The sequence below is a fragment of the Arachis stenosperma genome, chromosome 10 (genome assembly GCF_014773155.1).
Source record: "Arachis stenosperma cultivar V10309 chromosome 10, arast.V10309.gnm1.PFL2, whole genome shotgun sequence".
Classification (NCBI taxonomy): domain Eukaryota; kingdom Viridiplantae; phylum Streptophyta; class Magnoliopsida; order Fabales; family Fabaceae; genus Arachis; species Arachis stenosperma.
The window spans coordinates 123,417,496-123,489,584 of NC_080386.1; the positions used below are offsets into that span (position 1 = coordinate 123,417,496).

Sequence of the window (72,089 nt, forward strand, 5' to 3'; positions counted from 1 at the left end):
TTATAATGACTAATAACACAAAATATTAAGGTTTACAATACTTAAATTCAACATAAAAATAGTCATGATCCATCACTAATAACACAAAATATTAATTATGTATGATGACCGGGCCACCGGGCCGACTTCGGGTGACCCGAGCTATGGCCCGAACCCGACTCGAAATAATGACCGGGTCTATTTTTGAGACCCTAACCCGGCCCTAAACCCGATGAAATCACACCAAATTAGCCCCTAAAGTGCTCGGGCCCGGGCCGGGCCTGTGCACCCCTAGTAGTCGCAGACTCGGCTCGCCGATTTCTACGCTTATCATTGTGTCTACTCCGTACGTTAGGCAGAAGGGGGTTTCTCCCGTGGTGGACTGTTCGGTCGTACGGTAAGACCAAAGAACTGAAGCGAGTTCGTCAGCCCATGCACCTTTTTTGTCACCCAGCCGCTTTTTGAGGCCTTGTAAGATCACCCTATTCGCGGACTCGACCTTCCATTTGTTTGGGGGTGCTCTATCGAAGAGAACTTCTGTTTTATACCCAGGCCGATGAGGAATTCTATGAACTTCTTGTCCGTGAATTGCATTTCGTTGTCTGAGATGACGACTTCCGGGATGCCGAATCGAGTTATCACCTGCCTCCACATGAACTTTCTGCAATTGGCTGAGGATATGCTGGCTAGCGCTTCGGCCTCTATCCACTTGGTGTAGTAGTCGATGGCGACTATGAGGTATTTGACTTGTCCTGGGCCAACCGGGAATGGTCCAAGGAGGTCGACTCCCCATTGGGCGAAGGGTCGGGAGGACGTGAGTAGGATTAGCTCGGAAGCTGGTGCCCTGTGAAAATTAGCATTCTCTTGACACTTGGTGCATTTTTTCACAAATTTTTTGGAGTCTTCCATCATTGATGGCCAGTAGTATCTGGCTTGAATGAGCTTTCTTGCTAGGGCTTTGCCCTCGATCAACATCCTTCATGGACCTCCCTGAGCACGTAGTCCATTTGCTTGGGATGTAGGCACTTCAATAGGGGTTGGATGAGTCCCTTTTTGAAAAGTTATCCCTGTATGGTTATGTACTTGGCTGCCTCCCTTCTCAACGCTTTGGTTGCTTTCTTGTCGTCAGGGAGTCTGCTGCTCTTGAGGAAGTCGACGATTGGGTCCAACCAGGAGGGGTTTGCCTTTGTCAGATGGAGCGTAACTGCCGATTCCTTTAGCATGCCTTGGATGAGAGATCGGTTGCCTACTCCTGGTTTTGTGCTTGCTAACTTGGATAGGAGATTCGCTCGTGTGTTTCTTTCCCTCGGGACATGTTGGATTGTGATCTCCTCGAACTGGCTGCTCAGTTCTTTAACCTTTTTCAGGTACTTTTGTAGCAACGAGTCTCTGGCCTGGTAGCTCCCGTTTACATGCGAGGTGACAACCTGCGAGTCGCTGCACACTTCAAGCCTTGTTACACCGACTTCACGAGCTAGGGCCAAGCCCCCTAGGAGGGCCTCATATTCCGCTTGGTTGTTTGATACTAGGAACTCAAACTTGATCGATTGCTCGTATACGACCCCGGCAGGACTTTCCAAGATCACCCCGGCTCCTCCGGACTTTTGATTGGAGGCTCCGTCCACGTGGAGCCTCCACCGTATGCCCGGTTCCCCGGTGGGGTCCCCCGTTACTTCTACCAGAAAGTCGGCCATTGTCTGTGCCTTGATTGTGTGCCGGGGATCATATCGTAGGTCGTATTGAGAGAGTTCGATGGCCCAAGTCATCATTCTTCTCGCGAGGTCGGGTTTTTGAAGTACCTGGCAGATTCCTTGATCTGTTCTCACAATGATCTGGTGGCCCTGGAAGTATTGCTTTAGTCTGCGGGAAGAGGTCAGGAGCGCCAGTGCTAGTTTCTCTAGTTTGCTATACCTTGTTTTTGCTCCCTGTAGCGCTCTACTCACGAAGTAGATTGGCTGTTGGGTCCTTCCTTCTTCTCGTACCAAGACTGCTGCGAGCGCTCCTTCCGTTATGGCCAGGTATAGGTAAAGTGGTTCCCCGTTTTTGGACCTCCCGTGTACGGGGGGTGCTGTCAGGATCTCTTTGAAGTGCTGGAATGGTTCTTCACACGCAGGGATCCATTCAAACGCCATCCCTTTCCTCATTAGATTGAAAAAGGGATGGATTTTTCTGCCAACGCTCCGAGGAAACGGGATAGCGCGGTGAGTCTTCCTGCCAACCTCTGGACGTCTTTGATACATCCTGGGCTTTTCATTTGTAGTATTGCTTGGCTTTTTTCAGGATTGGCTTCTACCCCCCTTTGAGTGATCATGAATCCCAGGAATTTTCTGGCCTCCATGGCGAAGGCGCATTTGAGCGGGTTGAGCCTCAAGCCATTTTGTCGAAGGGACGCGAACACGTTCCTCAAGTCGCTTAGGAGATCATCTGGTCGGGTGGTCTTGGCAAGGATGTCATCTACATAGACTTCTACCGTCTTGCCTGTGAGATCGCTGAATATCTTGTTCATCAGCCTCTGGTATGTGGCCCCCGTGTTTTTCAGGCCGAAGGGCATCACCTTGTAGCAGTAGATTCCTTTCGGTGTTATGCATGCTGTTTTGTCCTCGTCAGGCCGGTGCATTGGTATCTGGTTGTAGCCGGAATAAGCGTCCATGAAGCTCAGATACCGGTAACCCGCCGCCGCATCGACGAGTGCATCAATGTTGGGAAGGGGGTAGCAGTCCTTGGAACACGCTTTGTTGAAATCGAGTAATCCACACACATCCTCCATCTTCCATTGTGCTTTTTTACTAGGACCACATTTGATAACCAAGTCGAGTAGTCTAGTTCTCGAATAAAACTGGCTTCTAGGAGGCATGCCGTTTGCTTGGCCACCTCTTCTGCTCTTTCTTGTGACATCTTCCTTCTCCTCTGAGCCACCGGTCGGGCCTCAAGTTTGACGGCCAGGTGGTGTAACATAAGATGAGGGTCTATGCCTGGCATGTCGGCTGGCGTCCAAGCGAACAGGTCACCGTTGGCCCTGATCAAATCTACCAAAGGCTCTTTCAACTCATGCGGGAGGTTTCTATTTATGAACGTGAATTTTTCCTCTGTGTCCCCAACCCTGAACTTTTCTAGGTCCCCCTCTAGTTATGTCCTAGGATTCTCGTCGACCCAGGCGTCCAGGTCGGCAAGGAACACCCCCGATGCTTCTTTGGACTTTTTCCTCAAGGAAAGGCTGGCGTTGTCGCAAGCGACCGCCGTTTCCAACTCTCCTTTTATGGACCCCACATATCCGTTGTCCCTGACGAACTTCATGATTAACAGCTTTGTGCTGATTATGGCTCCGACATCGTTGATGGTTTTTCTCCCTAGTATGATGTTATAGGCCGTGGAGTCTCGCAGGACTACGAACTCGGCCATAACCGATCTCCCGTCTGGCTTGATGAAGTTATCGCCTAGCCCTACGACATTGTGCTGGTGAGTCGTCAGGTCGGCGTCCCGCAGTCCTAATGCATCGAAGACGTTGTGGAACATCATGTTTGAGTCTGCCCCTGTATCTATAAGGATCCGTTTGACGAGGCCGGTTCCCACCCGGGCCGTAATGACCATGGGGGGCTTTCCAGGATCTCGTTGAACCATTAGTCTTCAGGTCCAAAGGAAATGGACGAGGCCCTTTTGGAGCTTCATGTGATTGAGGAGGAGATCGTCAGGACTTTGGTGTCTTTTCTGTGTGCTGATCTTGATCTTGGAGCTGTGTTCCTCGCGGTCACTACATTTACTACGGTGAGATCGTGGTCCTCATCCCTTGGCTCTTACCGTCGCTTCGCCGTTCGGAACTTGTCTTCCCCATCTTGGTCGCGACCCCGTCTCCTCGGTTCTCTGATGAGGTGAAAGAAATCAGCTAGTTTCCCCTCCCTAATCGCTTGTTCGAGCGCATCTTTTAGGTCGAAACAGTCCTGCGTTTTGGGTCCATATCCCTTATGGTAATCGCAGTAAAGGCTTTTGTTACCGCTAGTCCGGTCTTTCAGTGGACGGTGCTTCGACAAGATTCCCTTCTCAGCTATCTGCTGGTAAACTTCAAAGATGGGGAGAGTGAGGTGAGTGTAGTTAGGGATGGCAATTTTCCCCGGCGAGGCGGGTATCCGCGGGGATTTACCCGCCGGGGGACGGGGATGGGGACATTTTTTCACCCGTGGGGGCGGGGACGGGGATCCGCGAAATAAACGGGGCGGGGGCGGGGAGCAAGGTCCCCGCCCCGTGGAGACCCGTATAACACCCGCATATACAAAATTACTAAAATATCCCTATATATATATATATATTAGTTATGATTTCTGAAACCCTAACTCTTAACCCTCTCCTTTCTACCGGCCGTCACTTAGTCACTCTCCTCTCAAAACTCATTCTCCTTCTTCCTCTCTGTCCCTCCTCCATGCTCACTGCTACTCACCGCCGCTCACCGCCCTTATCCACTCTCACTGCCTTCACGCTCACTGCTGCTCACCACCCTTGCTCTGGTCCTTTTCTTTTTCTTAGATTCGCTCCGTCACCCTCTTCCACTCAGACACTCTCTCTGCCACCCTCCTCCACTCAGACACACTCTCCGCCGTCCAGCACCTTCGTCTGCACTCACTCGCGCGCCTGACACCCAGCACTAGGAGAAGCGTTCTTCGCCTGACATCCAGCCCTAGGCAGTGACAGAAGCGTTCTTCACCGTCGCCGTCTTCATTTTCTTCCCAAAGACAAAAGCTATTTTTTTCAGTGATTCTGTAATTTTCATCTACTTGAAGCATTTTTTGTTTCTTTCATTATTATCTTGTGGTTTCTGTGATTTTCTTTGATTTTATTTGAATTTCAATAAATTATCTTGTGATTTTACTCCATATATATATGTCCTTCTGTTTTTTTGGTAATGCAGTGACTAAAAAAATTGAAATTGAATATTTGAAGTTAATTGTTATGTTGTGAGGATATATGGTTATGGATAGTTGAATATTTGAAGGATTTAGTTATGTGTTTTATGAAGGTTGAGGTGGGTTTGCAGAAGATCTTTGATGGTTGATGGCTGGTTTGTGAATTTTGTGTAAATTTTATTTTTGGATTAGTGATGGCCGAATGTAAATTACTGTTTGATGTGGCTGGTTGATTAATTTGGTATATGGTTGTGTTCAAATGGGAAGCATGAATATGAATGTTTTTATGGTTTGGGTAATTTTTTGTGTTTGATTGATTTGGTTTGGGTATAGATTATAAACTTATGAGTTATGACTAAATATTGTTGGTGATGAAGATTATGATTGTAATGATAATTGAAGATTTTTGTTTATATCTCTGAATTTTTTAATTTTTAAAGAATCCGCGGATATCCGCGGAGACTCCGATCCCCGGCGGATACGATGTCCCCGTTACCCGTCGCGGGGATGGGGCGGGGACGGGGACGGATTATGGGTGGCGGGGACGGGGGGCGGGGGGCATGTCCCCGCCCCCATGGGGACCCGTTGCCATCCCTAAGTGTAGTTGGTGAACTTCCCCACACGAGGAAATGGTCTAGGAGTCCTGTTTGGGCCGCGGTCTCTGACGTGCTCCTTCTGTCTTTCTCTGTTGCCATGTTGCCTGGGCTGAGTATAGGAGGGTTGCCGCTTGTTGGTAGCCACTACTCGGCTGACTTCCTCATCATTAATGTATTCGCGGGCTACCGTTTGGATCTCTTGCATCGTCCAGACCAGCTTCATGGTGAGATGCTTTCTGAAGTCCTCGTTGAGAAGTCCGTTCGTCAGGCAGAGACTCGCCACCGAATCTGTTAACCCCTCAATTTCCAAGCATTCGTCATTGAAGCAATCTAGGTACTTTCTGGTCATCTCGTCAGCTTTCTGAGTGACGCCGAGCAAATTGATCGGGTGTTTGGCCTTGGCAATTCTGGTGGTGAATTGGGCTAAGAAGGCACGGCTGATGTCCGAGAAACCTGCCACGGAGCCCTGTGGGAGGCTATTGAACCACCGTATCGCAGGGCCTGCCAGGGTAACCGGAAAAGTGCGACACCTTACTTCGTCTCCTACTCCCTCGAGGTTCATTCGGGCCTCAAAGGCCGTGAGGTGCTCCTGTGGGTCTTGTGTCTCATCATACCTCATGTCCATTGGTTTGTCAAAGTGCTTTGGCAACCGGACCTCGAGGATAGAACGATGGAATGGGGTGGTGCCCATGATGACGGGTCGCCGTGTTCCCCCGGATCTCTCTTCTCCATTTTTGCGGTCTCGTCCTATGACGCCCGCCTGTTGCCCCGGGCATAGATGATTGTGTTGTTTCGCCTCTTGGGGTGTTCAACATTCTCCTGGCTACTCCCCGATTCCGATCTCGGGACGAAAGTACGTCGGGAGCGACTACTTCGGTGGGAGGTTCTTCCCCAACTCTCGGGAGACTGAGAGTAATCGGGATCGGAGGTCTGTTGACGGTGTTCCTGATCTGCCAGTTGGCGCTCCAGGTTCTGCACCCTGTGGCGCAGCTCCTGTATTATCCTGGCGCTGTCGCTACCGGTTCCCCCGAAGGGGCGCCTTTCTTGTGCTCTCGACTACGGCTCGATTCGTCGTGGAGGGGATCTCAGCCGCTCGCGGGGGAAGGCATCGGAAGTCGCCCCCTCGGGGCCCGCTGGCGGCCGTGGTCCCCCGGACCTGGCACGATCTCCATTCAGGATCCCCACAGACGGCGCCAATGTTCAGTAAGTCGATACCGGACGGTTCGGAGTGGTCCTCGTGTGGATAGATAGGGCGTGATCTGGAATGGGTCGTGAGGGCGAGATGGGGAACCGACGTTCTGAGCTCTCGACGAAGAGGGGGTGTCACCTGCAATGACTCTCCGACGCTCAAGTCAGTCGAATGTGCAGGCGAAAAAGAGGGTAAGGCAGTGTGTGACGTACCTTGTGGGAAGGATAGGTCCCTCCCCATTTATACCATGTCAGAGGTGGGCCCCGCAAAGATAAGCCCACCTTCCTCGAAGCTTCCTCACACAGCTGTAGCAGAGAACTGTCAAGGACGCGTGTCTGGGTCGCGAAGTGAGCCGAATGTGCCCGACCGTTTGGGTCGGGTCATCCGTGGGTCGGGTTGACCCGCGAGTGGTTTGGGCCAGGCCGTAACAGGTTTCTTTCCATAACTCATAAGGAATTTTCTTTAACCCTTTTCGAATGATAGTCCTATTCAAAATAGAACAAACTGTGTTTACAGCTTCAACCCACAAAAATTTTGGAACATCATTTTCACAAAGCATAGCCCTAGTCATTTCTTGAAGGCTTATATTCCTTCTTTCAACTACCCTATTTTGTTGAGGAGTTTTAGAACATGAAAAATTATGAGCAATTCTAAAATCATCACAGAATTTTTCAAAATCGTGATTTTTAAATTCTTTTCCATGATCACTTCTTAAGTGGGCAACTTTTAAATCTTTTTCAATTTGAATCCTTTTACAAAGGGTTGAAAAAGCATGGAAAGCCTCATTCTTATGGGTTAGGAAGAGTACCCAACCGAATCTAGAGTATTCATCCACCACCACTAAACCATAATGTTTACCTCCTAAACTTTGAGTTCTAGTGGGACCAAAAAGATCAATGTGCAACATTTCCAATGGCCTCTTGGTAGAGATTCCATCTTTTGGTTTAAAAGATGATTTTACTTGTTTGCCTAGTTGACAAGCATCACAAGTAATATCCTTATCAAATTTAATGTTTGGAATTCCTCTTACCAAGTTTTTCTTAACAAGCTTAGAAATTTGGTACATACTTGCATACCCAATTTCTTATGCCAAAGTCATTTTTCAGATTCAAATGATATAAAACATGTCACATTTTGATCTTTTAAATCCTCAAGAGTCAATCCATACACATTATTACACCTTTTAGCTTCAAACAAGATTTTCCCAGATTTTTCACAAATAACTAAGCAATCCAATTTTCTAAAAATAACTTCATAACCAAGATCACATAATTGGCTAATGCTTAGTAAATTGTGTTTTAGCCCATCAACAAGTAAAACATCATTTATGAAGGAAGATAAGCTTTTACCAACTTTTCCTATGGCCACCATCTTTCCTTTTCCATTATCACCGAAAGTGACAAACCGTCCATCATATTCATCAAGCTTAATGAAGAAGGTTGCCTTTCCGGTCATGTGCTTAGAGCATCCACTATCCATATACCACATGTTGTCCTTCCGCTTGGATGCTAGGCAAACCTACAAAATAATCTCAAGTGACCTTAGGTATCCAAATCTTTTGGATCTTTTGACGTCAAACCATCTTCTTTGTCCCAAGCCATTATAGTCACAAACAATTTTACAAACTTTGTTTCCAATTATTCTTTCACTAAAGAAACATTGAATAGGAAAGTGTCCATTCCGGTTGCATAATCTACAAAATCTATGAGTTGTTGTTTTCACAAAGCTTGTTGAGTTTTGAAACCTTACATCATTTGAAGATGATGTCATGTTTGTAAAAGAAGATTTTTCAACAGATTTTCCAAATTTATGAAAACCCAACCCAGTCTTATCATAAAGAGGTTTTTGACTAGCCAAGAGTTTATTTAAATTTTCTGAGCTTTGAGCAAAGTTGGTTAAGTCCTCTTTAAGCCTTTTTATCTCTTTATGCAGCCACTTATTTTCTTCAAAATAATTCAGATTTGCAGTTACCGAATGGTGGTATTCACAGATTTTAATTTGAGCTTGTAACTGCTTGTTTTCTTCAACAAGTTCAACAGCAGTTTCAACCACCCTTAGTTTATCTTTCAGAAAACCATTTTCAGCTTTTAGAATAGCAATTTGAGACTCAAGATCTTGGTTTTCTCTTAGGAAGCATCTGATCTTTTCAGAAAGGTGATCTATCATGATATGAAGGTCTTCAGTGTCAGGGTTAGGGAAAACTACCTATTCCACGTGATCTGCCATGAGGCAAGTTTGAGACTTGGTTTCAGATTCTTCATCTTCATCAGAATAGTTTTCCAAGAAGCCATGAGTCCCTTCTTCCTTCCTTCTTTCGGCTTCTCTTCTTTCTTCAGTTTGGGGCAATTAGATTTGAAGTGTCTAGCCTTTTTGCAGTTGTAGCAGATCACTTTGCTGAGATCCTTCTTCCTTGAGCTGCTTCCTTTGTTTCTTTCCTTCATTTTTACCATTTTTCTGAATTTCTTAGCAAACAAAATAAAATCATTTTCAGAAGAATTATCACTGGATTCATTATTCAGAGGGTTAGTAACAGATTTGAGAGCTATTCCTTTCTTTTTTGTATCTTTTTTCAAGTATGTGTGTTCAAAAGCAAGTAAATTTTCTCTCAAATCATCATAAGTCATGGAATCAAGACCACTACTCTCAGATATCACTATTGTCTTAGTTTCTCATTCTTTTGTAAGACTTCTCAAAATTCTCTTCACAAGCACAGATTCTGGATATGTGATCCCCATAGCATCCAAGCCATTGATGATGATGTTGAATCTTTCAAACAATTCATCTATCGTTTCTCATTCCTTCATTGAGAATATTTCATACTCTCTGTTTAGCATGTCTATTATAGTCTTTTTCACTATAGTTGTTCCTTCATGAGTGATTTGAAGTTTGTCCCAATTTTTTTTTGCTGTTGTGCATCTTGATACCCATCGGTATTCCTCGAAGCTGATTGTACAGTTGAGCAAGTTGATAGCCTTGGCGTTGAGCTCCACCTTTTTTTTGTCTTCTTCAGTCCAACTGCCTTCACCTTTGAGAGAAACCACACCATCAGCTCCTGTAGTGGTTGGAAATTGACGACCTTCCAAGATTATTTTCCAGAGTCTGTAATCTACTGATTGAATAAAGATCTTCATTCTTTCCTTCCAATAAGTGTAGTTCTTTCTATTAAAGAGAGGAGGTCTGTTGCTTGATTTTCCTTCTGTCAGAGTATAGGCCACCAGGTTCAAGCCACTGTTATCCGTCATCAAGATCTTTTCTCCAAGCTGCAAAGCTTGATCTCTTTGAGAACACGCTCTGATACCAATTGATGGTAATCAGTGGCTAAGAGAAGGGGGGTTGAATCTTAGCCCCTTTTTTTCTTGAGAACGCTTTCTGCTTTTTATGAATGCTTTAGGAAATATTTCTTATTTTTGTCTCGTAACTAGTCAAGAGACATTTTTTTTTTTGTCTCCTAACCAGTCAGGAGATATTTTGTAATTTTGTCTCCTAGGCAACAGAATCAGAAATGGAGTAGAAGAGAGAGAGAATCACACCAAGAAGTATCCTGGTTCAACTGCTAACTGCAATGTAGCCTACATCCAGTCTCCATCACAACAATAATGGAATTTCACTATAATCATACAGATTACAAACACCAATTCTCCCTAGGAACTACCCTTCCTATCCGGGACAAGTCCAGAATTTATTCCCAATCCTAAACTTGACTTGGTCACCTACCAAGCTTTTAACTGCTAAGTGCTAACCCAACTTGTAAGGAAATTCTCACAGAATTATGATACACAACACAAATGTACAAAGGACCTCTAAGACACCTATGGCTTTTTCTTTAATTTTTTACACTTTGCCGTTTTTCACTCACTGACTTTTTCTTACAAACATCACTATTTGCCTTTTTCACCATGAGACTCAGACAGACAAAACTAAAGAAAATATAAAATGAAACACATTGAAGGAGAATAACTTCTGTTAGCTTGGGTAGCTATGACAACTCTGTGTTGTCTCTCCTTGTCTCAAACCTTGGCCGTTCACCCTTATTATAGAAGGAAAAGCTTCCAAAGTTGAAACCGTTCAACCGAGCCAACTTCTTCTTCTTCAACACCAATACCAGTTCGAACAGAGAGTCGGGAGAGGGAATCAAAAGCAAAAACTAACATGCAATTACCTCTCTCTCATCCCTTCTCATCAAGCTTCATCAATCTGAGCCTTCTATCTTGATTTGGTCCCCAAGAAGAATTTCTGACCCTTGATGAATACTTGATCCTTGACAGCTTCATCTGCTCCACTTCTGCTTCCTCCTCCATGTAGCTACAGTAGCTACCTTCTATGTTGGATGAACAAAAAATAGAAACGAGCCATACCATAGGGATCTTCTTCTCTGACCGAATTGGATTGCTACCATTTTTAGACATAGAGATCTTGAGGTTACTTCACCACATCGTGCCATTAGTGGTAAATATCTCAGCCACGCCATACTTTGGATATTCTTTTTGCTAAAGCCATCATCATCTTAGCCTCTTGTTTGTTCATAGCTTTTCTGTGATTTTCTGATAGTTTGCTTCAATCCTTTTTTCCTGTTACACATGACCGAAAGAGAGAGAAGAGAGAAGAGAGAAAAGCCTTCAATGTAATTGATGAATGAAATTAAAATGAGTTAATTTTCCACTCCCTATGTATAGTAACGTGTAACTCATTAAAAGCAACCAAATCAATTTCAACTTTCTCTTTCCTGTTACTAATGCAATTAAATCCATTTAATTAAATTTGAATTCCATTCAAAGAGGGGAGTGGGTAACCGAGGAAAGCATGCATCAATGCTTTCTTTCTTCTTCCAATTTTCAGACCAAGCCTTTGTTGGTTTTATAACAAGGATTAATTGGGCTTGCTCAATAAATTCTGGCCCAACTAACATAATAATTCAGCCACACATCATCTAGCATTTTCGCACAAGGCTGAATATTATCATCACATTGGGCTTTGTTTAATTTTTGGCACAGTCACACAATCTGCACACAACAAAATTGTTAATCAACCAAATTATCATTATAATACAATTAAGTTAATAATTTTGTATTTTAATCCTTTTTAATTAATATTTGATCATCATAATAATTTGGAGTTTTCCAAACTCAACAAATTTATATATGTTTCAAGAAAAAAATATGATAACTTAGTTTTTGAATTAAGTTGGAATGAAACTATATACTTTTTGTAGGGATGAGTCTTTTAATATAATAAGCTTTTATGATATTAATTTTATAATAAAATGAGATGAGACATTGATATTTTTTTATCAAAGATAGGGAGATTCGAACTCGCAACCTTTTAGATGAGTATGGAAAGACTATGTTATTTGAGTTATAACTCATTGGCATGAGACATTGATATTTGATAGAGATAAAATAATATATTTAATATTTTATTTTTTAAAGATTATTTTGTTATAAAGTTTATTTAATTTTATTAAGAATTTTTTTAATAACAAAATTCTAAATCTATCACAAAGATAACGTGTTAAAAAAAAGCTATGTGCATATGAAATATAAAAGAGTAATTTATCTTAACAAATGACTGGAATTCAAATAAAATTATACATGTACTTTTTACTTAAATTTGATTATACGTCTCTTCTATTTGAATTTTTGTAAATTGAATAAGTTAAATTCAATTTGTACATATACACGTAAATCGATTCATATAAATTCTGTTTATGCTCAAAAGCTAGAATTTATATAAATCGAATTAAGTCAATTCAATTTAAAAATATAGAAGAGATAATACTTCGCTTTTAAAAATTTAGGATTTTGGTCATGAAAAATTGAAAGAGCCCAATTCAAATCATAATAGTAAATTAAATTAATCCAATTTAATTTATTAAGATTGGTCTATATTATTACCACCCTAATTCGATTTAGTCTTGTGATGGCTAATTATAGAAATTTAAATGGGTCCTTTAAATATTTAAAGGTATTGATCATATTAAATAATTTAATATATTAAAGTATTTAATAAATTTTAATTTTTTATATGAAAATATTTTAGATACTATTTACATGTATAAATTAATTTCAATATATAGTTAATTTTTAACATATCAATAATATGATTGAAATAGTTATTATTTAAACTGAATTGAATTATCTCGATTAATTTTCTTTAAAAGTTTTGATTTTTGATAAGAATCTTGTTTCTTAATTAATAGTTATGTGGTGTAATATATATCAAAAGAGAAGTGCTACACATACAAGTCATTTTGGTTTACAAGTCATACAAGTTTGGTCAAACTCAACAAAAAGGATGCTCACCCATACGAGCGTGTTAACACGCGCGCTACTCAATGGTTTCCATAGCGCGCTTCGTGTTCCTCTTCTTCCTCCTCCTTTTCCTTCTTCTTCTCCTTTTTCTTTGCATTTTTTCTCTTTTTCTTCGCGTATTTCATCTTCATCGTCGTTTTTTTATTATTGTTGTTGTTGCTGCATTTTTTTCTTCCTTCTCTTTCTATTAATTTTGCAACATTATGTATTTTTTCTTCTTTGTTTGATTTTTTCCTCCCAAGAAGAATTATGAAAATATAAAATAAGAAGATGGAGAAAAATAAGAAGCAACAGAAGATAAGGAGAGAAAAGAGAAAGAGTTTTAAATTATACAGAACTTATCAACACACATACACCAAAAATTCTTAAAGAATATACTCAAATATCTTTGTGTTACACCCAAATTTGCTGCAAATATAGAAAAATATTTCCTCTAATACTGCATTTTTTCTTCTTTTTTTCTTATTTCTTTCTTTCTTTTAGTTGAACCAATGTAAGTTCATCATCTTCCAAGTAATTTTGTACCATTATGTGTTTCTTCTTTTTTTTATTCTTATTAAAAGAGTAAAACAAGAAGAAATTTGAGAAGATAAAATTAAAAAAAAAGATGAATAAGAAAAAAATGATGAAAAAGAAGAAGAAGAATCAACAAAAGATGAGGAGGAGGGAGAAGAAGAGTTTTGAATTATGAAAAACTTATCAACATACATACACCAAAAATCCTTAAAAATGCACTAAATATCTTCGTGTTACACCTAAATTTGCTGCAAATACAAAAAAATATTTTCTCTAATGCTGCATTTTTTTTCTTCTTCTTCTTTTTCTTATTTCTTTATTTCTTTTAGTTGATCGAATGTAAGTTCATTAACTTCCAAGTAATTTTGTACTATTATGTGTTTCTTCTTCTTCTTTGTTTGATTTTTTTGTTTTTATTCTTATTAAAAGAGTAAAACAAGAAGAAATTTGAGAAGATAAAACAAAAAAAGATGAATAAAAAAAGATGATGATGATGATGATGATGATTAAAAAGAAGAAAAAGAAGCAGTAGAAGATAAGGAGGAAGGGAAAGAAGAGGTTTGAATTTTGCAAAATTTATCAGCACACATACACAAAAAATTCTTAAAGAATACACTCAAATATTTTCGTGTTACACCCAAATTTACTATAAATACAGAAAAATATTTTATTCAATGTAAAACTTTTACATTACATTCAAAACAATAATCTGAACAATAATCAATTTCGTTTTGGTTCAATTATAATCTGAAGTTGAATTATTCATTAACTTCAACAACGAGATAAGGAGGAGAATGAGGAAAAGGAAGGAGGAGAAGAAATTCCAATGAAAAAAGAAGGAGGAAGAGGAAGAGGAGGAAGAGGTGGTGTTGGTGACGATGATAACAAAATAACGTTCAGTAATAATGGTACGAAGAAGAACGTACGCGGTTAATTGAAAAATCTGTTAAATTAGGAGGCGCGTGAAATCGACATGCTAGAGCCTAGAAGAGACACACCTGACGTGAAATATAATATATGGACTTGTATGACTTGTATAGGTAAAACGCTTGTATGTGGAGAATAATTCATATCGAAAATGTTATTTGTACACTAAAATTAGCCATTAAAATCAGTTACAAATGTATTTGTGTATAAATACATGTATGGTTCAATTTATTTTCAATATGTATTTGTATTCTAATATGTATTTTATACTAGTGGCTGACTTTAGTAATTAATTTTAATGTACACGTAACATAACACTCTCTCTCTCTATATATATATACGTGCGTATGTGTGTGAGAGCATTCAACCAATAAAAAAAAAGATCACTATTATAACAAAAATAAAAAATAATTTTTTAAAAGAAGGAAGACAAAAACATAAACTTTTTTTTATGTCATAAATATTATAACAAAAATATACTTTTAATTGAGTGAGAAATATAAAACTACTTTTTTTATTTTTTTATATTGTTTAAAGAATTTAGTTATACACATATTAATATATAATATAATTTTTTATATTTTTATTTAAAAATGCTATATTTTGTATAAATTAATTATTTTAAATAAAATATAATTAATAAGAAATATCATTTATATGAAATAATAGTTCAAGTAATCAATAAAAAAAATTACCTTAATATATAAAAAATATGAGAATTTTTTTCAAAAGATTGAAAACAGCATAAAACAAAAAAAAAATTTAATTTAAGAATACCTATTCTTCATAACCTTTTCTATTTCGGTTTCAGTTAGATGCCTGATTCCATATTCCTTCAACCATCTCTTTGCCAGCAAGACATTTTTGCGCTCTGTTTTAATATATAATATAATTTTTTATATTTTTATTTAAAAGTGTTATATTTTGTATAAATTAATTATTTTAAATAAAATATAATTGACAAAAATATATCATTTATATAAAATAATAGCTCAAATAATCAATAAAAATATTATTTTAACATATAATAAATATGAAAATTTTTTTCAAAAATTTTAAAATATCATAAAACAAAATAAAAAAAATTTCAATTTAAAAACACCTCCTATGGATTTTTTTCGTTATAAATTATTAAAAATATTTATTTTCCCAAAACTCAATTTTAATCTTTATTTACAGGCATGAACGTTTCTTTTTTTGTAATTAGAGCAAGTTTGCCATACCCTCGGCAAACTTTGTATATATTATAGGGTTCGCCGTACCCCCGGCAAACTATATGCAAAGTTCAGCGTATTATAAATTCGAAGTGGGACCATCGTCCCTTGTCCTTTTCTTTTCACACCTTCTCCCAGTTTTTATTCTGTTAGAACTTTCCGTATTCCAGCATTCAAGAGATTTGATATTCACAGCATCAGCAGTTTGAGGTTAGTAATTAATATGTTAGTTTGAGTAATTTTTCTCAGACTAGTTAGAGTTACATATTATTTCTTATTTAGTGGTTGCATGCTAATTATACTTAGAGTTACTCTTTACTCTTTATTTTATGTTATTCGGTGGTTGTTGAATGTTTTTAACATGTGAATTAATATGCTGTTAGTCTATTTCTTTGTTAGTTTAGTAAAAAAATTGGTTGAAGTTGTTAGTTAAATCTTAATAAAATTAAGTTAGAATGTAGGAGGTTTAAGTGAGTAATAGGTTAGGGTTGCCTAGAGTTTTAATGAAAGTGAGGTAGTTTTGGGTTTATCAAATATGTTTGTTAACAAATCTCGTTAATGTGAAACAAATGCTGATAAGTACATGTTATGTTGTTTAAATTGGTTGTGGTTAGATGGAGTAGTAGTTATTGGGATACGAGGAGATCCTCTACAGATTAGATCAGGCCGAGCACATTGCTGCAGACTTGATCAAGTGGTATGATTCAATATTGTTGTCATTTATCTCTCTTTAATTATGAAATAGTGAACTTGTGCTGTTTAGAGTTGACGCTATTTTTTTGTTTTGTTTTTAATTTTATCTTTCCGTTTGGTAGACACCTCAAATCTTGCGCACCAGGCGAAATTTCAGGGTCCGAAAGCCAAGTTATACCTCGCCGAAAACCAACTTTCTGAAAAAACTTGCAAAACTTCTTTTCTCATTCAAACAATTCTCATGCTCCCAATACATTCACCTGCACATACTAACATCAACAAGTCCTATTTCCTCAGCACCATATCCACCATAAATATCATACTTCACACCCACAATTATCACATATACACAAGCCAAAACCACCAACAATAATTGCATATATACAAGCCAAGTCTGACAACCAAACCATAGTTTATGAATTAGACATTTGTGTCCTCAATTCATTGATTAACATTTCATTAATCCTTCGACTATCAATACCACATCAATCCATATTTAATAACAAAATACTAAACCACAATATACATATACGTTCTAACTTATCCTATGGTCATCTAGGCTAAGTTTTCACAGAACCTTACATATTAAATGTAAGAAACCTAAACCATACCTTGGCCGATTTTCACGTAACGACCAAATCAATTTATTCAAAACCAAGGCAGCTCCTCAAAATTCAACAAACTCTAAGCTCAGCTTCCTCCAAGTTTCAATATTCACAATTTCAAGCTCCAATTATTTATTTTCAACCTAATACACATTTATAACACATATATATCCAATTTAATACTCAAAGCTCATATTCAATAAAATTAAAATAGAATTATCGTATCCTCACCTTACCCAAACTTCACATAAGCAAAAGTGAACGTTTTCCTCAAGTTAATTGGATCCTAAAACATCATAAATAAAAGAAATTCAACTTCCTATTCAATAGTTCAAGAATTGGGAGAAGAGGAGGCTGAGGGTGAAATAACAAATTATCTATGAAATTGTTCTGATAGAAACGTAGAGCTCGACACGATGAACGCGTCACCGCAAACGGTGCGGCGATTGGAGCTCAGACGGAGAAGTTACGGGAGTTGAAAATTTGCCGTAAGGTTTCGGGGTGTTTCGTTTTTCTTCTCCCTGGGAAGCTTTCAGCTTCGTGTTGCTGAAATAAGGGAGAAGGCAATGCTGGGTTCATTTAATAGGTCGGTCCGGTTGGACCGACGACCCAGTTTGGATTCGGTTCAACCGATTCGGCTTGTTCGGTCTAATCTTGGACCGTTTTCTTGGATATTAGTGTCAAAATTTTTGTTTCGATGAGATCTATCCTAATTTGATATAATATTCGCATTTCTAATCTTTCTTATTAAAAACTAATTTATTGATTAATTATTTACTAATTTATCGGGGTTTACATAAAAGTTACCTAATGAAAGAGTAATTGGTAAACAAATGATATTTTCTTCTAGCATATATGGTCTTTTATAGTGATAAAATAAAAATAAAAAGAATAAAATTTTGTATTTTTATATTAGTAATAGAATTTGATAGTTATCCTAATAAAATTAAATAACTAATTATTAGTTAGAATTCATGTATTTAAATAAATTAAATAAATTAAATAAAAATACTTTTAAAAAATAATCAAATCAATTAGTTGATACAAATAATTAGTATAATTGATTTTATTTAATTTATTGAATTCAAAAAAATAAATTAATAAATAATTGATTGAATTAATTAATTGATATAATTAATTTATTATAATTGATTGGATTTAATGAATTAAAAAAATAAATAGGAAAACATAGGAGATAATAATTTTTTAATTAAATTAATTTGTATTTATTGTATTTAATTAGTATAAGTAACAAATCATCTAAGGTTATTATGTACTTTATAAATTAATGAATTAAAATAATTGATATAATAAATTACAATTAATTTATTGATATAAATTATAATAAATCGTTTGATATTTAAATATCTAATCAAATTAATTAGTTGATATAATTAATTTACTGTAATTATATTCAATGAGTTATAAAAAATAAATTAAAAAAACACGCTCAAAAGTATGCCACATCAACTCTATCATTAAGTGCAGAAATCCAATTTTTATATAATAGAAATATACATTCTTATATATGTTATAGAAATATGATTTGATTCTATTAACTTGCCAAATTTTTTAAATTTGTCACGTATATTTAGTGTGGAATTATAATTTTTCTAAAATAAATTTAAAAGAGAGAATAATGCTTTCATTTTGGAGGAAAAATGAATTTATGAGAAATTGATACTCACTTTAAAAAAAACTCAATTTTAGTATATTAAGTAGAAGTAGATTATTATTATTATTATTATTATTATTATTATTATTATTAAAAATATTTTTGATTAATAATTAATAAGTAATTTAATAATGTATTAAATATTAATTTTATATAATTATAATAAAAGTATTTTTTTAAATTAGTATAATTAAGTCTTATTTATTAAATATATTTATTTTAAAAAAATACATTCATAAAAAGTTGACACCTTATTTTTATTAATCAGAAAAAAAAATATAATTTTAGTATATTATTAAGTAGATAAATAAGTAGATAGATATATTTTATAGTTTAACCAAATGATTTGGAAAGAGTAATAACGATGAAATTTGCCGAGAATTCTCTCAAACATCTTAAAGTATTAGTAAATGATAGTATAACAAATTATTCGAATCAGGTAGTTACTATTTATTTGCTAAAATAGATTACTATTTAAAATATAAAAGTGAGGTAGTTACTTTTATTAACATCCTTGTGTATTATTATACAGAACTCTAATGAAAAACTTTTTCAAGAATGCTCTAAAATATCTTTGGAATTTGTTAAATAATTTAAATATAAATTATTATTTGAGTTTAATCTTTATTTATTAACATAAAAGAATTTACGCAACCGTCAAATTAAATTTATATATTTAAATACATACTCTTCTCTCTTTTTTCACATCACCATTTTTATCTTTGTTTTTTTTATCTTTAAAAAATTTGTCACATTTTTAAAGCAGGTATAAATTTTATGGCTCATATTAATCGGATAAATTTAAAATATTTAGTTTTTATATTTTATATCAATAGTTAACGGTTCAAAGAATAATATATTAATGGTTGAAGGAGGATAATAAAAATACTAAATTCTTTCATCAATTTTCCAATTTTAAATTTGGAAAAATAAAATCTAAAAATAAAAAAAATAATAGAAATTATGCCATTATTTATGGAGAGATTGCTACAGTTGCCAAGAAATATTTTAAAGAAATATTTACTTCAACTAACAATGCTGATTCAACTCCTCTATTTAAAGATTTTGGTGCTAAAGTTATCTCTATCATGAATCGTAATTTGTTGCGTCCAATCTCAATGGAAGAAGTTAAGAGAGCAGTTTTTAGTGTCTCTTCCCAGAGTGCCGCAAGTGATAACGGATTCACTTCTAAATTCTTTCAATTTTATTGGGATATTGTAGCGAAAGATGTTTTTAAAGCAATCCGGGATTTCTTTGTTAGTGGTAGAATATTAAAAAACTTCAACCACACCCACATTTGCTTAATTCCTAAGACCCCAGATGCAAAGGTAATGGCCCAGGTTAGACCTATAAATCTTTCTTCAGTTATCTACAAATTTATTTCTAAAGTATTGGTTCATCATCATGAATTGTTTGATTAGTCCAACTCAAAGTGCCTTTGTGAAAGACCGGCAAATCTCTGACAATATTCTTATAGTCCATGAATGCATGCACTACTTGAAGACTAAGAAGAGAGGTTTGGTGAATGAGATGGCTTTGAAACTTGATATGAATAAAGCATATGATAGAATTGAGTGGCAATTCCTATGGTTTGTACTAAAGAAGCTTGGTTTTGATTCAAGATGGATTGGCTAGATATAAGAGGTGGTGACAACTATTTCTTACTCTGTTGTTATTGAAGGACAATCCTATGACTTTTTCAAGCCAAATAGAGGTATTCGTCAAAGTGACCCTCTATCTCCCTATCTTTTTCTATTTTGTGCGAAAAGTTTTTCCTACATTCTGAACAAGGCAGAGCAAAACGGTATCCTCTTAGGTATTTAAATTAATCGAAGATTCCCAGTAATGAATCACCTTCTCTTTGCAGATGGCTCAATTCTATTTTGTAAAGCGAATGAGGATAGTTGTGACCAGAGGCGGAGCCAGGTATAAGGAAAGGGGGCAACGGTCTCCCCTAATTTTAATTTTTTACATGTAAATTATATTTAAATTTCAGTTTAGCCCCCCCTTAAAATTTTATTTTAGTCTTATTTTATTGTGTAAATATTTTTTGCCCCCCTCTAATATTTTATCTAGCTCCACCCCTGGTTGTGACAGAATTATGGAGCTGCTTTTGAATTATGAGAATGTGAGTGGCTAAAATGTGAACTTAGATAAATCATCTTTGTTTTTCAGCAATAACACTCTTAGGGAGGTTCAATTGAACTTGGCGGCTAGACTGAATATTAATCACATAGGAGGCTAAGATAAATACTGGGATTGCCCTCGGTTATCCAACATTCTAAGAAAGCAACCTTCAGTTCCATTAAAGAGAAAGTAAGAAAGAGGGTTCAAGGATGGAAAAGGAGACTCCTTTCATCAGCTGGCAGACATGTTTTGATAATAGCAGTGGGAGAGGCGATTCCTATTTACTCTTTGTCTTACTTTAAAGTCCCTGACTCCCTAATTAGAGAAATTCATGGTATTTTATCTCAATTTTGGTGGAGTAAAAAATGTTCAGAAAAAAAAATGGCCTGGGTGAATTAGGATATTATGTCAAGACCTAAAAAAGAAGGCGATCTCGGATTTAAAGACTTATAAGCCCAAAATCTAGCATTGCTTGCTAAATAATGCTGGAAACTAGCTACCAAACCAGATTCCCTTATAGCCAGGATCTATAAAAAAAATACTATATATATAGTTCTATCATGAAAGTAGAGACGGGTAACTTACCTTCTTGGGAATGGCAGAGTGTTCTACAAGGTCGTTCAATTCTGGAAAAGCAGCTTACTTGGTGGGTTGGCAATGGCAACAACATTCAAATTCTCACTAATCCTTGGCTCACTCTTAATCATCCATTCCTAATCCCTCCTTCAGCTATCATAGAAATTCAGAGACATAACATTACGTGGGTAAAAGATTTAATGCTACCCAATAGAAGCTGGAATGAGAATCTAATTAATCAACTCTTCTTACCTAAAACTAGTAAGCAAATTCTATCAATCACAATCTCAGAAGGTGAAGACAGATTTTAATGAATTGCAACTCGAAGCAGGAAATATAAGGCAAGCTCTAGCTACCAAGTGGCGTATCATTTCAAGCACTCTCTAATAGAGTTTTGTCCATAAATTCTCCAATGTAAAGAAATCTGGTGTCAAATGTGGAGGCTCTCTTGATGCGTGAGCATCTTTCTTATCTTTTCCTAGTGAATTTATATTTAAGTTGTTGAGTTTAATCAATAATAATTATCTTTTAGCCACTATGGATGCTACTTTAAGTCTCGTGCAATTTTGTTTATTTTAGGTAGCATTTGGCTGGATTTGATGGAGAGAAAGCTTGCACAAATGGAAGGAGCACAAGAATTAAAGGAGATGATCAGCGAGGAGCGACGCGTACACGTACCTGACGCGTGCGCGTGATTTGGAGATTTGTGCAGCGACGCGTGCGCGTACCTGACGCGTACGCGTGACACCCGAAGAAGACGATCAATGCGTACACGTGACTGATGCGTACGCGTGACATGCGCAACATGCAGAAAACGCAGAAAATGCTGGGAGCGATTTCTGGGCTCCATTTTGGCACTGAAGTAAGGCGCAGCTCCCTGCCAAGTTAGGCACGGATCTAGTGAAGTCAAGTGGTCCCCACATTACAAGGCGCAGATTATTTAATTAATTCTGATTTAAATTTAAATTTTAAAATAGAAAAAAGATATTATTTTAATTTTAGATATTAGATTTTAAATTAATTAGGATTAGATATAAAAGATATTATGATTCCCTTTCACAAGGGGATTCCACCTCATTCCGCAATTTACAATTTACTAGAATCCTTATTTTCTCTCTGCACCATGAGCAACTAAACCTCCACTGTTAAGGTTAGGAGTTCTGTCTATTGTATGGATTGATATTATTATTTTTCTATTTTAATTCATGTACTGATTTATAATTCAAGAATTGTTTTCGTTCTTTATTTTATGAATTTGGGTGGAACGGAAGTATGACCCTTGTTCTAATTGAGTTATTGTATAACTTGGAAAAGCTCTTTACTTGAACAATAACTTGAAAACATATTCTCCTAAATTTCTAATTATCTGGACTTAACAGGATACGTGACATATAATCCTCTTATATTTGGGTAATTAGAATTTCTGTGGCATATAAACTAGAATTGAACTTCACCCTCTAATTGGAATTAAGTGACCAACGAATTGGTGGTTGATGAATTTTAGAGGAGACTAAAAAGGTCTAAGGAATTAGGGTTTAGTCACATATAGTTTGCATTAATTAAATCTTGCATAATTAAAATAGTTAATAAGAAAAGTCAATTCGAAAAATAGATAACTCTGAAACCTTAACTGTTTCTCCATATATTATTCACAACTTATTTACTGCTTGCCTTCTGATATTCTGAATTTACTGTTTAATGCTTTTGAACTCTCAAACACCATTTTCTACTTGTCTAACTAAGTAAATTAATCAATCATTGTTGCTTAATCCATCAATTCTCGTGGGATCGACCCTCATTCACCTGAGGTACTACTTGGTACGACTCGGTGCACTTGCTGGTTAGTTTGTGGTTAGAAATTCTGCACCATCTCTCTTCCTCCAAAATTGAAGATTTTCCTCTGGAGAAGCATGCACGAGAAGCTCCCTGTCCTTAATCTCCTCAACTAGCGCCTCCCTTCCATTTTTCCATTATGTCGCCGCTGCCAACAAGATGCAAAATTGATCAATCATTGTCTATTATTATGCGAGAAAGCAAAAGAGGTATGGAATAAAAGCTCTATCACCATAAATTTCGTCAACAACAACTCACCTTCTTTTTGGTCGGTCTGGTTAGAGAGATCTGAGCACTTCAGAGTTCGATATGGTGGGTCGCCGCAATTGGCGTTGTTAGCAACGTTGTGCTGGAGAATTTGGAAATCCAAGAATAGCATGATCTTTTAACAAGAATTGATCCTTCCAGAAGTAACGGTGGAGTCATGCTTGAAGCTTGTGAATGAGTTGTCTTCTAATTTCTAGTTCTGCATTCACTTTTCTTTTTCTAATCTATTTTTTCCCTCATTCATGTTTTGTTGCTATATTCACGCTTTAGTGAACTTTGAAAATTTTCTCTTTCTTTTACTATATGTTCTAACGTGAACTCTATTGTATTTTGCTTCAATTAATAAATAAAATACATCTATCTTTGGAAATAAAAAAAGAATAACATGCTAATCACGTTTTTTGACTCTTTAAAGATATTTTATAAAACGAAAATTCCATAAATAATGTGAATGTTTAGCAGTATTTATCTGAGATTGATCTTTTAAAAATGAATAGAGGTGTGTAATCAATTGTGTTTTTCAAACCGAATGAAAAGTGGTACTTGAAAAAGACTCATACGCTCAATAAATTAATCTAAATCCAAAAAAAAATATAAAATTAATAATTATTAATTGGAGTTATTTAAAAATTTGGCTGGTTTATGTTGTCTATCTATACTTTTTCTGTAGAAAATGTGAAAAAAAAATAATAAGTTTATATAGTTTTAAAAATCGAATCAGACTGGATGGTTCGATCAAGTTAATCGAAAATCGGTCTTTTTTCTCCAATTTCTCACCCTTCCTTTTTCCCTGGTTTAGTTTCAACAAATCCAACCATAAACAAGAAGAGAACAGTAACACTCGATTACCATCTACTTCAAGGTCATCGCTGAATTGTTTCTTCAGGTAGAGGGTGCCGTTGCACCGGTGGGTGGGTGTCGTCGTTCCTCTTTTCTTCTGCTCGGCTATATTTTCATCGTTCATCTTTTCCTCATTGTCACACAAAAGTTTGTGTTGAGCTTGTGGCGCCGCCGTCACGAAGCTCTCTCTCTCTAAATATATATATGAGAAGAACTTCCCTTCCTCCGTCATTGAGACTCCATTCCTCCTTGCTTTTACTTTCCTTTCTTCCTCGTCGCTAGTAAGTACTACTGCATCAATTTATTTTTGCTTATTTTGTTAATAATACTGACTATGAGTTACTGAGTTAATAATACTGATTTTATTAATTTTTGTTTATTTTGTTAAATTTTTGAAAAAGAATTTGTTATTCTGAGTTGTTGATTTTGTTATTCTTTTGTTTTAATAATTTTTTATGAAACTGGAGTTGATTATAATGATTCTAAGTTGCTATTTTTGTTGATTTTGGAATCTGGTTGCTATATAGAACTTTTGTTGCTGCTTCTTGCATTCTTTTTACTATAATGATTATGAGTTGCTATTTTCTATTTTGTTTTTGTTGATTGTAATGATTCTGAGTAGGAGTGTACATGGTTCTATTCGGTCTAAAGACATGATCCGGGCTCGAAATATTTTGCACGCATTGGCCTAAATCCAAAGTGGACCAAATTTGACCCAAAAAAAATCACTCAAAAAAAATACCTCAATCAGGTTCAGACACTGACTTGGGTCACCCGGTCCGACCCGATAAAAATATATATTAAAAATTAATGTTTTGTATCTAGAAAGTATATGATTTTAGACTAATGCATAATATTTTATGTTATTTGTATGTGACTTAAATATTTAGTGTTATTAGTATTGATTTGTTGATTATACTTTAATTTTAGAATTTAATTAGTACTTATTATATTTCTAAGTGAATTTCATCCTATGAAATAATTGTTGGAGATTTGAAAATTCTTCTATGTTAGTGGTGCACGAATTTGCAATCCGTACAACTAACCAGCAAGTGCACTGGGTCGTCCAAGTAATACCTTACGTGAGTAAGGGTCGATCCCACGGAGATTATTGGTTTGAAGCAAGCTATGTTTATTTTATTAATCTTAATCAGGATACCAATAGAATTCTTTAGCCTCGTATAAAGTAAAAAGGGCATAAAATAAATAGTTGTTACTTGTTGTGCAGTAATGGGGAATATGTTGGAGTTTTGGAGATGCTTTGTCCTTTGAACTTCAACTCTTCCTTGAAATCCTTCAACACACGCAAGGCTCCTTCCATGGCAAGCTCTATGTAGGGTGTCACCGTTGTCAATGGCTACTTCCCATCCTCTCAGTGAAAACGTTCCTATGCTCTGTCACAGCACGGCTAATCATCTGTTGGTTCTCAATCAGGTTGGAATAGAATCCATTGATTCTTTTGCGTCTGTCACTAACGCCCAGCCTTCAGGAGTTTGAAGCTCGTCACAGTCATTCAATCCCAGAATCCTACTCAGAATACCACAGACAAGGTTTAGACTTTCCGGATTCTCATGAATGCCGCCATCAATCCGGCTTATACCACGAAGATTCTGAGTAATGAATCTAAGAGATACTCATTCAATCTGATGTAGAACGGAGGTGGTTGTCAGGCACACGTTCATGGATTGAGGAAGGTGATGAGTGTCACGGATCATCACCTTCTCCATAATTAAGCGCGAATGAACATCTTAGATAAGAACAAGCGTGTTTGAATGGAAAATAAAGGAATTGTATTAATTCATCGAGACGCTGCAGAGCTCCTCACCCCCAACAATGGAGTTTAGAGACTCATGCCGTCAAAAAGTATGTAATTCATATCTGAAAATGTCATGAGGTCCAAAATAATTCTAAAAGTTGTTTAAATAGTAAACTAGTAACCTAGGTTTACAGAGTAAACTAAGATAATTGGTGCAGAAATCTACTTCTGGGGCCCACTTGGTATGTGCTGGGGCTGAGACTAAAGCTATCCACGAGTAGAGGCTTTTCTTGGAGTCAAACTCCAAGTTATGACGTGTTTTGGGCGTTCAACTCCGGATCATGACGTTTTTCTGGCGTTTAACTCCAGACAGCAGCATGTACTTGGCGTTCAACGCCAAGTTACGTCGTCTATCTTCGCGCAAAGTATGGACTATTATATATTGCTGGAAAGCCCTGGATGTCTACTTTCCAACGCCGTTGAGAGCGCGCCAATTGGACTCCTGTAGCTCCAGAAAATCCATTTCGAGTGCAGAGAGGTCAGGATCCAACAGCATCAGCAGTCCTTTTTCAGCCTAAGTCAGATTTTTGCTCAGCTTCCTCAATTTCAGCCAGAAAATACCTGAAATCACAGAAAAATACACACACTCATAGTAAAGTCCAGAAATATGATTTTTTGCTTAAAAACTAATAAAATTCTATTAAAAACTAATTAAAACATGCTAAAATCTACATGAAATTACCCCCAAAAAGCGTATAAAATATCCGCTCATCAGTTAGCATTTAAGAAGGTAATACGTTTTGTCTTGAATTTGTGTTTTTTAACTAATATTATGTAATATTAATTATAAATTGATCTATTTATTTTTAATAAAAATTATGAAACTAGAAAAAAGATACAAAAATGCATGGAATTATAATTCATGAAGAGATTTAAGTTTAACATTTGCTATTAACTTCTTTGTAACAACTAACAAGTAACTTTTATCTCTTTTCATAAATTATTATTAAAGATCCAGTTTTTATCCAATTTTTATTTGGTATAATTGTGGTCCGAATGTATATAGATTTAATCGAGTCTAAGGTTAAGTTAGTGTTTAAAAAATAGTCGAAATATGTATTTAGGATCGAATCTGGGTTAGGACAAATCCAGTTTCATCCGACCCATATACACCTTTAATTATGAGTTGTTGTTTTTTATTATAATAATTTTGGAATATTTTGTTAATTTTTCTAGATTTATTCTGAGTTGTTGGCTATAAGTTGAAGATGGAACAATCACAAAGTGATTAACAGCCACAAAATAATGCTCCCAAAAATTTTAAACAAATTTTTTAGTTATATATTTTTATATTTGAAATTATTTGTAAATTTTTAATAATAAATTATGGATAATTTATTATGTAAAATTATAAAAATTTAAATTTTATTAACTTATAAATTATTAAATTTAAATATTTAAAATTATACATTTAATTTTTAATAATTGTATTTTATATTTAATTAAATCAGTTAAATCTTAATTGAACCACTAAATTATTGAACCAATTTTTCTACCGATTCATTTACCGCCACCGGTTAAATTCTTGCAACCACTTTATAAGGTTCCACTAATTTTTGTTTGAATAAAATATTTTTTCACCACCAAACGTGTCTAATTTCTGTTTCTATATACGTTAGTAATTTGTATGTAAGTACTGGCCTATCTTTATAAGAAAAATTACAATCCACACACTACCTTGGTGCTGATTAAGAAAAAGATTTAGCGCTCAAAAAACACTTCTCTTTAGAAAAGAAGAGTGAAGAAAAAGACTATTAAACCTACAGTTTGACCAAACTTTCGGACAAGGCTTTGACTCTTGCATAGTTTTGAAGCATATGAAGATGTCTTTATATTCCTGTCCCTCATTTTGGGTTGGGAGTAGAACATGGCTTGTGTGGAAGGTTGAACCTGAAATCACAATCATTAACCATCACATAATTGTGAAAAGAATGAGAAAAACAAAAAATCCAATGCATTGAATTGAATTACATACTATATATTAAAATGGAGTATGCTATTATATATGTAAATAAATTCAAGCAAAAGATCAAAACTATACATTATTATTGGTGGGAACAAGCTGGAACCATTGACTTTGTGGATTGTTTAAACAAGTAGAATCATCATCATCTTCTATGCATATACATTTTGAGGTCAAAATTGTGGGTGAGTTTGAATCCTTTTGCAAACACAAGTATTCCCCATCACTTTGAATATTTGTTGTGGCCAAATGAAGCTTGGAAGGGGATACAAATATCCAAGAACTATTCTTGCTTTTACAATCATTTGAGAGTGTGACTGGAAATCCTTCACCATTTGAAGTTAGGCACTTGTTAGTTTTTACTAAATTGATATTACCCCCATCTCCATTATGAATCCATCTATCTTTTGTTTCACAGCTACTCACTTCAAGTTCATTCCTTCCATTCACTTTTACACATTGACCACTTAAAGGGTAATACAAGATAGATTCATTATTGGAGACCTTAGAAGTAGGATCTACATTATTAACAAAGATGAGGTTAGAGGTTATTAGTGCATATTTGCTTTTTTTTTATCTTGTGTTTGTTTAAAGTTTGAAACTTTTTTTTTTTAGAAATAACTTAGTTTTAAGAATTTTTTTTAAAATTCTATTCTCATTGAAAAAGGTGGGTATTTAATATTATTATATCAAGAGAATAAAAATTAAGATACGAATTACTATTATCAAAGAACTCTTCCTTGTATTGATATATTATTGGGGTTGTTTTGGAAATAAAAATCTATTTTCATAAATATATGATGAAACAAAAGTATCTTAATTTAATATTTGGAATATTAAAAACAATTCATAACTATTTGTAACACTAAAAAAATAAAGTTGTGCTTGATTAGCATTTTTATTTTCTTTCTTCATTTTCAATATCTTTTATTTTTTAGAATTTTGTTAAAAAAAACAGTAAAAACAATTATAATTTTCATACAAATAAAAGAATTAATCTATCACTTTTTTTTTTAAATAGTATGAGGCAAATTTATGATATTAACAAATCTCTTAAAAAAATTATTCTACATATTTTTGTTAGAGACAAAATCAAAGATAAATGAACTAATGAAATGACATTCTATATATGTTTCTATACGATGAAAACTCAAGTGAAATTAATTTTATGTGAAGTTGATAATTGAGAATCGTTAAATGATTTGATAACTTTGACTAAATTATCGTCTAACAACTCTCAATTATCAATTTCACATAAAATTAACAGGAAGTGTTTCTATATAACTTAAAAAGATTTACCTTGAATCTTCCTTATCAAAAGTTGGAACTTCTCATTGAAATTTGGGTATCTAAGATGAGTCCAAGAGGAATCCATTAACCCAAAATTCTCATCAACTTGAGCTTTATCATCTCTTAGGTAATAGCTACCTTGAAATGCCCACAAGCCCCAATCCAAGTCATTCCCAACTAGGTAGGTTTGAAGGCAAGTCAAGAAATTATTGTCTTCTTCATTGGAACCACTTTCATCAAATCCAAACTCACTAAAGATTAAAGGAGCTGCATCACTACCACTTCTTAGAAACCCTACTTGATTATCCAATGCTTCAAGACTATTAGCACAAATCTTGTTTAATGGTTGCATAGTCCAAGTTTCTTTCAAGTTGAGAATTCCAACCCCAGACCAAGAATACAAATGTGTCTCATACACCAATTTTTTCCCTATGTTTAACTTAAGATGTTTTCTCTTTAGAAAATGAAACTCTGTATCATAATTCAAACCTGACACAACCACCAGTACCTGTGGATTTGCCTTGTGAATTGTTTTTGCTCCTTCACTCATGTAATGGTACCAATCTCCCTTATTTTGCCTTGGACCATGCAATTCATTCCTCAAGCTCATTGCCACCACCTATTTTTAAACCCAAAAAAAAAAAAACCTAGGATCAAATAGTTGTGTCAATATCTCCATTATAAAAAAAGTCGTGCAATTAGGTATCTTTTAAATATTGTCTTTTATTCAGCTTTCAGAAAAAAGAGAAAATTAAAAACAAGTAACTTTTTTGATTTTTTGAACAATTAGTATGTGAAAGTGGGTATTTAAATTAATTAAATAATAATAAATTTTTAAAAAGAATGATTAAAAGCTACAAATTAAAGGATAACTAGCATTTCTAAAAAAAAAGTATGTCAATATCATTCGAATCAATTAAAAGAAACTAAAAATATTACGTGTACATATTAGAGTGTGGGACACCGTCAACCTATGTATTTTATTAAAATTAGCTGACAATGTCTCCAAAATAATTTGATAAAATTTTAAAAATATTTTTAGATATTTACTTATTTCCATTTAATCCTAAAAATAGAAAAAAATTTATATAAAATTTTAAGTTATTTTTTGTCTTATCTTATTTTTATTTTTAGTTACCTGATGAATTTTTTCGAATCTCAACTTGTCAACTAAAGTAGGTCGAAGTCAGCAAAGTGTCTCATACCCTATATGTACAAATAATACAACTTGTTAAAAAAGAAGAAAATGATAATGTCGCTCCCTCTAAATTAAATATATATATTATCTTTTTCTAAAACTATCCACAATCTTTATGAATATGACAAAAAATATCAGAAAAAGTTGATATAACAAATAAAAATCGTTGATAGTTTTAAAGAAAGATAAAAAAATATAATTAAAAAGTGGCGTTATTAATTTAGGAGTAACATTATCGTTTCCCAAAATAGAAAGAGAGAAAAAAAAGTATATGAATTTCGTACATACAACAGAATTTCCAGCATAGTGTTTGCCTACTAAACTAAGGCCTTGCATCCATTCGAAAGGATCAAAATATTTATCATAAAAGAACCCATTTCCATCATCATCATTGCAACACCATTTTGCCTTGCTAACATGATTATCAAGCAACACCATCACATTTTGATCTCCAAGTTCCTTAACCAATGTATCAAAGACTTGTATGTGAGTCATCTTCAACAAAGAAGGATTTGATTTTGAAATCCCTTTGACAACCTCTTTATGTATTCTTAACTCTCTCAATGTGTCTTCAACAACATTATTCTCATAACGTGTCCACATGTAAATTGCATAGGTGAGGCGGACACAATTGAATCTTTGATTAACCAATTGGGAAACAAGATCCTTTAATGGCTTCTTGTTAAGTCCTTCTGGTAACATTGGTTCAAGGTGCCCTGCCCAATTTCCACAAACTAGTTTGGACCGTTGCTTTGTGGATTCATCAATGATCCATCTATTTTGTGTTGAAAGAGGATAACCATTAGAATATGATGATGTTAGAATAGAGTAATATACAAGAACAAGAACTACATTTGAAATTTTACCCAACATTTTTTTTGACTTCTTTTGGAAGAGAAACGTGACATATTGCTTATGGAGTGATTATATAGAAAGTTTCTATGAAGACATGAATGAATGTACTATCTTTTCTCACAATCTTTGTTCTTACTACATTTTAGGAACTATACACAAATAGATTGAGGTATGTTATTCAACAAAGATTATATAGCATGTGGCACTTTGTAGTTTGTATCTTACTATTTATAAGTAAATGACTCTGTTTTTTTTTTTTTTGTGTAAACTTAAAAAGAAAAAAAAAAGTAAGAAAAATTTGCACCAAGTTTCTATTGATTGATAAAGGTACATGCATGCATTGATAATTATAATTATAGTTATATATATACATTTAACCATGAATGGCGTAAGATATAAATATTCTTACAAGTGGCTAATACTATAACACAAGTTGATCAGTTCAAGTGCCATCTTTGTGTACTTTGCACCTATCACCCACAATAGCCCTATATTGACCATTGACCGTTGACCATTGACCATTGACTTTGACTTTTTGATTAACTAGCTAATTTCACCAACATTATTATTACTATTATTAGTGTTGGTTGGTCTTGTTTGTTGCAGACTCACAAGAGAGTAATAAGCACCACTTGGGCCTTTACCCAACAAAGATGAATGAGTCCCTTTTTCCACAAGCTTCCCTTTATCCAAAACAGCAATCACATCACAATTCTGAATTGTGCTTAACCTATGAGCAACAACCACACTTGTTCTTCCAACCATAACCCTCTCCAATGCACCTTGCACTAGCTTCTCTGATTGGCTATCAAGTGCACTTGTTGCCTCATCCAATAGCAAAACTTCTGGATTTTTCAGAATTGCCCTTGCAATTGCAATTCTTTGCTTTTGACCCCCTGACAATTGAACCCCTCTATCACCACAATATGTGTCATACCCATCTTTCAAACTTGCAATAAATTCATGTGCATTTGCTACCCTTGCTGCTTCTATAATCTCACTTTCACTAACAACTTTGTCATCATTTTCACAAGCTCCATAAGCAATGTTCTCCTTTATGGTGCCACCAAATAGAGTTGGCTCTTGGCTCACTAGTGCAATGTGGTTCCTTAGTGACCTTAGGTTATATGATTTAATGTCTCTACCATCTATGATCACTTGTCCTTTCATTGGCTCATAGAACCTCTCAATTAGACCCAATATTGTTGATTTGCCTGAACCACTTTGGCCCACTAGTGCTGTTGATTTCCCTGCATCAATTTGCATTGAGAACCCTTCAAAAATCATCACGTTGGGCCTAGCTGGGTATGCGAAATGGACATCTTTTAGTTCCATTTGGCCCGTTAACTTTTCCGGCTTGTACCCTTCTGGGTCATCGGGCTCAATCTTAGTGTACCTGTGCTCATATCACAAAATAATTAACCCAAAAAGCGTGACAAAAAGAGTGTAATACAAAAATCAAGTGGAAATAATTAAACAAGATTTTGTTTTTTTTTTTTACAAAATTTTAAAAATAGAAATTAAAAATAGAAACAACCAGACCTTAATCTTGCAATTTTATGGTGCATTTAGTTTGTATTTTCTATTTTTTGTTTTCATTTTATTATTTTTTAGAATTTTATAAAAAATAATAAAATTCTATTTTCTATTTTTTTATAAAATTTTGAAAATAAAAAACACTACACAAAATCAAACACACCTATTATGTATATAATATTAAAATATTTATGTTATATTTTTTTTAAGTAAATAATGGCGTGACATGTAAATTGCTAAAATGGCAAGATGAGATAGAAGTTAATACAACATGTGAAGCATTAATGAAAAGGATCGACGGGAATAAATTCTCTCAATTTTTTTTAATAATTGAAGGAGTAAAATAGGATCTTTCACAATTAATTTTATAAATGGGATCAAGAATAAATATGAGAGAGAATAATGAAAGATTAAAAATCACACCTTACACTACTCTTAATTTTTTTAAACAATTGAAAGGATCTATTATCAGGATTGACAAGTATTGATATCAAATATTTGTGTGTTATTTAGTTATATACCTGTCTAAGATGGCAAAAACAGAGGCCACAGCATCTGAACCTTTAGCAAGGTCACTAGTCATGCTACCAGCATCGGCAATAACCCTACCCGTGCTCACCAAGATCATGAAGGTCTCAAACAGCGCCTTGGACGTTATGTATCCGTGGGCTATAAGTTTCCCACCGTACCAAAAGTCCAATGCCCATGTACAAGACGTGAGGCTTTGGGCACAAGCAAGCCCAATTCCGGCGTACCAAGATTGCCGGATGCTCTCACGTCTTGGACCCTGTTGGGCCTTCTCGAGCATCTTGAGCATCCGGTCTTGGGAAGAGAATGCAGTTATGGTTCTGAGGTTGGAGACGGCCTCGGCGGCTATCTTGCTGGTTTCGCTTTGGGCCTTGATGGCCTTGCTTGACATGCTTTGTAAAAGGACACGCCTTGTGTAGAAACATGCTATGATGATTGGTTGAACGGCTATCATAACAAGGGCGAGCCTCCATGCTATGATCAAGCCCATGGTGCATGCTATTAGAACCGCTGAGATTGTTTGAACCACTAGGGCCATTCTGTCTCCCACTAAGGACCTTACCTGAAATCATGTCAAAGTGAAACATCATGAATAAAAGAAGATAATGCTTGGCCTGTCAGAACATAAAATATAGTGGACCAAAAAAAAAAAAAAGATAATGAGGCAATAAAATAAAGGTGAATTTTTTAGTGTTTACAAATTTTCTGTTTAAATTGTCTAAAAATAGAGATGGAATAAGATGAGATCCAATTTTTTTTTTTTTAAATTTTATGAGTAAATATTAAATATCATAGAAGACACCTAAACTAAAAGTTTAGTTTTGATAATATATGTTACAGTAAATAATTATTTTTAGTAATATAATAATAATAATAATATATAATTGGACACATGTATACTGCACATCAAAATTAAATTTAATGGAATGACAAGAAGAAATGATTGATAATGTAACATTATGGATCATGAATCCGTGCATGTTTAAAAAGACATTATGACCCAACAAAAATAATAGAGAAATGTTACTTGGATCTTTGCTTCATACCTAAAAAAAGTTCATATGACAAAAGAAGAGAAAAGTATGAATAAGTAGCCCCACAAGTCAAAAAATAAAAATGAACTATATATGTTGCCCTTTGAAATTAAATTAAATTGGACTACTAAAAATAAATAGGTGATGTATAATATAAGTTTAATTTTGATATATTGAAAATATTGTATACAGTTATATAATTATAATTATAATTATTTTTTTTATGACTATTTAAGTGGTCAATATAAAAGATTGTATAAAATAGTTTTACACTGGCGGTATATCAAAATTAAATTCTGTATAATATATCTTCTATATTACATTTTAAAAAAAAACTATTTGTTGCATCTTTAGTTACATTTCTCTAGAGAGATATATTTTGTATATTAATTTTCCTTTTGATACTAAACTAACACATTTTTAATTACTAAATGAAAAATGTGAGATTCATCATTATCACTACGTTATCATAAACATAAGTAAGAATAATAAAACATACCACATTTGCTTCTTTGGCAAGTCTAGAACAAACTGCACCCGTTGAATTCTCATCCTGGTCAAACCAGCCTACTTCAAAAGTGAGAATCTTTGAAAGCATCCTCTCCCTAACCCTCTTTGTCAAGTACTCACCCATGTAAGCAAAGTTATAATGCTGCAACACATTCACAATTAGAGAGAACACAGCCAACCCTAGAAAACAAAGTGCGTAGATCATAGTCTTCCTCTTAATCTCATCATGGTCCGTCAGAAAATAAACGGATATCATTGACCCCATCGAGAATGCATAAATCGGTTGAACTGCACCAAATAACACTGCACTCATACATCCCAAACATGCTTGCTTCCACTCCGGAAGGTTTAGAGCTAACAACCTACACCATAACGGACTCAAAAATTTAATTAAGTATTAAAAAGAGTAAATAATATAACAAGACTTTTCATATAATAAGTTTTTCTTATTGTAACATCCACCTAAATTCTTATGGCTTTATAAATTATTACTTTTAAACATTTCTTATTAAGTAAAGAGTAATATATTATTTAGTAATTAAATAGATATTAATTTTTTATTTATTATATTTTATATCAATAATTTAAATTTAAAATTTAGAGTTTATAGTTTATAGTTTATGATTTAAGAATAAAAGTGTTTTAATTTTAAATTTTTTTATATTTAATAAAATATTAATTTTTAAATAAAAAATATTATATGTATATTAAAATATATATATATATATATATATATATATATATATATATATATATATATAGCATAACTGTATTTAGATAGTACTACACTGCTCCCTTTTATTAACATTCGACACAAATTGTTATAGAAAGTTTTTATTAGATTATTTAATTAAATGCTAATATATTAAATACAAATATGACTATTGTAACAAATTAGCAATAGAGACCAAACCTAATACCTAAAAAATCTTTTAACGTAAAAATAAAATAATAATAATAAATTTTATAAAACAAGAGAAAAAGAAAAATTAAACGTACATTTTATACAAAAATAATAATTAAAATATTAATATTTTATTATATTAATAATTTAATATAAATAATCATAATAAATATACATTAAAATTAACATCAAATCAAATATTAATATAAAATATATATTAAAATATAAAATATATATTAAAAAATTAAATTATATATATATAATAGCTTATTTTATTTTAGTGTTTGATTTTAATGTATAAATAATATTTTTATAATTTAGATTGCCTGACAAATTATTATCTTTACATGAAATAAAAAGAGAGTGAGTATTTGTGACTGACCTGCGAAATGAAGGAACAGCAAAGTTGTTATCTTTAACTATTTCCTCTACGTCATGATCATCACCGGCACAAGAAGCCACGCGGGCAACGGAGTTTGCTGAACTGGATCGGCTGACTTGCGAGAGCCTTCGACTGCTTGTGTTATGAATATCCTTGTTGGAAATGGACGACGGATGAGTAGGAGGAGGCAAAACGACAGTGTCGTCTTGTTCATTATTATTCTTTGACGCTTGGAGGCGAACGAGGGAAGCGTAAAGACCGGCGTCGTTTTGAATTAGGGTTTGGTGAGGGCCTATTTCCACGACCTTGCCGTTCTGAACGACGGCAATGAGGTCAGCATTCTGAACGGTGGAAAGGCGGTGGGCAATGATGACGGTGGTGCGGCCAACGGCGGCTTTGTCGAGGGCTTCTTGAACAACGCGCTCAGATTCGGAGTCGAGTGCGCTTGTTGCTTCGTCCAGAAGGAGGATTCTCGGTTTCTTGATTATTGCTCTTGCGATGGCGATTCTTTGTTTTTGTCCTCCTGACATTTGCACTCCTCTCTCCCCAACCTGCATCCATCACCACATGCATTTTTTTTTCTTCTGTTATGATATAATTATAATTATTTATATATAATTTAATTTATTTTTAATATGTAATTTATATTTTAATGTATATTCTACATTAATAATTAATTTTAGTATATTTTAGCATGTTTATTTTTTTAATAAATTTTTAAAATTATAAATATTTTTAAAATATATATTAAGTATAGAAAAATACTATATGTATAATTCTTTTGTGAACTAAATCTAATTAAAATAAATAATAAAAAATGGATTATGAGTGGATGAGTAAGAGTGATAATATAATAATGATTTTTGTTGATGTTAGATCAATTTATTAAAATTTGATTAATAAAAAACTTATTCATATAGTACTATTCTTAAATATATTTCATAATATTTTAATACTTTTTTCAAAAAATATTTTTAAGTGAATATATATATATATATATATATATATATATATATATTTGTGCTGCCAATATATGTTAAATATATAGCTTAGAATGAACACAAATATATTATAAATTTTTAGTATATTTTTTTTACTCATATTATAGCTTGCAAAAAGACTATTTGTTTGTTAAAATTATCTATTAAAATTAATTATTATATATTTATAATTTAGTGTATATGTATTTTATATTTAAATGTATATTCTATACTAATGATGATATTAGTATGTATCTAATATAGTTATATAATTTATAAGTGCTAATATATTAATAGATGTTAACGTGGCTGTTAATCAGTTTTTATAAATTAAATATAAATAATAATAAGAAATGTGAAGTATGTTATTTTTTCTTTTCAATAATTGAAATAGATATTGGTTGTTTGGGAAGGTGAACGCTGCCGTAAAGGAGATATCTGAGGAAGGTTATTACGTCCAGCAATTATAAAACTGGAATTTGTTGTTATCATCATGATCATGATTTGTTTAAATTAATAATAATAATATTGTTATTAGGAGGACGAAACTTAATTAATTAATCAAGCAGCTTCTGACAAATCATACAGTTAGAGAATATTTGCGACAAGGGTTAATACTTTTTTTTTAAAGTCAAACTTATTTTTTTAAACAGAAAATAAACATGTGTAAAGCAAAAATGACTAAAATTTAGTTTGATAAAATTTTTATTTGTTAAAAATAGTTGATAAAAGTCAGCTTTTAAAAGTTTGTTTTTTAAAAATGGTAGTATCTGTGTTTGTGCTTAGTAAATTAAATTAAAAATAATTTTTAATAAGTATAAATAATAATAAATACGTTTGATAAAATAGTTTTTAAAATTTAAAAATATTATAATAGACATTAATTTAAGAATTAAATTTAAATATTAATTAATGTATAAAATTATATTAAATTTTTTAGTTTTGATAACCACAAATCAATTTTAAAAATTTTTTCTTTAAATGATTTCAAAAGCATCCATAATTTTTAAAAATTACAAATATAAGTACATGAATTTTTTATTTACCAAATAAAAAATAAAGTGTTTATATTTTTGAATGCACAAATATTTCTTCAAAAAATTTTATTAGATTATTATTTTAATTGAAAAATATTAAAAAATATTTTTATTCAATTTTAAATTTATTTTTAGATCTTTTTTTAAAGAAAAATAAATTATTTTCTAAAAAAAGTGACAATACCATGTTTTTAAAAAAATAGAAATAAAAGATATTTTTAATATTTATTTTTTTAAAAATTATCTAAATGTAAAATAATTTTATCTATTAAAAAAATAAAAAATAAATATTTTTTAAAAAATCAATTCAATCTGACTTTAAATTAATTGAACTAATAGATTTTTTTAAAGTAAAATATTAACAAAGGATGTTTTTGATATTTTTACTATTTTATATTTAAAAAATTAGTTAATTTAGTTAGTTTAATTATATTTTATTTAAAAAATATCAAATTTGACAACAACAAAAAACTTTACTAGCAGATATCATATTATTATTGGTTGACTTTTTTAGCTTCATTTAAAAATTTATTATTATATGTATATACAAGACAATTTGAATCTTAACACTTATTTAAATGTATAAGTCAATTATTAAACAACCCAAATTAATTTTCTCATTGTTTTATTGTAATACTTCTTCTGAAAACATTTTACTCTATTTCATTTGAGAATTATTTCTTTCGTAATTTTATTTAATTTTAATTTAAAAATTGACGCCCGAGCGAAGTCAACCACTGATATCCTCATATATTTTGCTTGAGGAGCCGGACTACCAATGAATATATATTTTCCATTTGTCTTCCATTGTTCCACGTTGATGATATCAATATTATTTAAGAATTCAATTAAAAATAAATCTATTATAATAATGACTCATATGAATAGACAAATGTTTGTACTTTTTTATTGGTTTTTTTTTATAGTCGGTGTCTGTGTACTACTTGTAATAGAAAATCTCACTCCGTTTATTTAATTATTGAATTGAATGTCTTAGAATTTTCCTACATAAAAAATATTCTTTAAATTTTATTAATATAAGTATACTAAAAATACTCATTGAGATTTCTAAAGTAAAATTTTTTTATTAAAAATAAAATCAAACTTCTAAAAATTTATTTAGGTAAATTTTTACGAAAAGATCTTGTTTTAAATAATTCTTTTAGAAGACCTTTAAAAAAATAATTTTATATTTGTATATTTTATACAAAAATATTTTTTATCTAATAATTATATTTGGTATAAAATATTTTTTAATTTGTTTATTATTTTAAAATAATTTTTTTAAGTAAACAACTTTAAAAAGTTATGTAAATTATAAATTTTAAAAAATATTTTATTAGTATTTTTATTTTTACTATTAAAATTTTATTAAACATATTAAAAAATAAAAAAATCATTAAATTTTTTTAATAATTTAATGACATCCAAACAAACTCTAATACATTGATTATACTAAAAATTTCAAAACTTTTATTATATTAATAGAAACTTTTTAAAAAACAGTTTCTTAATTGTTATCTATTAAAACCTTGTTTTCTTTTATTTTTTTCTAAAATAATTATCTGCTACTATATATACATACTATTAAACTTGGATCATAGTCGATGAGCTGTAGTGAGATGTAAGATATTGCTTTGAAAAATTAAAGTTTGACTGCATAATTGAGAAAAGATGCCGGCCATTTATGGAATTTGATTCTTAAAAATTAAAATAGAAAGTGGCAATTTACAATTTTTAGGATCGCACATTGGAAGAAAGATGAAGTGCTTTTTGTGCGTGGACCACCAAATAAATTATTACTTGGTATATTTTTGCTGTTTTTCTTACAAAATTGTTAGTTGTTATAATCATATTATTATTATTACAGCATGGAATTGAATATGGGATATCATTAAAGCAAAGAATTATTTGTGAAACACACACACACACTATTAAATGTCGTCATCGTCATGGATTTATGGCATCAACTTCAAATTAAACATGTGGGCAAATTAAAAAATAAATAAATTCTAAAATAATTTTGTGGGTATATATATATATATGTTTTATGCTTTGTGAAAATGATTTTAAGATATCTCTATCATGCTTCTTAAGACTTGAATTATTTGGTCTACAGCAATGATCTGAAGTCTATGATGCATTAATAATTTAGTAGACAAAAACACAAAACGAAAGAGAGAATATGAGCATATATATGTACAACTACATACTTATTTTTAAATATATAACACAATTTTAAATATTATAAATAAAAATAAATAGTTAGCATGCAATGTTTTTAAAATACGATTAAATCTGCCTAAGAGTTAAAACTTTTGTGTTTATTATTTGATAGAGTGAAATAAATTAAATTAACATAATATAAAAGTTTCTTGTATATTTTAGAAGTATATTTAATGTGTTTTCTAAAATTAAATATAGCTACATAATAGTTTCATTTAAAAAAAAAAAATACTGACCTGGGTATCATATCCCTGTGGCAATTGTGATATGAAATTATGAGCATTGGAGGCTTTTGCAGCTTCCACAATCTCTTGCTCAGATGCATCTTCTCTCCCAAACAGAATATTCTCTTTTATACTTGTTGCAAATAGTGCTGGCTCTTGACTAACCAAACCCATTTGAGATCTTAGCCATTTTAATTGCATCTTCATAATTGGCACCCCATCAAGCCTTATCTCACCTCCTATTGGGTCATAGAACCTTTGCAACAATGATATCACCGTCGATTTCCCCGACCCGGACCCTCCCACTAGGGCCACAGTTTTCCCGGCCGGAATCTTCAGGGAGAAGTTGGATAGTATCATGTTGTCCGGCCTCGACGGGTACGCGAATTCAACATGATCCAATTCGACTTCTCCTAAGATGTTTTCGAGAATCTCTCCTACCATGTTGTCAGAATCAATCTTTGGAATTCGTTTTATAACCTCCATGATTCGTTCTCCTGCAGTGATTGCTTCTGAGAAGTACTTAACATTGGATAGACCGGCACCTAACGCCCTGATTCACCAAAAAAAAGGGGTTAGAAATGATAAAGTTTGAAAAATTTTTCTTCACCGCTAATTTTGTTTATTGTATAAATTTTTTTGTGGAAGCTCAGGTGTAGTCAATTTCATATACTTCACATGTTGAGTTTTACCAAAATTTTTACAAATTCATCTATAATATGAGTTTGTAAAAAAAAGAGTTATTAAATTGGCATTTATATAAAAATAGTGTCTACTCACTTAAAAATATCTTTATCTAAAAAATATTAGTTAAAAACTATTAAATGATAATTTAGTCAAATATATCAAATCATCTAATGATTTTTATCTAAATTTTTACACGAAGACAACTTCATGTAAGTGATCACTCATAAAAATTTTTCATAAAAATAAAATGATTATTTCAAGACTACATCTTCATATGAAGACAATACTGCAACTTATTAAATTGTTTGATATATTTGACAAAATTATCTATCATCTTTATATGAAGATATCTTTACAGAAGTAGTCACCTAAAAATAAATAATGTCATATTTAAATTAAAGTGCATCTAAAATGAAAGCATATGAAGAAATTGAAAGAGAGAAAGGGAGAAGTATAATTACAATCCACCAAGAGCAATAGCAGCACCAACAGCAAAAACAGTGCCACCTTCAGCAGCATGGTACATAACCAACCTGCTACCATAATAAGACATAAAAGACCAAATTGCAAAGACAACACCATTGCTTCCAATAGCCAACCCTTTAGCCAACCCTTGTTTCAAACCCAACCTAACAGAACCTTGTAGAGCATCAGAGAAAGCACCTATTGTCTTGTTCTCTCCCACAAAAGAATACACTGTTCTTATTGATGATATTGCTTGCTCTGCCACTGTCCCTGCTTGATTATACTCTTCTCTTATTTTTCTTGCTAACCCCATTAATGTTCTTCCATACATTAAGCCTGGGATCACTAGCAACACCACAAATGGGAACCCCACTATTGCTAGTCTCCATAGTAATGCAAATGCCACTATGTAGCTCCCAATAAACATTGATGCATTCATCAAGAAATTTGGAACCTAGATAGGTTTCAAAAATTGCAACCAACTATTTATATTAGTTAATTCTATAAAATTTCTTTCTATAAATTTTTACCAAAAATAAATTTATAAATCATGATATATTATTAGAGTTTTAATGAAACAAAAAAAACTCTTATATAAAAAAGTATTAAAATTAAATTAACTTAAATTTACTATAACTTTTTTGAGGAAATATAAGAAGCCAATACAATATCTATACAATATGTACAATAGGGGTATAGAGATGTTCGATTCAATAAGATATCATATATTTATTATCTCTAATATTCGGATGGTTATTATAAATAGTATGAGTGTATTGTGTTTGAAAAATTAGTAGTGTTTTATCCTGAATGTTCATTTTTAAACTCATATTGGACCAAATAAATAGTCCATTTGTACAAATACTTCATTGGCTCCTTAATGGGATTTAACTTTTTTTTTAATAAGTATCATCACAACTATAAATCACTAATTTCATGGAATTAAAATTAAATCTTATTTTATCCTAATAACAATAATAATATTTTTTTTCTTAATTCATACCTTTTCACTAAGACAATCTTGAATTACAAGGCTATCATTGGAAACACTGGTGATGACCTCTGAAGTGCTTGTAACATGCAAATCAAAGTATGCCACTTCTTGTCTTAGTACTGCCTTTAAATATCTGCCTCTCATTCTTGTTGCTTGTCTTTCACCTGTTCTTGTCCAACAATAACCCTCTGCAAATAAAGTAATAAGGTAAATACTATGGTGTTTTTAAGATTGTACTTAACATATTAAAAAAAATAAATAAATAATATTTAATAAATTTTAAATATTTTATTTTTTTGCTTTAGACATTTTATTTTTTATTTTTAAAATTAAGTTAGACAATTTAAGCACCATAATAAAAGATATCATAAAACTACACAATAATTCTCAGAATAATAATAATTTATTATTTACTTTCTGTATGTTGTACCGTACAAAAATAAAAGTTAACTTTTTAAAAAATTATAAATTAAACAATAGAAAATAATAGCAAATAAAACTCACCCAAGAAGCAAGCAACAAAAGACCCACATGCCAAATATAACAAAGCCACTGCATTCTGCATCAGAGATCAACAAATTAAAATCAACCCAATAATAAAAATAACTATTGTTAGTTTAGATAAAATAGCAAATACAAAAAATAATGTAAATTATTTGTTGTTTGAATATAAGATTAATTTTTTAGTGATTTATAATTGGGCCATCATGAAAAAATGTTAACCACAGAAAAATTTTAGAAAAAAAAAATAACATAACAAAAAATGATATGACACTATTTAATAATCCAAAATTTTTAGACATAAAGTTTTGCGAGAGTTTTTGTTTTATAAACTCTTCACTTTTTTTTTATTCTTTTTGATGTAAGATTTCTTCTCGACTTGCACTTGCTATTCAACAAATTACTTTAACCAAATTAACATCAATTATTTTAAATAGATAGAATATTATTTAATCTGCACCATATGAGCGTGTCTTGTGGGAGTTATATCTGTCTCTCACTTTATAGCATATATAATTATATATATGCTAATCATTAAACTATACACATAAGGAAAAAAAAGAAAAGAAGAAAAACAACTTTGAAGTTTGAACTTTTCGTATATATTGCTTGAGAGAGAAGATAATCAAATAAATAATTAAATATTTTTAAAAAAGAAATCGTCTACATCCTTCATCTATCTCCAAGCCATAGTTGTTAATTCAAAGTTCAGACCATAATGGTTTTGGAGTTCTAAATCAAGGATAATCTTAATTATAAACATACATTAATAATAATAATAATAATAATAATAATAATAATAATAATAATAATAATAATAATAATACCTTGTTTATGTTATGAGTGAAACCACCACCTCCTTCAAGATTAGAAAAACTTCCAAGGTTGTTCATCATCTTGCTAGTGATGAACAAGACCAGAGGTGTGGTTAATCCATCTCCAATTGCCCCCAACAAACCAAAGAGCATGAAAAACCAGTCTTTGGTATCTGCATGCATGAAAATTGAACTTATTGACCCATTCTTTTTCTTCTTCTTCCTACTACTAACCATGGCACCAACACTATTATCATTATTATCCACATCCATCACAAAAAGAAATAAATACACAGTAGAAGAGAGTGAGCACTATAATACTACTACTACTACTACCAATAATAATAGTAGTAGTGATTATTAAGCACTTTGGGCAATTGATATTTGCAATGTTATGGTGAGAATTTATAGGAATTTTGAGTGAGTGCTTTGAGGGGTATATATGGCATATGGTATGTGGTGGGGGCAAATTAACAGAACAATTTTGGTCAGGGATAAGTGGGTGATTCCTTGATACTATATATATATATATATATCATGTGAAGGGGGTTTATTATATATTTTATTAATTATATTAGATTATTTAGATATATGCTAAAACTAGCTACTAATTAATTTAGTGATTGATTTTTAACATAATAATAATAATAATAATAATAATAATAATAATAAGAAGAGTAAATATTTTTTTCGGTCCTTAACCATTTATCTAATAGACTTTTCACCCTTTAAGAAATCTAAAATCCTAAATCGGTCCCTATCTATTTTGATATATGTACGTTTCAGTTCCTGGTTAGGGATCGAAAAGGATATTTATTCAAAATAGATAGGAACTATAACGTATATATATCAAAGTAGATAAAGACCGATTTAGGATTTTAGATTTCTTAAGGGATGAAAATTCATCGGATAAATGGTTAGAGATTAAAAAAGACATTTACTCTAATAATAATAATAATAATAATGTAGAGGATATATGTGAAGAGGGGATCTAATGACAACCTTATGTTTAATTTGACTTTGTAATAATCACTAGAAAATAAATGAATTTAGTTCTAAAAATGATAAATACTAATTGTTGTTGTTGCTGGATAAGATGAAAATTAGATTAAGGATGTTTAGTATTGTGTATGATAATTAATTTTTATTTACTTATAATAAGTATTTTAATAGATAGGACAACTTACTTAACGAAGTAATAACATTCCATTTTAATAATGGGGTTTTATGTTTCTTTTTTTTTCAATAAAATTCTTGACTTAATTAATAAAATTGATAAAAAGAAGATTTTTTTTCTTAAAATAGTATATACAAAAGCAAAAGCGTCACTAATGACGACATGTATGTAGGGAGCAAACCGTAGTGCTGTTTGTTCTTTTTTTTTTCCTTAAAATTTTATTTTAGTATGATGTTTATATTATTTTATTCTTAGTAAAACTGGCTCAAATATAGTAGACAGGAACATGGCGATGCATGAATGTAACCATTGCTTATTAGTATTAGTTAATTAATTAACTAGCTTGGTCCCCACATACACATGATTAAGTGATTATAGTAGTCACTGACAGCAACAAAACTACCTTTGCCTTGTATTGATTTGATTAATTATATACCTTTCAATGAGTGTTAGTGTATATATATATTAAGATGCATATGTAATGTCAACAAAATTAAAAGTTTTAAATATGAATCATTCATATTATTATTATTATTATTATTATTATTATTATTATTATTATTAAACTTACTGAATTAAGCATTATTATCTTTTATAACTTTTTAGAATTAGTATTCTATATATTTTGAAGTTATTAATTAATACTTATTCAATGATGTTATAATGAAAATAAAATTGAATGGTAAAGTACTAAATTGGTCCCTTACGTTTGGATGTATTTCTGTTTTGGTTTTTAAGGTTTAAAGTGTCATATTTGAATTCAAAAAAGTTTTATTTAGCTTCAATTTAGTCCCACCGGAGGTCAAAGATAAACAATTAGCGAAATTTTCTATATGACAGCAGTATAAGAACAAGGTCGATAATATAGATAATAAGTACAAGTTCCAAAGGCACAAAATCAACGTGAATGCATCAATACATTTATTTATCATTTTTCTTATAATTAAAATGAAATATTTTCTATAAAACTTAAAAAAAAGTTAAATATATGTATTGATGCATTCACGATTGATTTTGTGCCTCTGGAGCTTGTAGTTATTCTCCAAATTATCGATCTTGCTCTTATACTGCTGTCATGTAGGATATTTCGTTAATTATTTATCTTTGACCTCACGGAGGAACTAAATTGAAACTGAATAAAACTCTTTTGAATTCAAATAAGACACTTTAAACCTGAAGGACCAAAATAAGACTTCGTCCAAACGTAGGAAACTAATTTAGTACTTTATCCTAAAATTGAATAAAGATTGATGTTTTATTTTCTTCTAATAAACTAACGAAAAATAGTTAACTAATAAACATGATGCACATTTTTACATTCATAGCAACCAATGTTAATAAAATTAAAAGTACAAAATAATTACCATAAAATATTGATTGTTACTATTGTCAAAAAATTTTCATTTATATAATATTAAGGGATAAGTATTATTTTGATTCCTAATGTTTAGGGTCAGAATCGAAACCATCTCCAATGTAAATTTTTATTTAAAATCGTCCTTAACGTTTTATTTCGTATTAAAATCGTCTATTTTAATAAAATTTTTAATTTTATTACTAAATTATCCCTATTTTAATAAAAAAATTATAAAATAAAAAAAAAGACACGAGGGGGGATGAGAGAAAGGAAAAGGGGAAAGGAGGGGGTAGGGGAGGGGGACGGTGCCGGCAAAGCTTGGAGCCGCCGTCGCAAGCCAGGGAAAGAGCTTATGCTTCTGCACCGCTGTTCCTCACCGTCGCGTTCTCGCTGCTGCTCCTCGCCGTCTCACTGCTGCTCCTTGCAGCCTCGCCGCTGTACTTCGCCGCCTCGCCGCGCTTCTGCTTCTTACTTCGGCCTCTGTTTCTGTTTCATCTTCTGCTTCTTGCTTCTGTCTCTGCTTTCTGCTTCTACTTGAGCTTCTACTTCTGCTTCTTCTGGGTTTGCTTCTGCTTCTACTTCTAATATAATTTTGATTTATTATTTTCTGATTTCATTGTTGTTGTGCGTTGATTTGGTTGTTGAATTTGATGTTGTTTTTTCTGGATTTGAATAATGTTTTAGTTGTTGGTGTTGTTGAATCTGATTATTAGTATTTGTTGAATCTGGATTTAAATAATGAATTTGTTCATCATAATTCCTAATTCCCTAATTTTTATTGTTGGTTTAGTTCTTGTTCTTATTTTTGAATTTTTGGATTGCTGTTGCTTTTTTTGTTTTTGAATTTCTTGTTTCTCCCTAATTTTTGTTTTTGTTCTTGTATTTGAATTTTTGGTAATTAAATTTATAGATTTTTTATTTTTGTAATTGAAGATGAATTTGAGTATTTTTAATTCATGTAATTAAATTTTGTTACTGTATTTAAAAATTTGAAGTTTTGAATTTTGTTAATGAAAGAAGAATATGTTCTTCTGGAAGAAGAAGAATAAGAGAATTTGTTCTTCCCAAAGAAAAAAAACAAGAAGAATGAAATAATGGAAAAAAGAATATTTTTGTTATTTAAAAAATTTATTTAAAAGGACGATTTTAAAATCAAATACAATATTAAAGATGATTTTAAATAAAAAATTACGTAAGAGACGATTTCAATTCTAACCCTAAACATTAAATATTAGGGTCAGAATAATTGAAGAATAAAAGATATATATATATATATATATATATATATATATATATATATATTAGTCAGCCCAAGTAGCTAGAATGTTATACCTTGTTACGCTTAATTTGAGGTGGTTGAATAATTAATTTATTTATTCACTTAAATAAATATTAAAATTTAAATTTTATTTTATATATGCAGTAATTTATTAGTTAATGATAATTTTTAAATATAATTTAGATTTATAACAAATTAATTTTAAATTTGTTGAGCTAAAAGATGAATCATAGTTTAGTAATAAATATTATTTTGGTCTTTAATGTTGAGGGTCAAAATTGAAATCGTCTCCAATATAATTTTTTAGGTAAAAAATCATAATAAGCCAACTGGCTCAAAAAATTACGTAAATACGCCAAAGCAAAAATCGTTTCAGCAATAAGCCAGATCGTATTTTTATATAATTCGAACCAGGTTGGTTCGAACTCTATTTGTTAGTAAATCGAACCAGGTGAGTTCGAATTAGGGTTTTTTTTTTATTAGTAATTCGAACCAGCCTGGTTCGAATTAGGAATGAAGGTAATTCGAACCAAGGTGGTTCGAATTATAGAGAGAGAAGGTGTGCATGTAATTCGAACCAGGCTGGTTCGAATTACACCAATCATAGTTCGAACCAGGCCGGTTCGAACTATGTGTGAGACTGACTAAGCTGTGTATCTATGGACGAGGCATATCCGAATCAGCCAAAGAGATGCGGCCTATGTCGCCAACCCGGACACAGTTCAGTAAGAGAAAATAAACGCTAAACTGTTTCAAGATTCATTGATCATACAAAATGAATGTCCCAGAACACAAATTAAAAAAAAACATAGGTAAACAGACTATAACATAACAAAAAAAGTACAAACCAGGATCATACATGATTGAACTTTAAAGAAAAAAAATACATAATTAAAAAAGCCATATTCATTACTACTCGCAACAATCAAACTAAAAGTCATGTGCACTAATGTAAATAATACTGACACTAACAACATGGGATATAATCTAAATAACTCTAAGACTAGCAAGATGCGCACTAATGTAGATAATGCTAACACTAACAACATGCATACTAATGGTGTCCTGTCTGAGACGAGCCTGCAACCTGTGGGCAACTACGTCGCGTGTGTCCAGGTTGGCGACATAGGCCGCACCTCTTTGGCCGATTCGGATCCGCCTCGTCCATATTCGTCCGTATCCTAGTGGATCTAGGACGACCCTCTCTGGCACGCCTCATGGCAGGGTCTGGAATCACTGTGGGCCCGTCGTAAGGTGGCCAGAAGCCCTCCGGGATGGGAGGTGTGAATCCCATCCGATACACATTGAAGACCGAGCTAATCTGATAGACGCTGTGAACGTAAGAGGTCCAGGTGACCCGTGAGTATGCACAGCACGCAAGTGCGTGCTGACACGGGAAATGAAGAGCCTGGAAGTACCCGCAGTCACATGTCCGAGAGGCAAGTGATACTCTGTAAGTACCCAAGGAGAAAGAACCAGTCGGAGTAGTCTCTGCTACAGTGAACTCGGAGTTATCCCGGTCATACAGCGTCACTGTGAAGCACCTGGCCGTCTTCATGTTGGCCTCAATACACTTCACCAGATGCTGACTGAATTGTTGTCCTGTTCCCATCTGGGCCTCAGCCTCTCTCCCCTTGCGAACAAACAGTTCCGCAAGCCTACAATATGTTGCCTTCACCAGGGATGCTACAGGGAGATTTCTGACCCCCTTCAGGATGGAGTTCACACACTCGGAGATGTTCGTCGTCATGTGACCGAATCTCCGCCCCTCATCACGATGCTGAGTCCACAACGAGTAATCGATCCGGTTCGCCCAGTCACACATCGCCGGATCTTCAGATCGAAGGATATCAAACCAGTAATCAAATTCAACCTCGGTCTTCGCATACGCCGCGTTCACTAGTAGCCTCCTAGCGTCTTTGCCCTTGAAGGTTAGGGCAAAATTAGCCGCAACGTGTCGTATGCAGAATGCACGGTACGCAGATGGCGGTAGCCAACCGCCGTCAGGAGCCTCGAGCGCAGCCTTGATGCCGTTGTGCCTGTCCGATATAACCAGCAGACCGGGCTGCGGGGTCACGTGCTGTCGAAGGTGCGAGAGAAAGAATGTCCAGGATTCCGCATTCTCACCCTCTACTAGTGCGAATGCCACAGGTAGAATGTTGGAGTTCCCATCCTGTGCAATCGCGATGAGCAACGTTCCCCCATACTTCCCATACAAATGTGTGCCGTCAATGCTGATTAGCGGCTTGCAATGACGGAATGCCTCGATGCAGGGCGGGAAAGTCCAGAAAAGTCTGTGGAAGTACGCTTGAGATTCGTCCACCTGTCCTCCAACTCGAACCGGGCTCGTCTTCAGGACCGCAACACTCCCAGGCATCGTCAGCTGGACACCCAAGACCCACCTAGGCAGGTCGTTGTAGGACTCATCCCAGTCACCGTATATGAGGGCAATAGATTTCTGCTTCGCCATCCAAACCCTCCGGTAAGTCGGCCTAAAACCATAGTGCGCTGCCGTGGCGTTCAGGAGCACCTTGATGCTCACGGATGCATCGGCCCTAACCATTGGCATAATGAACGCCGAAATCACATGATAATCCAAACTCCTGTGGTCACTTGAGATGGATGTGGCCAGGCAAGTGTGAGGTCCATTGTACCGTTTGACCTCCCAAATGCCCTTGCGCTTCCGGAGACTCAGTCGAATCAACCATGTGCACCCATTCCCAAACTCGGAACACTTGCCCACATACCGGCGGTGATCGGACTCCACCACCTTGTACTGTACCCCTCGCCGGATGCTGTAAGTCTTCACACTTAAAAGGGCCTCATCTTTATCCTGGAATTGCTGACCAACCTGGAACTCTGTCAGACCAGTACTCCCTTCCGCATCTCTAGCTCCGAATCCAACAGCGTGACCTAAAACCCCCTCATGTCTCATGGCGTCCAAGTCCAACGAGAAAAAATGTGGTGGATACTACTGTGTGCCAGAGCTAGAACCACCTACCTCCAATGCAGGCCCAGTCGCTCCAATATCATCAGCGCTATCATCGTCAATCATATCCGGCTCGACGTCATCCTCGTCTTCATCGTCCAAAAAACCGTCTCCTACACCAACAGGTGCAACTCCCACTAAAGCGTTCGGCAAATTTTCCCTTTCCACTACCTCGTCGCCTTCGGTGGCATTGAGGTCAACAGCGAAAGATGGGGAGGCGACATGTTCGACCACTGGTTCGTACACAGGGACGGACGAGGAAGCAACGGCAGGCCGGGAACTAGAACCTGCTGCATTCGCTATAGTGTTCGTATTCCTGTTCGAACCGCCGGAGCTGGATACAACATCAGCCAGCCGGGCCAACAACTCCGGTGTCCTCACCTCCGGAAACTGCCGCCGACAGAGAAACATTACTTGCAAGTCCGCATCATTATTAATCGTGAAGCAATCATACTTCACCGTATTCTGTAGCACCGTGACTGGAATGCGATAGAAAAACTTCTTTACCCGCTTCGCACCCTCCAGACCAAGCTTCATTAGTACAGCGCTAACAAGCTCATCGTAACTCGTCGTAGATGTTATGACAATACATAGAGGATTCTTATCTATGAACTTTACTCCGGAACGAGTTTTTCTATTAACAGATCCTCTGTGGTGCACCAAAACAACAAAACTCTCCTCACTAGCCATCCTACTCCCTCTAATGAGACTAACTCACGTTTGGAACCATATATATACAGTCAGTCTCACACATAGTTCGAACCGGCCTGGTTCGAACTATGATTGGTGTAATTCGAACCAGCCTGGTTCGAATTACATGCACACCTTCTCTCTCTATAATTCGAACCACCTTGGTTCGAATTACCTTCATTCCTAATTCGAACCAGGCTGGTTCGAATTACTAACAAAAAAAAAACCCTAATTCGAACTCACCTGGTTCGATTTACTAACAAATAGAGTTCGAACCAACCTGGTTCGAATTATATAAAAATACGATCTGGCTTATTGCTGAAACGATTTTTGCTTTGGCGTATTTACGTAATTTTTTGAGCCAGTTGGCTTATTTTGGTTTTTTACCCTAATTTTTTATTTAGAATCATTCTTAATGTTTTATTTCGTATTAAAATTATTCTTTTAAATTTTTATGAACAAAAATACCCTCCACCACCACTAGCACCTTTACCACCACCACTAACTCCCCTTACTTCACTACTACCACCTTCCTTACTCCCATCAAATACTAATAATCAGATTCAAGAACACCAACAATAACATATTCAAATTAGAAACAACAACATCAAATTCAATAGCAAAATAAAAATAGAAGAATCAGAAACAGATGCAACAGATGCAGAAAAAGAAGCAAATTCAACAGCAAAATTCAACATATACAGAAGAAGAAGCAAAATTCAGATGCAACAGCAAAAATAGATGCAGAAACAACATATTTAACAGCAAAATTCAACAGAAAAATAGCAAATTTAACAGCAAAAACAACAAATTCAACGACAAAATTCAACATCAGAATCAGAAACAGATGCAGAAGTCAAAGCAGAAGAAGAAGCAGAAGAAGAAGCAGATGCAGATGCAGAAGAAGAAGAAGCAGATGCAGATGCAGAAGAAGAAGAAACAGATGCAGATGCAGATGCAGAAGAAGAAGAAGAAGCAGATGCAGAAGCCGAAGCAGACCCACTGGCGCTTCGTCCTTTCTCCTTCCTCGCGCATCTCCTCTCTTCGCTGTTCTGCTTCCCCCGACAGCAGCGACAGCTCAACGAGGTGGTCTCCCTCCAAGGTCCGATGACGACGCGACGGTAGCGACGAGCCCTAGCAGCGTCGGCGCATCTCTTTTCCCTCTTCCCTTCTCCCCCTGTTGCAACCCCTCTCTCAATTCTTCTTTCTTTCTTTCTTTTGGTTTCCTGACAACGATGGTGGCTCTAAGCTTCGCCGCCAACGCCGTCCCCCTCCCCCCTTCCCCCTCTCCCTCTCCCTCTCCCTTTTCCTCCCCTCACCTTTCCCCTTTTCTTTCTCCCCTCCCCTGCCATTCTTTTCTTCTTCTTTTTTTTTAACTTTACTTATTTTTTATTTATTAGAATTGGGGTATTTTTATAATAAAATAAAAATTTTATTAAAAAAGACGACTTTAATACGAAATAAAATAAAAAAATTTTAATAAAAAAGACGACTTTAATACGAAATAAAACGTTAAGAATGATTCTAAATAAAAAATTACACTGAGGACGATTTCGATTTTGATCCTTAACGTTAGAGACCAAAATAATACTTATCCCTAATATTAATAAACAAAACAGGATTATTTCTACAGCTGGTCGGTAGTTGATTAATATTAATTAAAATAATAGTTAACCTGAGCTTTAATAGAACATATATAATTCATCATGTAATCTTTATAACATCATAAATATTATTATATAATAAAAAATATTATATATAATCAATTTGGATTGGTTAAGTGATCAGTTTATTTGTCTACTTAAACAAATGTCAGGGATTCGAATTTTGCTTTATGCATATAGTAACCCATTGGCCAAGACCCCTTAAATAGAGCTCAGATCCTAGGAAATACGGTAAGATATATATATATATATATATATATATATATATATATATATATATATATATTTATATATATTAGTAGAATTTTGCTATCTTATATCTTAAAGACATTGATTAAACATACCATAAAAAAATATTTTAATATTTTTGATATATTTAATACATTAAAAACAAATACATAACATTAAAATATTTTTTTTATAATATGTTTAACCAATACCCTTACAACACAGAATAACAAAGTCCTTATTAATATTGCACATTTTAAGTTAGTATTGCATTAGTTGTATCTCTTTCCGTATCATTTCACAACACATCCATTCAAATTGGACTTAAAAACTAAACTTTTCACAACAAATGCATTCATTTAGCATGTCCATATATAGTGGGAAATCAGTGAAAATTTAATCACGACATAAAGAGAGAATTCAGCATATATTTGTTCAGAAATGGTGAAAATTTGTTCACAATAAAAGCATGTAGTATTTCGCATAGTGGGAAATGATAGGTAGTGACAAACATAAGTGTATCATGGGAATTGTGTTAGACAAATGAAAGTTTATTGCCTCCATCCCAAAGAAAGGTTATTCAGAGTTATACAGTGTAAAATGGTTAAACAATTAAATTATTTAATTAAATTATTTGGATATCAAAATTATTAGAATATAATTTTTTAATATTATAGATATATTTACAATATTTACATATCTATATAAACAGTACAAAAGTATAGTAGTTTTAAAATTAAATGTAAACTGTTACGACATGGGCTGAAAAAAATGCATCATGAAAAAACTGCGAGAGGTTTTTTTGACAAATATAGCATTGCAGAAACAGTGGCACACTGTAGTAGTTTTCTCATAGAGGAATTGTCTATAAATATCTAATATAAAATAATAGTAAAAAAATATAGTGTCATTTTCACAGATTAAGAGTTACATTGAATTTAGTTGATTTGATTTACTTAAAAAAAAAGTGTAATACATAAAATCATTTAGATATATTTTAAACAAAAATAAAAAATGATATATTAGCTTAATTTTGAAGGAAAATAATTTATTAGTGTATTTTATCCGTAATTGTCCATCACAAATAATTTTTGAAAATTACTATTTAAATTGGCCTGTGAAATTATATTCACATCTCAATCTAGGTTTCAAAAATTTGATGTACTCAATTTAGTACTCTAACTTATAATTTTGATTATGTTAATTCATGACATTATTTTTATCATATTGAACCACGAGAAATAGAATTTTAGAAATTAATACGAATATTAACACAAGTTTTGATCTCCCATAAAAAAAAGATAATTTAACTTTTTAGATAGAATTGTTTAAAATTTAAATTCAATCAAAATTGTTATGATAAGTAAGTTTAAGGTTTAGAGTTAGTTTAAAATTTAAATTTGTAATAGTATATCTAATAAAAAATAGTAAATCAAATTCAATTTATATACAATAAAATATAATTAGAATATATATATATATATATATACTTTTTGTTTGGTATAAAACTTCTTAAAATTATAAGTTTGTCTCAAATTGTGAGTCAATTCGTTATTTTTAATTTCTTCACCCAAAAATATTTTTTTATTAATGTTTTAAAACAAATATTGAAATAGATAAGGTCTAAAAAAATAATATGAATTTAGAAGTTCAAAAGGTTCAATGTTTATCCAAAAACAATTGGCCTACTATTATTATTATTATTATTATTATTATTATTATTATTATTATTATTATTATTATTATTTTTGAGAATTACTATTTAAATTAATCTATAAAATTACATTTTCATCTTAATCTAATTTTTTTAATTTTGATATATTTATTTTAGTACTCTAACTTATCATTTTTACTTTCGTTATACACATATCTTAAATAATTTTATGTATTCGATTTATATTTTTTCATATAAATCGAATTAATTAAATTTAATTTAATCTCTATTTGTGAAAATAAAGTTATACTTCATCATTGCTTAGTATTGGATATTCATAGACAATTCCTCTGTAAAAAAACTGTTATAGTGTCCCATTGTTTGTGCGATACCACATTTATCAGAAACTGCTATAACCTCTCTCAGTAGCGGTTTTTGATCATCATACAATATTGCAATCTAATTGTAAATTCCTATATCTTGTAGTGATTTACACTTCAATTTTAAAACGACTGCATTCTATCACGATTTTTATAAATATATAAATGTTAATATATTTACAGTATTAAAGTATTATATTTTGATAATTTTAATATCTTTTAAATAATTTAATTAAATAACTTGTTTTATATATATATATATTAATATATTTACAGTATTAAAATATTATATTTTGATAATTTTAATCTTTTAAATAATTTAATTAAATAACTTGTTATATATATATATATATATTCAAATACTAAAATAGATGAAAATATTTTTGATTGCTTCACATTTATATGAAATAGGCTAATGTGTAAATGAATTTGTACAAAATAACCATAACTAGTTGAAATCTTTTATCTTAATAAATTTGTGTAATTTATTGGTGAACAAATATCTAAAATGACATATAGGTGTTCAATTGAGGTTATTAGTCCAAGATTCCATTATATAACCTTTTGGGTTAAAAACGATATATATGTTTTAATAATATTCAACTATCACTGTAAAAATTTAGAATAGTATAGAGTATAAAATTATATGTTCAAGTTAAAGATTTAGGGTAACTCAAGTGAGTCAACCATATTTTGGTGCTGAATATTCAAGATCGAACATTGAAGTACACGATTCAATTCAACTAGACAATCATCATTGTAGTCATGTTTGTGTATTAACACGTGTCACAAACACGACTTTGTGTAGTAACACGTGTTTGTGTGAGATGGTGATGTTGTTGCAAGTTATGTTGATTTTTATCGGATGAAAAGGATAAGATTCCACCAATAAATACTTTTAATAAAATGATAAAGACGCTTATAGACAATTTGCACGTCTACAACAAGACAACTTTTGGCGGTACACCGCCATAGTTTGCGAATTCCAATGGCCAAACTACGAAAATTTCAAGACATTACCTCTCATTCAATTTGATGTTGGGGTACAATTTCCAAACAAAGAGGCTCACCATCATCATTACCCTCATTTTCAAACTCTCAACTCTTCTTCTTAATTGGTTAATGAGGTCTAATCAGTAAAATCCTATTAATCTCATCCTTAGTTTGTGTATAGATTTTATTGTTGCAAAAATCTAAAACAACCTTATTACTTAATTAGTTTTATATTATATATATATATATATATATATATATATATATATATATATACCAACTTTATCATCTCAATTCTAATTTATATATATCCATTCTTAATGACTTTTGTACTTATTGCTAGTTTTATTTTATCATGTTTAAAGACTCAATGACTCGTTTCTTTTATGATATTATTTGTTAAACTTTAAATATTTAAAAATGACCACATTATGGATATTAAATGATATTTATTAAGTATAAATTTAAGGATGCCATGCGATTTTTTTCACTATTGCATGTTTAGAAAAAAAATCATTGTTTGCATTTTTTGTAAGTTTAATTTTTTATAAGATACTCAATTATCCGAGCCAATGTGGTGGATTACAACTATTCATAATATGCAGCGAAAATAATTAAATAATTTTATTGATCTATTTTATCTTTAAAATTTGATTGAAATAAGACGGATTAATATTAAATGTCAATATCTAAGTATCCTAATGAATAAAACGTTATCTTTCGATAATATGAAAATAAAGTATGAGAGTAAGTACTCCTTATATTCTATAATCTATCTATGTCTAATGTAAGGTGGAATAAAATTAGACAGTCCCATATTTGGAAAGATCTACGGATTTGGAACTCAGACGCGTATCTCCGACTAGAGAGTGAATTATTCATAGTGAATAATTTACCTGGCAATGTTTCGAAGAATGAATTATTTCATATGTTCAGGTGGAAATGAAGGATAAATGACATCTATTTGGCATGTAAGGAGAAGTATGGTAGATCCATTTGTTTGTTTTCATTAGGTATACTACAAAAGGAGGGACATTAAAAGCCATCAAGGAAATGAATGGAATGCGATTAAGGAGTAAAGAGATCTTTGTGGGTGAGGCTAAGTACAGGAGGAGGATTGATGTATGGAAAAAAAACCACTACGCATGATGAAGATGTCAGGCGGTCTCTCGATGGAAAACAAAAAAATTAAAGAAAAGGATATTGAAGTGAACGGGAAAGAGAGAGTTGTCTTGGAACACCATAGAGGTGAAGAACTAGAAATTTAGAGGGAACCATTGGAGTTGGGATAGGATGCGGTGGTAATGATGCCAAAGGGGCTACGAGGACGGGAGGCAGAGCATAACAATGATAGAAAGGTATTTGCTATTGAGGATTTGGATGTGTGGCATGAGAATTTTTTGAAAAACGCGGACGGATAATTCTTATGGTGTATCTGGCAGTTATGGTGAAGGCGGAATCTATGGGATCTCAAACAATTAGTAACGAAGCAATCTTTGAAAGAACGGAGACTTGGGAATACAGGAATAAACGGAAAGAAAGGGTTGATATGGTGTTGAACAAAAGTTCAGTTGGGACTGGGTTGAAGCATATAAGGCTCAATATGTTAGTGGGGTGTGGCGATGAAGTGGCTGTGTGGTGCGACAGAGAGTACGTCATTGTGCGTTTTGAAAGGGCCTCCTTGCTTGCTGCTGCGGGCGACGGTGAAGAGAGGGGCATGGCTGGTCATGAAGTTCACGAAGGGGTTGATGACACGGTGAACAGGGTTGACGAGGCAGATCTGGGAGTAGTGCGGAAGTTAGCTGCTAGTGGCGGAGGTGATAATCTCCGCGCTAAACTTGATGGTGTGGAAGGCAGAGAGGAGTGTGAAGCCCCTTATGCACCCGACAAGCAGAATCAAGCCGGAATAGAGATTGACGGAGGTGCGGAGAATTGTTCGAACAGCACAGCGGAAAAAAACATTCCACCAAGTGTACTCAATGAGATCTACGCTAGTTTGGACGAGAGTGATAAGCATCATGTTGGCATATGTCTGATGAGGGGTGATGCGGTGCAAGATTCGGATTTAGAGGATGAGAATACAGTGGTGCATAAAATTGGGTTGGATGATGAAGGGGCTGTAAGGAACTTAGAAGATTTGGAGGACTCAGAGCAGGATGCAGACGGTGAAACTAATCAAGATGAACACGGAAGAAGTTGGGATAAAGATATGGCTGAAAATAGGGCTACTTGGGATCTGGCTGTCGAATCAGGAGCTGTTTTAGATGACGAGGATGAAGACATTATGGGTATTTTCCAACCGAAATAAGGTGTGTAATAGAGTTTTTAAATTATTTTAGTTCGTGGAATATGAGGAGTTTAGGGGGTGTGAAAAGTGAAAAATGGTAAAAAATTTAAGCGTAAAAATAATGTGATATGTTAAGATTGATAGAGACAAAGAAGGATATGATTTCTAAGTTTGATGTAGTACAATTTTGAGGTAATGATGTGGTGAGTTTGGAATTTGTGGGATCAGAAGGTGCTTTTGGAGGTTTATTAATAATGTAGGATATTATGATGTTTAGGTTGAATAATTGTTACAAAGGGGAGAGATGGTTGTGTATAGAAGGAGAATTGACAAACAATAATTTTTATTTGTGTTGGTTGCTTGGTGTATGGTGCGCATACAAGGGAAGAGAAGCTTGCTGTGTGGGAAGAGTTGAGTTTTTTATCGGAAATATGTCATGTTCCTCTTTGCTACATGGGTGTCTTCAATGAGGTTGTGCAGTTGGAAGAAAGAAAAGACACTAGTGTGTTAATAGCATTATCGAACTGGTGGATATAAAGCTGAATGACCGTAAGTTTACGTGGTTCAGGGGGTCAATTGTGCAGTCAAATCAATAAAATATTGGTGAGTTTGGTTTCATTGTTATCATTTAGAGCACTTGATTGAAAATGAATAACAGAATTTTCAGGAATCAAGAATCAGGTGTTACAGGAATAGTCAGCAGGTCGATTAACAGTTACAAAGAGTAGAGTGGTATTTGATCTTTTGGATTGTTGATCACTTTTGTCAAAGATGATTAGGAATTAGTTTATTTTATCTGTTTAGTACTTTTTTGTTGAGACGTTGATACTCCACCTTGTTGTGTTGAACTTTTTATTTAAAAAAAAAACTTTGTATATACACTTATTTTCAACACAATCCAAATTAAATTTAATCTGTTCAAATTAATTTGAGTTTATTTACAAAATATCTCTTGCCTAATTTAACTACCAATTAAATTTCATGGATTCAATTTTCATTTATTTTTATTAAAGTCGAACCCATCCAACTCTTGCACACCCATGCTACGTTGCCTCATTTGAAAGTTTTCTTTTTCTCCCTCACGAAGATGTTTGTAGTAGTTAGCTAGTCAAAAAGTCTTCTCTTTCTTCTTTAGTTTAATTAATTGGAGCCAAACATCAAGGAAAGTTCATCTATATATAGTAAGTTTCAATATAAAGAGAATTATAAATTATAAATTAAATTATCACCCAATAAAGAATTAAGAGTTTTTGGCTTATAGCTTGCTGCTACTCTACCATCAAGATAAGGGGGAAAATAGATCCGAAGAGAGGTTCACATCAAGTCATCACCAACTTAGCTTTGTCTATTTTTGTGTAAAACTTTTTTATGGTGGTTTTATGCATTTGTCCTGAATCATGTAAAGTCATCAGTGTGCGTCAGTGGATTGAAAAAGTAAAAAAGATTAAATGTTGGAAATGAATTGAAAATAAACCTAAAAAAATTTGTGTTTTAATTTAATTTATCTTTTTAATTTTTAAATAAATATATTTTTTATCTTTTAAATTTTCAAAAAATGAACTATATTTAAATATTAAAAAATTAAAATAATAAATTAAAACTCCTAATCATTACTCAAAAATAAAGCCATTTTGTTATTCTGCTCTATTCCAAATACACATGCACAATAATATGCACGGAAGAGGACGTAATGTTCTCTAGATATAGTAGTTGTAAGTTATGAAATACAGACATATTTTTACTTTGTCTATTTATGTGTCAAATACCTATTGGTATTTATTCGATACGTGTGTTTTTTGTATTTAATTGTGTCTTAATAAAAAATAAAAAAAAATTTAGATATGTTTAGATACACCTAAATATCATCACATATCAGTATGTCCAGTTTTATTCTGAATATATATTTCTGAAATGAGTTTAAAAATAATATATATTATTAATTATTAAAATAAAAAATATTTTAAATATTTTATATAATTAAAAATTATTAAAAATAATAAAAATTTAATTTATATTTAAATATCAATAAAATATCAAAATATCATTAAATTTACCTAAAAAATACTTCATATTTTATATATATATCATGTCTCATATCTCATAAAAATTTTAAATTTTTGTGTTTGCGTATTCTATGTCGTATTGTGTCGTGTGTCGTGTTAGTCTCCGTACATCATATATAGATTGTAAGGTAACAAAAATAAAACCGTGTAATTTTTACGTATTAATAGACTCATCACAACTCGTTTATATTCATTGATCCCTCCCTTTTTCTCTCCATAAAAATAAAAACCAAAATTAAAAAACTCAATTAGTATATTTTATAATGTTTACATCTTTATGATATTAAAAAGATAAATACAAAAACAATTTAAAGTCAATAACTAAAACATAACACAGATTTTAAATTTCTAGATTTCAGTTTTTAAATGTAGTTAATATTATAAATGTCTAGATTTCAATTTACTCTAGTTTTTAAATTTAACATTAGTGATTTATATTAGTATCCTTAGTCTTGTTTGTGTCACAGAATCATTAATAGTGTTCTAAAATATACTAATGGCTATCCCACTAGATATTCTAATAACTATTTGAAGTGGTAATTAGAACTTTTTTTTACCTTAATTTTCTCCTTACAAAGTAATTGATATCATAATTCTAATTTTACTTAAGGATTTAAAGACTTTTTAGAAAGTAAATTGAGATAAATTTTAATTGCTACGTCAGATAGCTATTAGAGAGTTCATCAACGTGGCAATTATCATTTTGTTTCAGTACACCATTAATAATTCTGTGATAGAAACAACATAAAAAATTAACATAAATTATAAATATTAGATAACTTTAAGAACTAATTTGAGTTTAACTCTGATCTTTTTCCAACTTTTAGAAGGTCGATTTTATTTTATTAGTTGAATTTTATAGCTCTCGGATAAATTACTTCAAAAATTTGTTGTGAAACTGTTACCTAATATTAAGTTTAACAAGTAGTTAGTTGTTTATTAGTTGTATTATTAACTAGTTAGAATAGCCTAACACTAATTGATTAGTTAGTTGTAGAAAGTGAAATAGAATAGCCTAACACTAATTGGTTAGTTAATTGTTGTAATAATGTAAGATAAGATTCATCATTTTTGTATATTGAGCCAATAAGAAATTTTTCATTTTCTCTTTTTGTCTTCACCTTTACTCTGTTTTCACACTCCTTCTTTGCACATTTAACATGGTGTAGTGAGCAGGGTGAGATTAAAAGAAATAAAGATTGAGAACAAAGAAACTCAAAATTCGAATCAAAACACACATCAAGTGCACGATTTGAAGCTTAGTGATGGATCCAACTCAAATCCAAAACAATGTCGAATGAGACAAGTCAATTTCTTTTACGGTCTCAGTCCTTAAGGTATCGCGGCATTCTATTTTAAACCGGATCTCGTCGATTCAAGCTCATCTCAACAGGAATGTTGGCAACCCTAGCTAAGATCCATCGAACCACTTCTACCTTTATCCTTAAGAAAATATTGGTATTCCCCTCATCTCTACTATTCTTGATGGAAAAAATTACATTACTTGGAGCAATGTACATGTGATGATGCTGGCCCTAAAATCTAAAAATAAGCTGAAATTCGTTGATGAAAGCTTAAAAAACCTGATAAAAGTGATCCGTTATTTGAACCGTGGGATAGATGTAATACATATGTTTTAATTTGGATTAATCTTTCATTGAATTCTGATATCACCCGAAGTGTGACATGGAGCGAGATTGCATATGAGCTTTGGGAGGATCTGAAACACAGGTACCATTAGGGTCATACACTCATAGGTTTCGAATTGCAGAACCATAAGAGGAGTTATACACAACAAGACAGGAAGAAATAAATATAACACAATACTTCACAAAGTTGAAGCCATTTGGAAAGAATTTGATGATTTCAGGTCAATTCGACCCTGTGATTATGAATCAGTATGCAGTTGTGGATTAGGAAAAATGTGAAAAATATAGAAATAGGATGGAAGATCATGTAACTAAATTCTTAACAGGACTCAGTTACCAATTTGCAAATGTTATACCTCAGATTATGTTAATGAAACCACTACCAAAGTTAAAAGTTATGTTCTCAATGATGAATAGACAAGAGAGGTAAAGCCAGACCATGGATGATATCTCAGACCCCAAGATCCTTGCATATTTTACCAATTTCTTCAATACTACCGAGGCCTTACAAGGCAAAGGGAGAGGAAGAAGTAAAGGAGGTAAATTCTAAGGCTCTGGGAGAGGACAAACAAGAAGAGGTAAAATGCAGTGTTCATATTATGGTAAATGAGGTCACACAGTCGATGTGTGTTATAAGAAGCATAGTATGCTCCATCATCTTAGACAAAGAATCTCGAACTCGAATTGATGCATAGGAGCAGTGAATTTGAAGTTGTTGATCTCATCATTTTTTTTTGTAAATTTCGTTAAAACACAATATGACAGCAAAATAAGGTGTATAAGGTCAGATAATGGAATTGAATTTATGTGGCATTCTTTTTTCAATGAAATTGGTATATTGCACCAACGATCATGTGTTGAAACTCCTCAATAAAATGGTATTGTTGAGAGAAAACATCAATATATTCTTGAAATAGCTAGAGCAATTCTTGACCATTCGAATGTTCCCAAATATTTTTGGTTATATGCAGTTTTATATTCCGTTCACATCATGAATAGATTACCATCAAATTTTCTAAACAACGTATCACCTTATCATGCTTTATACAACTCTACCTGATATATCTCATTTAAGAATTTTTAGGTGTCTATCATATGCTAGTACACTCCAAGCAAATCGAAAGAAACTAGATCCAAGATCTAGAAGGTGTGCAATTTTAGGCTTCAAAAGTGCACCAAGGGATATCTCCTAATTGATCTTAAACTAGAGAAATGTTTACTTCAAAAAACGTATCCTTCTATGAAGATCATTTGCCATACTTAAGCACACACTCTAACCAAAGTAACCACACTTTACATTCTATTCAAGCCAAAACTAATCTTTTTGCATAAAATATCACTTTTCAACCTCACACATAATAATAAATCATCAACCATCTTATGCATCTAACTCACATATGGAGATTTCAAACAATGCTAATGATGCACCACAAAACTTTAATTTAGCACATACACGACCAATTCATTATCCATCAACTATTCAAATACACTCCCCAACAAAATCACATACTTTCACTTCAAAATGCACCACAACTGCTTGTGTTAAGAAAATCAACAAGATTTTGCAGAGCACCATCACATCTACAAGACTATCAATGTCTAAATGTCACCACTAATCAACTCCCACTCAAGAAATTTGAAAAGTATCCTTTATCAAATTATTTGTCGAATTAAAAATTCTCTGCATTACATACTATATATTCCCTAGTTATTTCTTCTAATATTGAACCCAAGCACTACAATGAAACAATTACTCAATCTTGTTGGGTTGATACTATTAAGAATGAACTCCAAGTTCTTAAACAAGTTAAACTTGGAGGCTCACTATCCTTTCATCTGACAAGAAGGCAATAAGCAACAAATGAGTTCTTAAAGTGAAATACAACCCTGATGGTAGCGTTGAATAATATGAGGTGCGATTGTTGGCGAAGGGTTCACCCAAGTCCCGGGGATTGATTATCAAGACACATTCAGCCATGTGATGAAGTTGGACAGTTTGAGAATAGTTTTGGCCTAAGCCACGATAAAAGGATGGTTCCTCAATCAAATTGATGTCAATACCGCCTTTTTGCATGGAAATTTGGATGAGGAAGTTTATATGAAACCACCTGAAGGATGTCAAACTTGGCCAAGTGTACAAGTTTGAGAAGTTGCATTACAACCTAAAACAAGTAACTCAGCAATAGAAAACAAGATTAAAATCTGTCTTGGTTGTGTTGGGTTTCCTCCAATCAAAGGCTGATCATAGTTTATTCACTAAACAAATTAAATTTGGATTCACTGCATTGTCGATTTATGTTGACAATTTGGTATTACCTATAAATGATTTGGGGGAAATTAATGCTATCAAAACATCTTGGATGATAGATTCAAGATCAAGGATATTGGAGATTTGAAATTCTTTATTGGAATGGAGGTTGCGCGATAAAAAATGGCATTCTTCTTAATTAAAAAAGTATGCTATGGATATCTTAAAGGATGCTAGTTTTGAGAAATGTAAACCTGCCTCTACCCCCATGAATTACAACAACAAACTCAGCAAAAATAAAGGCACTTCTCTGCCAGATTCTACAAAGTATAGAAAGTTAGTTGATACACTGTTCTATTTGGCCAACACTCATCCTGACATCAGCTTTGCCATTGAAAAATTGAGTCAATATCTTGATAACCCAACTACTGCTCACCTCAATGTTGTCCATAGAATCCTCAGATACATCAAACCTCACCAACCATTGGCATCTTGTTCTTGGCTTCCACTTATCTCTGTGTCACTAGGTTTACTGAATTCGATTGGACTCATGTCCTGATTCAAGAATATTCGTTTCAGCTTATTGCTTATATATAGGCATTTCTTTGGTCACATGGAATAGTAAGAATGAAGCAAGTAACTGTTGCTTGTAGTTCAGCTGAAGCTGAATATCAGATGCTGACCGATGTTACTAAGGGGACTATTTGGCTTAGTTTTCTTTTGAAGGATTTGGGGATGCCTCTCACCAAGCCCATTAGCACCTACTGTGATAGTAATTGTACATGACAAGTTTCAAGAAGTTCTCATCCATCTCCTTCTTATCTCTACCATGGAACAGGTCATCAACAAACTGACGAAGCCATTGCCTCCAACCACATTTTCTACACTCTTTAGCAAGTCAAGACTGATAAACTAACACACTTTTAACTTGAGAAAGGATGTTACCTGATGTACAAGCTCAACAAGTAGTTAATTAGTTTATTATTCGTTATATTAACAAGTTAGTTAGAATAGCCTAACACTAATTAATTGGAAGAAGGGACAAAAATACACTTAAAAGTTCACACGTTGGACCCGACTACACTTCAATCATTTAATGAGTCACGTGTGCACAGTATTTATACACTCCGGCAGACACAGTATTTTCGTGTTTAGTTTTTTAAAGAAGAATCGACAAAAATACACCCTGAAAATTCACACGCTGGACATGACTACAGTTCAATCATTTAACGATGCCACATATCGATGGCCGGAAGGGTGATTGTGTTTGCCAGAGTGTATAAATACTGTGCACGCGTGACTCACTAAATGATTGAAGTATAGTCATGTCCAGCATGTGAACTTTCTGGTATATTTTTGTCCTTTCTTCCCTAATTAATTAGTTAATTGTAGAAAGTGAACAGAAATTAGTTAGCTTCTAATTATTCTCATTCGGTTAGACAGATGAGTTATTTTATATAGCTAATTTTTTTTAAAGTAGGAGTGAAACTCGAATCTGAAACTTTTAAGTAAAGATAAAAAAATTATGCTATTTAAGTTATAACTCGTTGACATTTTATATAACTAATTATTATGATTATGTAAGATGAAATTCATTATTTTTGTACATTAAATAATTAATAAAAAATCTCTCATTTTCTCTCTCTATCTTTACCTTTGCTCTCACACTCTATTTTCACACCTTTAATAATTACTGTAGTAATTAATTATAAACAACAAAACAATAACAACAAAGTCTTGTCCCACTAAGTGGGATCGGCTACATGAATCAAACGACGTCATTGTGCTCTGTCATGTATCATGTCTACAGAAAGACCGTTTACATGTAGATCTCGTTTGACCACCTCATGGATGGTCTTCTTAGGTCTTCCTCTGCCTTTCGCCCTTTGTCCATCTTCCATCTCATCCACCCTCCTGACTGGATGTTCTATCGGTCTTCTTCTCACATGTCCAAACCACCTGAGATGCGATTCAACCATCTTTTCCACAATGGGTGCTACTCCAACTCTCTCCCTTATATCTTCATTCCTTATTTTATCCAATCGCGTATGACCACTCATCCATCTCAACATCTCTTCATCTCTGCCACACTCAGCTTATGTTTGTGCTCCTCTTTAGCCGCCTAACACTACGTACCATACAGCATAGCCGGTCTTATAGCGGTGCGATAGAATTTACCTTTAAGTTTTAAAGGCATTTTTTTGTCGCATATAAAACCAGATGCACTCCGCCATTTTGACCAACCTGCTTGGATCCTATGATTTACATCATGTTCAATCTCTCCATTATCCTGTATGATGCACCCAAGATACTTAAAACTTTTAACTTTTCCTAGGATATTTTCTCCAATCTTCACCTCTATATTGAGATTTTTCCTTCTCAGACTGAACTTACATTCCATATATTCCGTCTTGCTACGGCTTATGCGCAGACCATACACTTCTAAAGCTTCTCTCCATAACTCTAACTTCTTATTTAGGTCTTCCCTTGACTTTCCTATAAGGACGATATTATCGGCAAAAAGTATGCACCATGGCACAGGCTCTTGGATGTGCTCTGTGAGTACTTCCAAAACTAATGTGAAAAGGTATGAACTTAATAAGAATTATTCCTGGTGTAATCCTATACCAATGTAGTAATTAATTATATTGATAGAAAATATATGATACTAAATTATATAAATATATAATAATTAATTTAATAATCTTTAATTTACAAGATTATTTTACATTGTAATCTTTAAATTTTACTCTTAAATAAGAATCTTTCATGCAAGTTTGGGCTGACAATCAAGATTCGTGATCTTGAGATTGTAGGTCGGCAAATTTAATTGGAGAACATAATCCACTTTAACAATGGCTCACTACGTGTCTACAGACGTTCGATTTTCACTTAATAATAATAATAAATAAATAAGTAAATCGAATAAATATAGAACTGATTATATCATAATCAACTAGAAATAACAATTATTTTGATCTCCTATTGATTGCAATCACCGGAAAATAAAATAAAAAATGCTTTCTATAGTCTGTTGTCAAAATGATATCATTTTCATAATTGCTCTCTGAAAGTGAAAACACCGCCTAAAAATAATAATTTACATTTGTAACAGCGGAGATTTGAGAAACAACGTGATCGTGGAACTCTAACTCAAAGTATGACGTATTTGCAAACGAAATTTGCAGGGAGATGTTGCGTAATATTAACGATAATTCATTTATTAATTAACACCCATTCATGCATGTTCTTGCCTGAAAAATAGCATTTAATATATAATTATTTATATATTTTTTATTAATTTAAATTTTTGACATAAATAATTCTCTTACATTATTAGATAAGATTATAAATTTCATTCACTCGATCAGCGAGATATATTGAAATATAAAAATATTTTGTGCACATTTAAATAAAAATATTATTCGTACATCAAAATCAATCACTAATGTATTTATATTATATAAATATAAATACATGTATAATTTAATATATATTTAATATATATTTATATTCTAACATATATTTTATACTAGTGATTGATTTTAATAGCTGATTTTAGTCATAATATAATCGAAAAAAATAACCACTAAATCATCGGCTATATATATATATATATATATATATATATATATATATATATGTTATTTTATATATTTTTAATATTTATTTTATATTTTAATATATATTTTATATACGAATAATTAATTTTCTGCATCAACAATATATATAAAATAATTTCCAGCAGTATATTGCTGTATTATAAAAAACATTTTTAAATTTACGACTTTAAATGTAATATAAATATATAAATTTAATTGAATAATCATATAAAATATTTTTAAAATATCAATATATTAAAATTAAAATTATATTAAAAATAATTTTAATAATATTATTTTAATGAATTTTAAATAAGAGTTGTTTTAAAAATTTAGATGATATTATAAAAATATTTTTTGTTGTCTATGATAGTTTTTATCTCAATAAATCAAAAATTAACTCGTTGTAAATTTAAATTCTAGTTAAGAATTTTTAGTTAATTAATGTGTGACTATATATATATATATATATATATAAAAGATGAAATTCAAACCTTTCATACTGAAGACGGTGAATTAACTACCTAACCAAAAAATTAGTTAGTGTGAGAATCATGCCAATGAATTATAAGACTACTTTAGAAAATCATCACTACGAGAAGTTAACTATTATAGTGAAAGAATCTAAAATTTTATAAGATTTTTTTCAAGTATTACACCTTGGATTCTTCTTTAAATAATAAAATAAATAAATATTTTAATTATCGAAATATATATTTTGGAGTATTTTTATCGAAAAGCATCACATCTCTTATATCATTTACAGTGTAAATGAAATAAGTTAATACGTATTTCGTTTACATTGTAAATGAGATAAGACCAAGAAAAAATGTAGCCTATATTTCATTTATAGTGTAAATAAGATAAGAGGGTAATTATGATATTTATACTATAAACGAGATACGTTAAGACAAATTTCCAGCGGCTATAAAAGGATGTGCAATCCTTTGTATTCTCCACAAATATTTCACTACTTTGCTACATATTTCTTCCGAAAATAAGCCAAAATGTCTAGTAGTAGTGGTTTCTTGGTTGTAAGTGTGTATCCGAATTTCCGTATGATAAATAGTGATAATGTAGTGACATTTGAGTGTGAGAAACCCATTCTGTTGCATACCCGGCCAGTAAGTTTATTGTCCGATATTGGGTAGCGTCGGTGGTAGTGGGAGAAAAGAGATCGAAAAGGGTAGGGTATAGGTTGCTAGCACCGATGGAAAACACAATTTTTTGATTTCGTCTGTTTTGCCTGCATGACGACGAGCATGTGCTCCTGATGTCTGACATCCATGGGAGAATCATGGCAGAGCAAGTGATGGAGCTTTCTGCGGAGGTTGGCGACGTAGGTAGCGGTGGATCTGGGTCGTCAGACTTCGTCTAGGATGACCCACCTCTCGCACCACCACTGATTCATGTTGCCAGTCCAGTGGTAGACATGAAGGTCGACGATGAGGACTCCGACGAGGAGTATATTGCGGATAGCAACAAGAGCGGTTCCTCCGAGGATGATGATGAGGAAGAGTTTGTACCAGAGACCTGGTTGAGGCATCACGTAAGTATCTTCTACCTCCCCCACATCCAATTTTGGCCTTGTCATCTATACCCAGTCACTATGGTACGTTAGATTTGGATGCGATGTAAGAGAAGAACTCATTTTCCAACACGGGTGAGGAAGATTACAACTTGGGCCATGGGATGGAGTTTAGAGTTGGCCATAGATTCAAAAGCAGAGATGCAGTAATGCAAGGTGTTAAGAATTACAACATTCATAGAAGTGCTGAATATCAAGTAGTGGAGTCGGATCGATTAAAGTACCATGTGCGTTATCGACAACATATAGCAGGCTGCCTTTGGAGTCTCCATGTTGTTCTCTAACAGAATTTTGGATTCTGGTAAGTTAAAGATTCATTATCTTCTATATTGTTAGTTGTAGTTGTTATGCTTGTTGAACATGTCTACCACTGTTGTTCTATTTCGCTAGGGAGGTGCGTAGGGTGGGAGGAGCGCACACATATTTAGCACTCACAATGTCGTAGGACCACCGATAGTTGGACAGCAGTCTCATCTGCAGTGTCATCTTTTCATTGATACAATCAAACCTGTCTGTCAGCATCTCAGTCCTATAAGGTGCAGTTAGGCAGAGCTATCACTTCAAACCCTCGCACAGGAAAGTCTGGATGACGAAACAAAAGGCAGTTGCACAAATATACGGTGACTGAGAGGAGTCTTACAATAAGATACTGAGGTTGCTGCAAGCGTTGCAGAGTTGTTATCCCATAACTATTGTGATATAAATACATCAAAGTACATCAAAATACATCAATGGTAATCACAAAAGTAACAACATGTAAATGAAACTATCCAAAATCATCGGCGGTGATCACCCTGGAAACCAACTCCCAGGCCCCAGTCCTGTACCACATGTGAAAGTCACGAAAGCAACCATCCACGGGCTCTCCATTAGCACGCAGCCCGAGGTGGAATGTGACGTCTTGTAGGGTGATCTTGCACTCACCTCACAGCATGTGGAAGGTGTGAGTCTCTGGGTGCCAAAGCTCAACGAATGTTGTGATCAAGGAGTTGTCGAACACAAAATCTCTGAGCGGCAACGCATCACCGAACCCGGTCTCCCTCAGGTACGGGACAATGGCATCTAGTGGTGGGAGTGTGTGACTCACTCTTTTCGAAAGAAGTATAGGCGAGACCTCTAGTAAATAATAAAATACCGAATCAAGAATTAATTTGGATTATAAGTAAACCATTCAAGCAAATAACTACAAACATTTAAATTATAAATTTATTTACAACAAAAATTTACTTGAATAATGAAAATATTTAGTAATATAATTAAACGTTTGTGTAATATAATACAAATTAAAATGTCTCCTAAGATAACTAATGACTACACTAATAAACATCTATAAAATTAATTTAAATAAAATTATTTAGTGAAAACATATATTTGAATAACCAACAAGTACATCTGTATAAATAACTTAGTTTAAGTAACAAAATTTAACAAAAAACAACTTACTTAAATATTTAGTAAATACAAACATAAAAGAAATTTATTACAAATTGTTAATAACCTTAACTAATAACTAAATTAATAATCATATGCTTAATAATAACTTAGCATAATAGCATTCAAACCTAACATCATAGCCTAGCATTTAAAGTAATCATAAACTTAGTTAATAACCTTAATTACTAATTAACTTAATAACAACCATTTTAAAGTATACCTAATATCATTTCTTATCGTTTAAACCATTCTTAACCATATATTCATTCGTGTAACATATATATTGCATACTATCTACATAAAAGTACCCTAATTATGGCAACACATCTATGATTTAACATATCCATAACACGTGAAACAACATTAACCTCAAAATCGGCTGTCCCTACAATGTGTCAAGTCGTGTTTAGTCTGTTAATGTCTCCATCGTGATTATTAGCATGCACCATATTCTTCAAATAACTCATAAATATGATTAGAAATGAGTAAAAGTGAAAGAAAATGCCAAAATAAAGAAAGTCAAAGGGTTTAAAGAGGCTGTGGACGAGATACATATATAGGTCTCCGCTTCTCTTATCTCGTTTACAGTGTAAACAAAATATTAAGTTAACACGTATCTCGTTTA

General features: G+C 32.8%; 6 protein-coding genes across 10 annotated transcripts; all 6 read right to left on the reverse strand.

The window, feature by feature from the left end:
- Positions 1-1,040: 1,040 nt before the first annotated feature.
- On the reverse strand, positions 1,041-2,111 carry LOC130957622 (uncharacterized). Its single transcript, XM_057884472.1, has one exon. It carries the CDS (start codon positions 2,109-2,111, stop codon positions 1,041-1,043), a length of 1,071 nt encoding a protein of 356 aa, XP_057740455.1.
- Positions 2,112-5,465: 3,354 nt separating this feature from the next.
- LOC130957623 (uncharacterized) lies at positions 5,466-6,158 on the reverse strand. Its single transcript, XM_057884473.1, has one exon. The coding sequence runs from the start codon at positions 6,156-6,158 to the stop codon at positions 5,466-5,468; it is 693 nt and encodes a 230-aa protein (XP_057740456.1).
- A 21,540-nt stretch (positions 6,159-27,698) lies between these two features.
- Positions 27,699-31,612, reverse strand: LOC130954404 (glycosyl hydrolase 5 family protein-like). Of its 5 annotated transcripts, XR_009076300.1 has the most exons (5): positions 30,793-31,612; positions 30,445-30,512; positions 29,316-29,925; positions 28,095-28,534; positions 27,699-27,943 (listed from the first exon to the last, which is right to left on the reverse strand). XR_009076300.1 is itself a non-coding variant. In XM_057881140.1 (3 exons), exons 1-3 carry the CDS (start codon positions 29,854-29,856, stop codon positions 27,779-27,781), a joined length of 954 nt encoding a protein of 317 aa, XP_057737123.1. In that variant the 5' UTR covers positions 29,857-29,880; the 3' UTR covers positions 27,699-27,778. The 5 variants fall into 5 exon arrangements, 4 of the variants coding, with proteins under 4 accessions (XP_057737123.1, XP_057737122.1, XP_057737124.1 ...); XM_057881140.1 differs by lacking the exons at positions 30,445-30,512; positions 30,793-31,612 and having other exon boundaries at positions 28,095-28,342; positions 29,316-29,880; XM_057881139.1 differs by lacking the exons at positions 30,445-30,512; positions 30,793-31,612 and having other exon boundaries at positions 29,316-29,880.
- A 72-nt stretch (positions 31,613-31,684) lies between these two features.
- LOC130954403 (ABC transporter B family member 15-like) lies at positions 31,685-44,670 on the reverse strand. Its single transcript, XM_057881138.1, has 9 exons — positions 44,195-44,670; positions 43,371-43,425; positions 42,876-43,054; positions 41,869-42,326; positions 40,733-41,273; positions 36,254-36,804; positions 34,957-35,329; positions 33,417-33,985; positions 31,685-32,755 (listed from the first exon to the last, which is right to left on the reverse strand). Exons 1-9 carry the CDS (start codon positions 44,453-44,455, stop codon positions 31,903-31,905), a joined length of 3,840 nt encoding a protein of 1,279 aa, XP_057737121.1. The 5' UTR covers positions 44,456-44,670; the 3' UTR covers positions 31,685-31,902.
- Positions 44,671-49,049: 4,379 nt separating this feature from the next.
- LOC130957624 (uncharacterized) lies at positions 49,050-50,930 on the reverse strand. Its single transcript, XM_057884474.1, has one exon. The coding sequence runs from the start codon at positions 50,928-50,930 to the stop codon at positions 49,050-49,052; it is 1,881 nt and encodes a 626-aa protein (XP_057740457.1).
- Positions 50,931-50,966: 36 nt separating this feature from the next.
- Positions 50,967-51,674, reverse strand: LOC130957625 (uncharacterized). Its single transcript, XM_057884475.1, has one exon. The coding sequence runs from the start codon at positions 51,672-51,674 to the stop codon at positions 50,967-50,969; it is 708 nt and encodes a 235-aa protein (XP_057740458.1).
- Positions 51,675-72,089: the final 20,415 nt, after the last annotated feature.

Coding starts and splice junctions, on each gene's coding strand:
- LOC130957624 (XM_057884474.1), bottom strand. CDS start 50,930: ATGAGACATGAGGGGGTTTTAGGTCACGCTGTTGGATTCGGAGCTAGA.
- LOC130957622 (XM_057884472.1), bottom strand. CDS start 2,111: ATGGCGTTTGAATGGATCCCTGCGTGTGAAGAACCATTCCAGCACTTC.
- LOC130957623 (XM_057884473.1), bottom strand. CDS start 6,158: ATGGGCACCACCCCATTCCATCGTTCTATCCTCGAGGTCCGGTTGCCA.
- LOC130954404 (XM_057881139.1), bottom strand. CDS start 29,856: ATGAGTGAAGGAGCAAAAACAATTCACAAGGCAAATCCACAGGTACTG. Junction 28,535..29,315: donor TTTGATAAGGAAGATTCAAG/GTAAATCTTTTT, acceptor TTAATAATGTAG/ATCCTACTTCTAAGGTCTCC. Junction 27,944..28,094: donor TTGTTCCCACCAATAATAAT/GTATAGTTTTGA, acceptor TTGTGATTTCAG/GTTCAACCTTCCACACAAGC.
- LOC130957625 (XM_057884475.1), bottom strand. CDS start 51,674: ATGGCTAGTGAGGAGAGTTTTGTTGTTTTGGTGCACCACAGAGGATCT.
- LOC130954403 (XM_057881138.1), bottom strand. CDS start 44,455: ATGGATGTGGATAATAATGATAATAGTGTTGGTGCCATGGTTAGTAGT. Junction 42,327..42,875: donor AAGATTGTCTTAGTGAAAAG/GTATGAATTAAG, acceptor AAACCTATCTAG/GTTCCAAATTTCTTGATGAA. Junction 32,756..33,416: donor GTTTTTGCCATCTTAGACAG/GTATATAACTAA, acceptor ATATGAGCACAG/GTACACTAAGATTGAGCCCG.